We start from the raw sequence: 71,476 nt of genomic DNA, 5'->3' as shown, positions 1-71,476 counted from the left end.
TTTCTTGGTTGTATCAGAAATGGTTTCAGGCCATCGATTAGTGCGATTCACCAAATGTTTTCTGTAGATACTCTGTACCAGAATGAATCACTGAAGAGATGTCAGTTGAGTTGGGGCTGGGGAACAGTCGTTCTCTTCTCGCAAGCCTCCAGACTCGATTGCTATTTTGAGCCTTATCGCTGTTAATGTTTCTGTTAGGTAGAGCATTCCCGCTCATATCGCCTGTCTGAAGAGAAGTGATTTGTTATATGAATGTAAAATTGTGAACTTTTTTTAACCACAAAATGAGATTGTAATAAATCAAAAGGTAATGCTGTATGTGTGGTTTTGGTATGTCTGGTTTAAAGCAGGCTGATCTTAACTCCAGGGTATGCAGGCTTTTGTTACAGGCCAGGACTACACCTGATTCTACATATCGAACCCTTAGTTGCAGTGTGTTACTGGGCTGGAGTAAAAGCCTGCACACCCTGTTGGTCTCTCGGACCAGGATTGAATACATTGAGCGTGTTTATGGGGTTGTCATCTATGATGCAGTTCAAACTGTGAATGGTGGTTTGGCCTTTGGAGGGCCCAGCATTTCAACAAGTTATTCAGCTCCAGATTTACACATGCAAACACACGGGAGAGTGGCTAAGACTAAAGTAAGCATACCAGACACTCAACAGACTTAAGGGTAAACACTTTGACAATGACTGATTTCAACTGTACAAAACATTCAAGCCAGGTTCACACTTAGTTCCCATCAATACATTGAACTGTATGCCTAAATTGTCTGAATAGTAAGTAGGTAGCAGCATTTTCTTCAGTGTAACCAGTTGATAACATTTTATAGGTCATGTGGGGGAATGAGTTGGCTTTGTATAGTTCCCCCACCTTGCTTTATAATGTACTTGGTTACACTGTATCAATGAATCATAGCATCTCAATTGCCATGGTACCAGACTTTTCAAATATGTAAAAAAAAAAAAACTGTTGTGCCTGTTTGAGTTTGCCTAATGTAGCAGGAGTAAAAAAGCTAGTCTTAATACACCAATAGAAATGTCCCAACCTTGTAACCTAGGCCTGTCTAGCACTCCATGCAGACTCAAGCAAACACTCATTGGAAAGGAATCTAAGTATTTTGAACTCTGTTATACAGTGCCTTCGGAAAGTATTCAGACCCCTTGACTTTTTCCACATTGTGTTAGGTTAAAGCCATATTCTAAAATTGATTAAATGTTTCTCATGAATCTGCACACAATAACCCATAATGACAAAGCAAAGAGGATTTTTAGACATGTTTCCTAATTATTTGTTTTAACTGATCACATTTACAATAGATTCTCAGATTCTACTTTAACTGATCACAAGTATTCAGACTCTTTACTCAGTACTTTGTTGAAGCACCTTGGGCAGCGATAACAGCCTCAAGTCCTGGGTATGGCGCTACAAGCTTGGCACACCTGTATTTGGGGAGTTTCTCCCATTCTTCTCTGCAGATCCTTTCAAGCTCTGTCAGGTTGGTTGGGGGGTGTTATTTTACCTCAGGCTTTCTGCTAGTGAGGTTGATGGTTCCAAACTTCTTCCATTTAAGAATGTTGGAGGCCACTGTGTTCTTGGGGACCTTCAATGCTGCAAAATAAAAATGTACCCTTCCCCAGATCTGTGCCTCAACACAATCCTGTCTCGGAGCTCTACGGACAGTTCATTCAATCTCGTGGCTTGGTTTTTGCTCCGATACATACTGTCAACTGTGGGACCTTACATAGCAAGGGTGTGTGCCTTTCCAAATCATGAAACATCTTAAGGATGATCAATGGAAACAGGATGCACCTGAGCTCCATTTCGAGTCTCAATGCTACGGGTCTGAATACTTAACTTTTTTTCTTCTAAAAACCTGTTTTCTCTTTGCCATTATGGGGTATTGTGTGTAGACCACAAGGCAGAGTGCCTAGGCACAGCCCTTAGCTGTGGTATATTAGCCATATACCACACTACCTTGGGCCTTATTGCATAATGATATCACGGCTATTGTCACGTGTAGAATATCTTTGAATTTGGGAGATCTAACATGTATTCATGTGATATCACTTAGCAAATGTTTTACTTGCTTGAGTTAATAAATCATAATTCCGAACCATAGGAATGCAGCTTTGAAAGATTTTACATCTATTTTACAGGTGTAAAATACACTATGTATCTCACTGAAAATCCCTCATATTTTTATTTTATTATTTTAAGATGTATTACATTACTTTCAAGACTGAATTATATTGTATTTCTTTTCTAAATTGTGTTAATGCTGTGATGTCATCAACGGGAGCCATGCTGTGTTGCCAACTTACAGACTTTGTTGCTATATTTAGCGAGTATTCAGACCCCTCTAGCGACTCATTTTTAAAAAAATCGACTAGTGACAAATCGAACAACTTTTTCTGGTGTTATTGGAGACTGACGTGAAAGCATGTATCGTTCTTACTCTTAGGCCCCCGTCCCAAAGCACTCACAGGTGGCCCAGTCCTCGCGCAGCAGTCCCTCCCAGCTGCAGTCAGAGCAGGAGATGTTCACCCCTCCCCGGCCAGACTGCAAATGAATCGCGCATGCGGGAAGCCGCCGCTGGCTGATCCCTCTTTGTCTAAAATAAATCACTGCACAAAAAATAAATCACTGCATTTGACTCACACAGCCTCAGTCACTTACTCACCTTGTCCACTGTGCGTGTGCCTCTGTGACATAAGCTAAACATCTAGCTGGTTAGCTCATGTCTCAGTCTAAACCGTACACTCCAAAATACAGAAAGGAGTGGGAATCAAAGGTTGGTTGAAGCCGTTTATTGGAGATGATACACGGGCATACTGCCTGTATTGTAAGGCTGATTTCTACTTAGTGATGTAAAAAAAAAAAAGACAACTCAAAAACATACTCAAAAGGCAAAACAGTTCCACCCAAAACAAGCTGCCATTTATGGTTAAAAAAATTGACTGCCGAAAAGGCTGTGGCCACCATGGCATTAGTTATCGCTGAACACTGTTCCATGCTGGCATGTGATCACATTGGAGAAGCATGTAGAGCTGCTTTCTCAGACTCCACTGCTGCTACCCACTTCAAAATGCACAGGACAAAGTGCACAGAGATGATTAATGGTGTTCTAGCACCATACTTTCTGAAAAAGCTGGTCGCAGATGTGGGTGACCAGCCTCCTCCTCGATGAGTCCACAGATGTAAGTGTTTCTAAGTACCTGGGTGTTGTGATAAGGTACTTTAGTGACACCAAGCAGACAATTGTATCAACATTTCTGGGGCTTGTTGAGTTGGAGGGAGGAGATGCCAAATCTATAGCCGGTGCTGTTGTGGCTTTTCTGAGGATTCTATGTTATGCAATATAGACCGTTACCATATATGTGATTGAATATTATCTGCTCTTGGCTTATGTGGATGTATGTGTTATGCAACATAGCTGACTTGAGATATTGTTAACAGTTTCAGGGCCATGGGCCTTTCTCATGATGGAAAAATACAGAATAACATGAAGACAGGAACTGTGCAATGAGTTGGGGGGGCACATTCAGAATGTAGTGTTGAGAGAACAAACGGTCTCTTGTAGATAACAGGAGCCAGGTGCCTGATAATGGTATATTCTACACAGCTACAACGACTGACCGCTGAAGCGCTTAGGGGGCTGGGACCAGCCTCTGCGCCAACAATCAACAATAGGCTGGGTGAGTCTAAACCACGCCCAGTCTCTACTCTGACAGGCCCGGAAGCAGGAACTACTTCTGTCATCAGAGTATATTATAATATCTTTGTCAGGAACAAGTCAGTTCTCTGTTTGCCCTGCGAAGTGGGACAGAGAGCCCGTATATACGAAAATTGCATTTACCACTTATTGCTTAGCTAATAAAAAATACATAGCATACAATGCGGTGAGTCATTGTCATATTTATCCTGATACCAGATTCGAATTGACGCAACCCTAACACTTTCCTCGAGAAATGTTGTCTTAATAAAGAGAAACTCCTGGGGATAGGGACTGACAATGCCTCTGTTATGACGGGGATTAACAATGGGGTCCATTATGTGCTGAAGGAGGAGTATGGCCTCAAATATCTGGTTCTTATTCGCTGTGTGTGCCACTCTCAACAGCTTGCTCATTTGTAGTACTAAACATATTTAGGGTGTTTTTTACTCACTTTTTGTCTCTCCCACGACGTTATTCCTCTCTCCTACAGCGTCCATCACAATTACATGCAAATTAGGTGATGACGTCATTTAGCGACTTTTAGAACAGTCAATAGCTACTTTCCTAACTGAGGAGTTGGCAACACTGCATGATCTTACTCCCCAGTTTGCTCAGTATGCTCCGGGTCTTTTGAATGCACATGTTCACAAATTCACAAGAAAAGACAAGGAAAAGTTATATCGTCACTGATTTAGTGTTGCATTACTGTTTATAGGAATATATATTCATGTGTATGGGGATAATGTTCGAGTGCAACTTTGCAAGGCTATCGTTAGCTTTGTGGCGGGAGAGGGTCTCTTTCAGGTGCAGACATCGTGAGTCTTTTTTATTTTCTCATGGGTTTTCTGCACTGTCGTTTGTCTTTCATCAGGCAAATATACGTGTATGGAGTCCAGACTGCAGCAGTAGCTTTTGCCTTGTATTTGTATCCATTCCATGCAGGTATGTTGTGAAATGTGTGAGGATTCTGTGTTATGCACTATAGCCCGTTACCATATATGTGATTGAATATTATCTGCTGTTGGCTTGTGTGGATGTATATGTTATGCAACATAGCTGACTTGAGACATTGTTAACAGTTTCAGGGCCATGGGCCTTTCCCATGATGGAAAAATACAGAATAACATGAAGACAGGAACTGTGCAATGACTTGTGGGGGCACATTCAGAACGTAGTGTTGCGAGAACAAACGGTCTTTTGTTAGATAACAGGAGCCAGGTGCGTGATAACTGTGTCGAGCATGGGCGCATAGATATTCTACACAACTACAACGACTGACCGCTGAAGCGCCTAGGGGGCTGGGACCAGCTCGGGCGCCAACAATCAACGATAGGCTGAGTGAGTTTAAACCACGCCCAGTCTCTACTCTGACAGGCCGGCTCGGAAGCAGGAACTACTTCTGTCATACTTCTGAGTATATTATAATACTTTTGTCAGGAACAAGTCAGTTCTCTGTTTGCCCTGTGAGGTGTGATAGAGAGCCCGTATATACGAAAATTGCATTTACCACTTATTGCTTAGCTAATAAAAAATACATAGCATACAATCGGTGACTCAGTGTCATACTTATCCTGATACCAGATTCGATTGACGCAACCCTTAACAAATGTGACGATTTTGTATTTCATGTTCAATATGCCTAGTTAGCTGTCGTTAATTTTGTTACTTGCCAAAAATGGCGTTGTTGCTCCATTGGTATGCTTCAGGTATAATGGTACAATAGTCCACTCTCTAAGAAATATTTTGCACTTATTAGCAAATTATTGGTGTACAACATTTAGAAAATGTAATGAGTCTTGAAAATATGAACATGTACATTTTGTACAATGTATTTTTTGTTTATACTCTTACTACGGAGTTTGCTCCGAGCGTGATGAGGAGAGGCAAATATACTTGTCTGGATTCCAGACGCTTCGTTGTGCCCTGAATGCTATTGAAAATGGGAAGGGCATTAAGATAGATGCCCATGCTTTTAATGTACCACCCAAAGCCCTGAGGCGACACCAAGACAAGCAAGCCAAAACCCCAGGCCACAGCCATTTGGGTGGGTTTACCAGTCTTCACTATCTCTTTCAAATGTGACCTGGTGAGTCATATCCCAAAAATGTAAAGAGCCCTTTTTGGACTTACATCACGTGATGTGAAAACTTGCCTTTGACCTAGCGGAGTGGATGGGAATACAAAACACATCAAATAAAGAAAGGCAGTTGGTAAGCATAGACTGGTTTTACAGTTTTATGAAGCATCACCTAGGGTAGCTGAGCAAAATGCCCCTTTCCTAAAAAATATTTTAGGATTATTATAATTATAATAAATTATTATTATTAAATAACTATTATTAAATAACTATTATTAAATATCTAAAAGTCTGTTAAATATAGCCATTTATTTCCTTTATATTTTGTTAGTTTGTCTGTGTCAGCAATTAGACATTGATCTTAGGAGGAGGGGGGTTACCCTGTGATTGCTAGTTAGACTATTGCAAAACTGGACAAATGATCCACTTACCACTATTGTCACTATGAATGGTAGATAGAGGGCAGGATAGACAGACTGGTATTAGTGCTGAGTGATTAGTGCTTTCTAAGTTTGTTTTGGTGTGTGTTAAATTATTCAAAAATAGTCATGTTTTTTTATTACAAATTATATATATTTTTTACATTAAATGCACTATGCATTATGTGCGTTAGATGCTGTAACACAGAATAAAACAATAGAAGTCCCATGATGGTAGTGACTGCCCTTTACTGCTTATCGCTTACAGATGAAGTCACAAGTTTACATACAGTTAAGTTGGAGTCATTAAAACTCGTTTTTCAACCACTCCACAAATTTCTTGTTAACAAACTATAGTTTTGGCAAGTAGGTTAGGACATCTACTTGATGCATGACACAAGTAATTTTTACAACAATTATTTACAAACAGATTATTTAACTTATAATTCACTGTATCACAATTCCAGTGGGTCAGAAGTTTACATTACTGTGCCTTTAAACAGCTTGGAAAATTCCAGAAAATTATGTCAAGGCTTTAGAAGCTTCTGATAGGCTAATTGACATAATTTGAGTCAATTGGAGGTGTACCTGTGGATGTATTGAGGCCTACCTTCAAACTCTGTGCATCTTTGCTTGACATCATGGGAAAATGAAAATAATTCAGTCAAGACCTAAGAAAAAAGTCTGGTTCATCCTTGGGAGCAATTTCCAAATGCCTGAAGGTACCACGTTCATCTTTACAAACAATAGTACACAAGTATAAACACCATGGGACCACGCAGCCGTCATTCCGCTCATGACGCGTTCTGTCTCCTAGAGATGAACGTACTTTGGTGCAAAAATTGCAAATCAATCCCAGAACAACAACAAATGACCTTGTGAAGATGCTGGAGGAAACAGGTACAAAAGTATTTACATCCACAGTAAAAGGAGTCCTATATCGACATAACCTGAAAGGCCGCTCAGCAAGGAAGAAGCCACTGCTCCAAAACCGCCATAAAAAAACAGACTACAGTTTGCAACTGCACATGGGGACAAAGATAGTAATTTTTGGAGAAATGTCCTCTGGTCTGATTAAACAAAAATAGAACTGTTTGGCCACATTGACCACTGGTATGTTTGGAGAAAAAAGGGGGAGGCTTGCAAGCCGAAGAACACCATCCCAACCGTGAAGCACGGGTGTGGCAGCATCATGCTATGGGGGTGTGGCAGCATCATGCTATGGGGGTGCTTTGCTACAGGAGGAACTGGTGCACTTCACAAAATAGATAGCATCATGAGGTAGGACAATTATTTGGATATAATGAAGCAACATCTCAAAACATCAGTCAGGAAGTTAAAGCTTGGTTGCAAATGGGTCTTCCATATGAACAATGACCCTTAGCATACTTCCAAAGTTGTGGCAAAATGGCTTAAGAACTACAAAGTCAAGGTATTGGAGTGGCCATCAATCCTATATAAAATGTGTGGGCAGAACTGAAAAAGCGTGGGCGAGCAAGGAGGCCTACAAACCTGACTCGGTTACACCAGCTCTGTCAGGAGGAATGGGCCAAAATTCACCCAATTTATTATGGGAAGCTTGTGGAAGGCTCCCTGAAATGTTTGACCCAAGATAAACAATTTAAAGATAATGCTACCAAATACTAATTGAGTGTATGTAAACTTCTGACCCACTGGGAATGTGATGAAAGAAATAAAAGCTGAAATAAATAATTCTCTCTACTATTATTCTGACGTTTCACATTCTTAAAATAAAGTGGTGATCCTAACTGACCTAAGACAGGGAATTGTTACTAGGATTAAATGTCAGGAATTGTGAAAAACTGAGTTTAAATGTATTGGCTAAGGTGTGAGAGGAAGTCTAGTGTGAGAAGATGGAACTAGGTGAAACTTGGCAGACATTCTAACCAGTTAGAGGGCAGGATAGACAGACTGGTATACCACAGACAGAAGTGGTAACCCAGACACGTCACAGGAGCTATAAAGCTGAAGCATCCGTTCTTAACGTTATCTCATGACCAAATATGGTAGTGACAGGAAGTCCAGTCAAATATCTTTGGGTATACACTCCCAAAAGCAGCACAAAAAGTTTGACAAACCTGCTATTGTGCAAGAGAGGGGGGAGGGCCTCCAGAAATCAAAACATACACATTTACTGGAAACAGTGCTAATGACGCCATCTTTCACCACCCACTCCTCTTATAAAAACTCCACCTCACCTCACAAAAGACACTTTTCTCTTTGGGTCTAAATTTCTCGTTTGCACTAGAAGCTTTGATTATTTTTTAACACGAGGCTAAATAAGTAGCTATATTCGATTGCCATGGATCAATCACCACCGTACCAGTCAGAGTTTGTCCCAATGAAAGGAAATAAGTACATGCGTCTTGAAGACACTCACGGAGCGCCCAAGTTCCAACATACCGTCGTATTGGGACAGCCACAGCCCGTTGTACCTCATCCCAGGGATCACATTATCTGGTCACTTTGCAGCCTCGTGTATGGCAACCCATTCTGTCTCGGAATGTTAGCGGTGTATTTCTCCATAAAGGTGAGTTGGAATTCTCCTTATGTAGCTTTTTATAGCAATGTCTGGTGTTGGTGCTTGTATTGGCTGGATTTTGAAGTTGAGCAAGTTATTATATAGGCGACCAACTTTGAACTATGGAAGGAGGACAGAATAACAATTATCTACATTTGCGTTTCGTTTTCCTGTTATCACACTGTTATAAACATGTGTAGCCTATACTTCATCAATAGGCTCTATAGATCTTTACTACAAAATAACTATTTTATGGATTATTAAACCACTAAGAGGGTAATTCATTACTGAGGTCATCTCATTAGTCTGAAATGTCATGTGTGCATGTTGTTAACTAATATGCATAGCTACATAAACACAATCAGCAACACATGAAGGATTCTATAATATAAATTATTCTACATTTTGTCTTCCAGTCCAGGGACAGGAAGATGGTTGGAGACTTGGAGGGAGCAAGAAAACACGGGAAGACTGCATGCTGCTTTAATACTGTGACCCTGACTTTGGTAATCCTCGGGCTGCTCTTCTTCTTCATCACCTATGGTATCATCATCTACCAAGTTACACACTGAGGAGATCCAGTCTTTGCTTTTGTAAAAAAGTTTTAAACACCTCTAGGATTGTGTCCTGATACATTTCAGCTCATCTCTTAAACACACACACACAGCACAGATGTTCCTTCAGCACTGTCTACCAGATGTTCCTTCAGCACTGTCTACCAGATGTTATTTGCTCTTCTTTAGTTTTGTGTTTTAAGGACACAAGATGATTCTTTTGAAGTTCCATTCAAATGTAATTTTTTATTAATAAATTCAACCTTTATGTAAATGCATTACATTTCAGTTTTTATAGCTGTGAATGGATGTTAACGACTTTGTGAGACTCATCCCATATAGACATACACTCACTTAAGAGATCTTTCTTTATCTGGACGTGTACTTTTATCAATCTGAAGGTCCAGATTAGTTTATACCTCCCTTGCCTTGGATGTTCCTCTGTCAGTAACTAAAATGGTTGATACTAAATGATTTAACTTCATATGGATGAATAAACCTCATTATTTAAGAAAATCGGTAATATGTAGCACCCAAGGTGAGGGAGGGTTGAATACTCTGGATTTTAAAACCTCTAATATAATATTAAAGTTTAAATGGATACAAAACTATTTAAGAGATTGTCACGACTCCGACCGAAGGTGGCTCCTCTTCCTGTTCGGGCGGTGCTCGGCGGTCGTCGTCACCGGTCTACTAGCTGCCACCGATCCCTTTTCTATTTTCTGTTTTGTGTCTTTCTGCACCTGACAGGACTGTTTCGGTTTTCGTTCATTCTCTTTGTTATTTTTGTTATTTCAGTGTTCAGTTCTAATAAAAGCATGAACATGTACCACGCTGCAACTTGGTCCTCTCCTTCCAACAGCCCTTACAGAGATACGGTTTGCATTTGGAATATCATCCCTAATTTAATTTTCCAACAGATTGGTGGTCTAGAATTCTTACTCAAATGCAACTTTGATATGGGTAAAATCCCTATTATGCTTGCAAACTTTCATAAACAAGTACTTCTAACTTGGAAACTCATGTACAAACACAATTTTTCCCCAAATAGGTGTCACGCCCTGGCCTTAGTTATCTTTGTTTTCTTTATTATTTTTGTTAGGCCAGGGTGTGACATGGGTGATTTATTGTGTTTGTCTTGTCTATGGGTTTATTAGAATAATGGGGTTGTGTTCAGTTTAGTTGTCTAGGTAAGTCTATGGTTGCCTAGAGTGGTTCTCAATCAGAGGCAGGTGTTTATCGTTGTCTCTGATTGGGAACCATATTTAGGCAGCCATATTCTTTGTGTATTTTGTGGGTGATTGTTTCCTGTCTTTGTGTTTTATGCACCAGTTAGGACTGTTTCGGTTTTCACGTTTATTGTTTTGTAGTTTGTTCATGTTAAGTGTATCTTATTAAAGAACCATGAACTTCAACCACGCTGCGTTTTGGTCTGCCTCGCCATCGCAGGAAGAAAGCCGTGACAATAGGTATACAATCTGGAATAATAAAGACATCAAATACAAAAACAAGTCTTTGTTTTTCCAGAACTGGTTTGGCAACAACATTATTTGGGTTAAACAATTATTGAATTTATTTATTTATTTATTTTTTACCTTTATTTAACTAGGCAAGTCAGTTAAGAACAAATTCTTATTTTCAATGATGGCCTAGGAACAGTGGGTTAACTGCCTGTTCAGGGGCAGAACGACAGATTTGTACCTTGTCAGATCAGGGATTTGAACTTGCAACCTTCCGGTTACTAGTCCAATGCTCCAACCACTAGGCTATAATAATCATATATTCAATAATTATCCATCGTCATATAATATATATAATATATGATTAACCAGAATGTATTATTATTGAATAATTATTATTGAATAATAATAATTATTGAATATATGATTATCCAGAATTTATTAGAACACACAATGTTACATTCACTCCTGATCAGTATCAAATTGTTGTTAGAGCCATCCCTAAAGGTGCTATTATTCTTTTAGGAGAATATAACAAGACTCCAAGTGCAATTGTTGAGGATTTTGTAGCCTCAATACAATTAGGAGGAATTGACATTTTAAACTGTAAATGTAATATGTATATTAGGAAACTATGTCAATATGTTACTATTCACTCTGCTAAAATGTACTGGAATGCAGCTCTAGGACAAGTGACCTGGAACAAGGTTTTGTTGTTATCTGGTAAATATTGTATATCTAATAAGGTGGAAGAAGTATCATACAAACTCATTCATAGAATCTACCCTGTAAAGACCTTTATTATACACAGATTTAAAATAGCTATTGATAACAAATGTGTATATTGTGGTTGTGACCCAGAGACTCTTGACCATTTATTTTGGGACTGTTCTTATGTCAGAATATTTTGGCGTGAGTTAGAAGATTTTATTTTAAAAGAAACAACTATTTAATGTTAATTTGAAAAAAAAGGTGTTATGAACCTTAAAAATGTGTTTTGAACATCTTGGCCATGTTCTGTTATAATCTCCACCCGGCACAGCCAGAAGAGGACTGGCCACCCCACATAGCCTGGTTCCTCTCTAGGTTTCTTCCTAGGTTTTGGCCTTTCTAGGGAGTTTTTCGTAGCCACCGTGCTTCTACACCTGCATTGCTTGCTGTTTGGGGTTTTAGGCTGGGTTTCTGTACAGCATTTTGAGATATCAGCTGATGTTCGAAGGGCTATATAAATTAAATATATAAACATTTGATTTGATTTGATTTGTTATGATATGAGTTTCCAAGAAAATATATGATTGTGGTGGCTATGGCAAAGATGCACTTCGCTGTGCCCTGAATGCTATTGAAAATTGCCAGGGCATTAAGGTAGATACCCGTGATTTTAATGTATCAAGCACAAGGTGAGACCCAGATGCAAAGACAGGACACAGATGGTTGGAGTCTTACAATATTGATTCATCCAAAAAGGGGTAGGCAACACAATGGTCGTGTACAGGCGAAAGGTCAAAACCAGTTCAGAGTCCAATATGTACCGAAGGGCAGGCAGATTCAAGATCAGGACAGGCAGCATGACCAGGCAGGTGGGAAGTATTCCGGAGTCAGGCAGGGGTCAAAACTGGGAAGACTAGCAAAAGTGAATAGAGAAGGGGTACGGGTTGACTTGACTAAACATACAAGACGAACTGGCACAGAGAGACAGGAAACACAGGGATAAATACACTGGGGAAAATAAGCGACACCTGGAGGGGGTGGAGACAATCACAGGGACAGGTGAAACAGATCAGGGCATGACATAATGTGCCACACAAAACGCTGAGGCGCCACCAAGACAAGCAGGTCAAAACCCCAGGCCACAGTCATTTGGGTGGGTTACCAGTCTTCTCTAGCTCTTTCAAATGTGACCTAGTGAGTCATATCCCAGTCTGTCCTGAGCTGCCAGAGCCGTCAGTCAGCCATGAGCTGCCAGAGCCGTCAGTTAGCCAGGAGCGGCCAGAGCCGTCCGTCAGCCAGCAGCTGCCAGAGCCGTCCGTCAGCCAGCAGCTGCCAGAGCTGTCCGTCAGCCAGCAGCTACCAGAATCACCCTTCACTCCGGAGCTGCTGGAGTCTCACACCTGTCCGGTGCTGCCGGAATCTCCCGTCCATTCGGGACCCGTGGCTAGGGTCCCCAGTCCAAGGTCGGCGGCGAGGGTCGCCGCTCTAAAGAGACCACGGAGGCGGGCTAAGAGGCGGACAAGGACTATGATGAAGGGGGGGTCCACGTCCCGCGCCAGAGCCGCCACCGCGGACAGACACCCACCCAGACCCTCCCCTATAGGTTCAGGTTTGAATACTTTCCAAATGCACTGTACCACAGACAGAAGTGGTAACCCAGACACGTCACATGGGCTATAAAGCTGAAGAATCCGTTCATAATGTTTTCTCACGACCAAATATGGTAGTGACAGGAAGTCCAGTCAAATATCTTTGGGTATACACTCCCAAAAGCAGCACAAAAAGTTTGACAAACCTGCTATTGTGCAAGAGAGGGGGGAGGGCCTCCAGAAATCAAAATAATACACATTTACTGGAAACAGTGCTAATGACACCATCGTTCACCACCCACTCCTCTTATAAACCCTCCACCTCACCTCACAAAAGAAACGTCTCTTTGGGTCTCACTTTCTCGTTTGCACTAGAAGCTTTGATTATTTTTAACACAAGGCTAAATAAGTAGCTATATTCGTTTGCCATGGATCAACCACCACCGTACCAGCCAGAGTTTGTCCCAATGAAAGGAAATAAGTACATGCGTCTTGAAGACACTCACGGAGCGCCCAAGTTCCAACATACCGTCGTCTTGGGACAGCCACAGCCCGTTGTACCTCATCCCAGGGATCACATTATCTGGTCACTTTGCAGTCTCGTGTATGGCAACCCATTCTGTCTCGGAATGTTAGCGGTGTATTTCTCTATAAAGGTGAGTTGGAATTCTCCTTATATAGCAATGTCTGGTGTTGGTGCTTGTATTGGCTGGATTTTGAAGTTGAGCAAGTTATTATATAGGCGACCAACTTTGAACTATGGAAGGAGGACAGCATAACAATTATCTACATTTGCGTTTCGTTTTCTTGTTATCACACTGTTATAAAAATGTGTAGCCTATACTTCATCAATAGGCTCCATAGATCTTTACTACAAAATAACTATTTTATGGAGTATTAAACCACTAAGAGGGTAATTCATTACTGAGATCATCTCACATGTGTGCATGTTGTTAACTAATATGCATAGCTACATAAACACAATCAGCAACACATGAAGGATTCTATAATATAAATGATTCTACATTTTGTCTTCCAGTCCAGGGACAGGAAGATGGTTGGAGACTTGGAGGGAGCAAGAAAACACGGGAAGACTGCATGCTGCTTTAATACTGTGACCCTGACTTTGGTAATCCTCGGGCTGCTCTTCTTCTTCATCACCTATGGTATCATCATCTACCAAGTTACACACTGAGGAGATCCAGTCTTTGCTTTTGTAAAAACAAGTGTTCATTTGAAGTCTTGGCAGGTGTTATACACCTGTAGGATTGTGTCCTGATACATTTCAGCTCATCTCTTAAACACACACACACAGCACAGATGTTCCTTCAGCACTGTCTACCAGATGTTATTTGCTCTTCTTTAGTTTTGTGTTTTAAGGACACAAGATGATTCTTTTGAAGTTCCATTCAAATGTAATTTTTTATTAATAAATTCAACCTTTTTGTAAATGCATTACATTTCAGTTTTTATAGCTGTGAATGGATGTTAACGACTCTGTGAGACTCATCCCATATAGACATACACTCACTTAACAAGAAAACAATTCCCATGGCTTTGTATCTACTTGGCAGAGACAGCGTAACAGAACTTGGCTCGGGTCAGCAATTAAACTGTTTACTGAATCTGAGAGGTCCATGAACATACATATCCTGACATGGCTTGTCTTTGTTGTCGCTCTCCAACAAAGTTTAAGCCACAATCTGTACTATTTATGGTTGCTAAGATTACTTGTCCTTGTGTGATATAAAGATGTAGGAATTAGAGTATGTTGAACAACTTTATCAACCCCAAGAATGAACAGTATTAGGTATTTTTGACTTATTACTCTGATTCAACATCTGTTAATAATTTGTAAAAGTGGAATTTCCAGCGGTGTAGAAAGTCCAGGCCTGGTTTCCGGAGACAAGCCATGTTACCAGGAATCCCTGGCTGGCTGTGTCACAGTACTCTTGAATATCTATTTTCCCTTTGGAGAAATATACTGTGTAGGTTTGGTGGGTAAAAAACAACACCATTCAATTCATGGCCCTGTTAAAATACTTACATTTATCATTCCTTCTATCCTTCCCCTTCTTTCTGCCTTATCTGACAAAGGTGGATTGGTGAAAGCAATAGCTGCAGACTTTATCCATTTATACACAGCGATTGCTTACTTTAAGATGGGGAGGAAGGAGACAGTAGGGCTTGTAACAAGGATGCATTTTTATAGGGATTCACACAGGTTTCCTCTTGTCAATATAGTTCTTGAAGGGAAGCAGATCAGAAGAGTGAGTTGATCTAGATCTGATGATTGGGACAAAGCTAAAAAAATATATATATAAAAACATCTCCAGGGAATGATTGCATTATCAGTGAATTCTATAAATATTTTCAGGAGGATATTATTACGTTTATATTCAATGTTTTTAAGGAGGCAATTGATTTAGGGGTCCTGCCTGTTTCTATGACACAAGGCCTAATTTCTGTAATACCCAAACCAAACAAAGATTCTATGATGTTAGAAAATTGGAGACCAATCACATGAATGAACAATGATGGAAAGCTACTTGCATCCATCTTTGCAGAAAGACTTAAAAGTCTTGACCAAATCATTGATGAAACCCAGTCTGGTTTTATGAAGGGCAGACATATATGTAATAATATTTGACTAGTATTGGACTTGATAGACTACAATGAGCACACTATGGAAGATAGCGTAATTTTATTTGTAGACTTTTACAAGGCATTTGATACCGTTGAACATTACTTTATTTTTGAGACTCGTCGATTTTTTTGGTTTTGGTCAATATTTTCAAAGTGTAATTAAGACACTTTACAATAGTAAAGTCTCTATTAAATTATCCCATGGAACTTCACAAAAATTTGACATTAGACGTGGATTTAAACATGGATGCCCAATTTCTCCTTTCTTATTTTTATTGGTCACACAAGTTATTGCACCGCATATAAATAAGGATAGTTTTAGGGGTATTCAGATACAAGACAAAGAGATAAAATGTTCACAATTGGCTGACGACACCATTTCACCACTTCCTGTTCGGGCGGTGCTCGGCGGTCGTCGTCACCGGTCTACTAGCTGCCACCGATCCCTTTTCTATTTTCTGTTTTGTGTCTTTCTGCACCTGACAGGACTGTTTCGGTTTTCATTCATTCTCTTTGTTATTTTTGTTATTTCAGTGTTCAGTTCTAATAAAAGCATGAACATGTACCACGCTGCAACTTGGTCCTCTCCTTCCAACAGCCCTTACAGAGATAAGGTTTGCATTTGGAATATCATACCTAATTTAATTTTCCAACAGATTGCTGGTCTAGAATTCTTACTCAAATGCAACTTTGATATGGGTAAAATCCCTATTATGCTTGCAAACTTTCATAAACAAGTACTTCTAACTTGGAACCTCATGTACAAACACAATTTTTCCCCAAATAGGTGTCACGCCCTGGCCTTAGTTATCTTTGTTTTCTTTATTATTTTTGTTAGGCCAGGGTGTGACATGGGTGATTTATTGTGTTTGTCTTGTCTATAGGTTTATTAGAATAATGGGGTTGTGTTCAGTTTAGTTGTCTAGGTAAGTCTATGGTTGCCTAGAGTGGTTCTCAATCAGAGGCAGGTGTTTATCGTTGTCTCTGATTGGGAACCATATATAGGCAGCCATATTCTTTGTGTATTTTGTGGGTGATTGTTTCCTGTCTTTGTGTTTTATGCACCAGTTAGGACTGTTTCTTTCGGTTTTCGCATTTATTGTTTTGTAGTTTGTTCATGTTAAGTGTATCTTATTGAAGAACCATGAACTTCAACCACACTGCGTTTTGGTCCGCCTCACCTTCGCAGGAAGAAAACCGTGACAGAATCACCCACCACAGCAGGACCAATCGGCAGCAGCAGCAACAGCAGCAAGAGAAGCAGAATCTGGACTATATGACTTGGGAAGAGATAGACAGGTGGGCGGTCGACCCAGGGAGAGTGCCGGAGCCCGCCTGGGATTCACTGGAACAGTGCGAAGAGGGTTATAGGAGAATGGATTTGGAGAAACGAGCACGGCGGCACGGTAGGAAGCCCGAGAGTCAGCCCCTAAAATGTATTGGGCGGGGGCACACAGGAAGTATGGCGAAGCCGGGTAGGAGACCTGCGCCAACTTCCTGTGCTTACCGGAGAGCGAGAGAGACCGGGCAGGCACTGTGTTATTCTGTGGAGCGCACGGTGTCCCCAGTGCGGGTGCATAGCCCGGTGCTGTACATACCAGATCCTCGTATCGGCCAGGCTAGAGTGGGCATCGAGCCAAGTGCCATGAAGCCGGCTCTACGCATCTGGTCTCCAGTGCGTCTCCTTGGGCCGGCGTACATGGCACCAGCCTTACGCATGGTGTCCCTGGTTTGCCTGCACAGCCCAGTGCGGGCTATTCCACCTCGCCGTACTGGCAGGGCGACCGGGAGCATTCAACCAGGTAAGGTTGGGCAGGCTCGGTGCTCAAGATCTCCAGTGCGCCTGCACAGTCCGGTCTATCCAGTGCCACCTCCACGCACCAGCCCCCTGATGGCAGCCACCCGCACCAGGCTTCCTGTGCGTGTCCAGAGCCCAGTACTCCCTAGTCCTCCTCCCCGCACTCGTCCTGAGGTGCGTGTCCTCGGCCCAGTACCACCAGCGCTGGCACCACGCACCAGGACTACAGTGCGCCTCGTCTGTCCAGAGCCGCCAGAGTCTCCCGTCTGTCCAGAGCCGCCAGAGTCTCCCGTCTGTCCAGAGCCGCCAGAGTCTCCCGTCTGTCATGGGCCGCCAGAGTCTCCAGTCAGCATGGAGCCGCCAGAGTCGCCAGTCAACCAGGATCTTCCAGAGCCGCCAGTCAACCAGGATCCGCCAGAGCAGCCAGTCAGCCAGGATTCATCAGAGCCGCCAGTCAGCCAGAGTCACTATTCTGCCATGATCTGCCAGAGCCGTCAACCTTCCTGAGCTACCTCTTAGTCCTGAGCTACCCCTCGGTCCTGAGCTTCCTCAGTAATGAGGCACCACTCAGGCAAGGTTCGCCACTCAAAGGATGCTAAAAAAGCGGACTAAGACTATGGTGGAGGGGGGGGTCCCCGTCCCGCGCCAGAGCCGCCACCGTGGACAGACGCCCACCCAAACCTTCCCCAATGGGATTAGGTGTGCGGCCGGGGGTCCGCACCTTTTTGGGGGGGTACTGTCACGCCCTGGCCTTAGTTATCTTTGTTTTCTTTATTATTTTGGTTCGGCCAGGGTGTGACATGGGTGATTTATTGTGTTCGTCTTGTCTAGGGGTTTATTAGAATAATGGGGTTGTGTTCAGTTTAGTTGTCTAGGTAAGTCTATGGTTGCCTAGAGTGGTTCTCAATCAGAGGCAGGTGTTTATCGTTGTCTCTGATTGGGAACCATATATAGGCAGCCATATTCTTTGTGTATTTTGTGGGTGATTGTTTCCTGTCTTTGTGTTTTATGCACCAGTTAGGACTGTTTCTTTCGGTTTTCGCGTTTATTGTTTTGTAGTTTGTTCATGTTAAGTGTATCTTATTAAAGAACCATGAACTTCAACCACGCTGCGTTTTGGTCTGCCTCACCTTCGCAGGAAGAAAGCCGTGACAATAGGTATACAATCTGGAATAATAAAGACATCAAATACAAAAACAATTCTTTGTTTTTCCAGAACTGGTTTGGCAACAACATTATTTGGGTTAAACAATTATTGAATTTATTTATTTATTTATTTTTTACCTTTATTTAACTAGGCAAGTCAGTTAAGAACAAATTCTTATTTTCAATGATGGCCTAGGAACAGTGGGTTAACTGCCTGTTCAGGGGCAGAACGACAGATTTGTACCTTGTCAGATCAGGGATTTGAACTTGCAACCTTCCGGTTACTAGTCCAATGCTCCAACCACTAGGCTATAATAATCATATATTCAATAATTATCCATCGTCATATAATATATATAATATATGATTAACCAGAATGTATTATTATTGAATAATTATTATTGAATAATAATAATTATTGAATATATGATTATCCAGAATTTATTAGAACACACAATGTTACATTCACTCCTGATCAGTATCAAATTGTTGTTAGAGCCATCCCTAAAGGTGCTATTATTCTTTTAGGAGAATATAACAAGATAAGTGCAATTGTTGAGGATTTTGTAGCCTCAATACAATTAGGAGGAATTGACATTTTAAACTGTAAATGTAATAACATGTATATTAGGAAACTATGTCAATTTGTTACTATTCACTCTGCTAAAATGTACTGGAATGCAGCTCTAGGACAAGTGACCTGGAACAAGGTTTTGTTATTATCTGGTAAATATTGTATATCTAATAAGGTGGAAGAAGTATCATACAAACTCATTCATAGAATCTAACCTGTAAAGACCTTTATTATACACAGATTTAAAATAGCTATTGATAACAAATGTGAGACTCTTGACCATTTATTTTGGGACTGTTCTTATGTCAGAATATTTTGGCGTGAGTTAGAAGATTTTATTTGAAAAGAAACAACTATTAATGTTAATTTGAAAGACTCAGATATTATGTTTTATTTTGATCCAAATGATTTGCACCCTGATTTACCTTTCATTGTTCATTTGTTTATCTTTCATGTAAGATTCTTTGTCCATAAATTAAGTGGGTGGAGAACAAACCCCTCTTCACATGATTTAAGATAGAATTTAAATATTATTTAAGTGATCAGTAAATATTTTTTTTAAAGCAATACGCACCATAAAAGTATTTAACAAATTGAAAAAGAATATTGATATGTAACACCCCTGTCTGTTAGGTTTATGTACTCTTGTTTGTATGTTTCTGTTTTTTTTGTATTTGTTGTGTTCATAATAAAATAAAAATATAAATAAAAAAAAGGGTTAGATTAGGGACCAGGGTTAGGATTAGAATAGGGTTTAGGGTTAGGTTAGGGTCATAATAGGGGTTAGGGGTCAGTCCTCAACTGTTCATAAAACACCTTAAAAATGTGTTTTGAACATCTTGGCCATGTTCTGTTATAATCTCCACCCGGCACAGCCAGAAGAGGACTGGCCACCCCATATAGCCTGGTTCCTCTCTAGGTTTCTTCCTAGATTTTGGCCTTTCTAGGGAGTTTTTCCTAGCCACCGTGCTTCTACACCTGTCATTGCTTGCTGTTTTGGGTTTTAGGCTGGGTTTCTGTACAGCATTTTGAGATATCAGCTGATGTACGAAGGGCTATATAAATAAATTAATTTGATTTGTTATGTTATGAGTTTCCAAGAAAATATATGATTGTGGTGGCTATGGCAAAGATGCACTTCGCTGTGCCCTGAATGCTATTGAAAATTGCCAGGGCATTAAGGTAGATACCCGTGATTTTAATGTATCAAGCACAAGGTGAGACCCAGATGCAAAGACAGGACACAGATGGTTGGAGTCTTACAATATTGATTCATCCAAAAAGGGGTAGGCAACACAATGGTCGTGTACAGGCGAAAGGTCAAAACCAGTTCAGAGTCCAATATGTACCGAAGGGCAGGCAGATTCAAGATCAGGGCAGGCAGCATGACCAGGCAGGTGGGAAGTATTCCGGAGTCAGGCAGGGGTCAAAACTGGGAAGACTAGCAAAAGTGAATAGAGAAGGGGTACGGGTTGACTTGACTAAACATACAAGACGAACTGGCACAGAGAGACAGGAAACACAGGGATAAATACACTGGGGAAAATAAGCGACACCTGGAGGGGTGGAGACAATCACAGGGACAGGTGAAACAGATCAGGGCATGACATAATGTGCCACACAAAACCCTGAGGCGCCACCAAGACAAGCAGGTCAAAACCCCAGGCCACAGCCATTTGGGTGGTTTACCAGTCTTCATTAGCTCTTTCAAATGTGACCTAGTGAGTCATATCCCAAAAATGTAAAGAGCCCTTTTGGACTTACATCATGTGATGTGAAAATGTACCTTTGACCTAGCGGAGAGGAAGGCATTTGGCAGGCATAGACTGGTTTTATAGTTTTATGAAGCGGCACCTAGGGTAGCTGGGCAAAATGCCCCTTTGCTAAAAAAATATCTATTGTATTAAATAACTACAAGTCTGTTAAATGTAGCCATTTATTTCCTTTATAGTTTGTTACCCTAAGAATCACCATCATCCACCTTTGCTATTTTGTGTCAGCAATTAGACATTGATCTTATGGGGGGGGCATCTTACCCCATGTTACCCTGTGATTGCTAGTTAGACTATTGCAAAACTGGACAAATGATCCACTTACTACTATTGTCACTATGAATGGTAGATAGAGGGCAGGGATAGACTGGTATTTGTGCTGAGTCAAAAATAGTCATGTTTATTTATTACAAATTATTTAAAAATGACATTAAATGCACTATGCATTATGTGCTTTAAATGCTGTAACACAGAATAAAACAATAGAAGTCCATTGATGGTAGTGACTGCCCATTACTGCTTATCACTTACAGCTGAAGTCGCAAGTTTACATACACTTAGGTTGGAGTCATTAAAACTCGTTTTTCAACCACTCCACAAATTTCTTGATAGCAAAACTATAGTTTTGGCAAGTCGGTTAGGACATCTACTTGGTGCATGACTCCCTGATTGAGAATCATACTTAGGTAGCCTGGTTTCACTTTTGAGTTGTGGGTGTTTGTCTTCCGTGTTTGTTGCCACACGGGACTGTTTTGTTTATTCATGTTTATTGTTTTGTTCCAGTGTTCTGTTGTGATTTGATTAAACATTATGGACACTTACCACGCTGTGCATTGGTCCTCCGATCCTTCTCGCTACTCCTCCTCAGAAGAGGAGGACGAGATCTGTTACAGGTGATCCTAACTGACCTAAGGCAGGGAATTGTTACTAGGATTAAATGTCAGGAATTGTGAAAAACTGAGTATAAATGTACTTGGCTAAGGTGTATGTAAACTTTCGACTTCAACTCTATTAATTAACATGACTTTAAATATTTGTTTTATTTCATTACAAGTCATCTCATCTCTGTAGAGCTGCTGCCTATGTTGTCTGACAAAATCACAATTTGAGTAGTGATTTCAAAGTAAATAAGGCATACTTTTATGACTGCTGAACACCAACTATCAGTCACGTAGTTCATGCATTTTCAGGCTCGCGAAGCAACTGCTTTTTATCACTCGAAATTGTGTCTAATCTATTGATTTTACCACAGGTGTTCTCCAGTCAACTTGTAGAAGCATCTCAAGAATGGTCAATGGAAAAAGGTTGCACCTGATCTCAATTTCGAGTCTCTTAGCAAAGGGTCTGAATACTTATGTAAATGACGTATTTCAGTTTTTTAAATTTGTATACATTTGCAAACATTTCTAAAACACTGTTTTCACTTTGTCATTATGGGGTATTGTGTGTAGATTGATGAAGCCATTTTTTTATGTAATCAATTTTAGAATAAGGCTGTAACATAACAAAAAAGTCAAGGGGTCTGAATACTTTCCAAATGCACTGTACCACAGACAGAAGTGGTAACCCAGACACGTCAAGAACATATGTTGGTGAGAGGAAGTCTAGTCCCGGGTAGTGTGAGAAGATGGAACTAGGTGAAACTTGGCAGACATTCTAACCAGTTAGAGGGCAGGATAGACAGTCTGGTATACCACAGACAGAAGTGGTAACCCAGACACGTCACATGGGCTATAAAGCTGAAGAATCCGTTCATAACGTTATCTCATGACCAAATATGGTAGTGACAGGAAGTCCAGTCAAATATCTTTGGGTATACACTCCCAAAAGCAGCACAAAAAGTTTGACAAACCTGCTATTGTGCAAGAGAGGGGGGAGGGCCTCCAGAAATCAAAACATACACATTTACTGGAAACAGTGCTAATGACGCCATCGTTCACCACCCACTCCTCTTATAAACCCTCCACCTCACCTCACAAAAGAAACGTCTCTTTGGGTCTCACTTTCTCGTTTGCACTAGAAGCTTTGATTATTTTTAACACAAGGCTAAATAAGTAGCTATATTCGTTTGCCATGGATCAACCACCACTGTACCAGCCAGAGTTTGTCCCAATGAAAGGAAATAAGTACATGCGTCTTGAAGACACTCACGGAGCGCCCAAGTTCCAACATACCGTCGTCTTGGGACAGCCACAGCCCGTTGTACCTCATCCCAGGGATCACATTATCTGGTCACTTTGCAGCCTCGTGTATGGCAACCCATTCTGTCTCGGAATGTTAGCGGTGTATTTCTCTATAAAGGTGAGTTGGAATTCTCCTTATATAGCAATGTCTGGTGTTGGTGCTTGTATTGGCTGGATTTTGAAGTTGAGCAAGTTATTATATAGGCGACCAACTTTGAACTATGGAAGGAGGACAGCATAACAATTATCTACATTTGCGTTTCGTTTTCTTGTTATCACACTGTTATAAAAATGTGTAGCCTATACTTCATCAATAGGCTCCATAGATCTTTACTACAAAATAACTATTTTATGGAGTATTAAACCACTAAGAGGGTAATTCATTACTGAGATCATCTCACATGTGTGCATGTTGTTAACTAATATGCATAGCTACATAAACACAATCAGCAACACATGAAGGATTCTATAATATAAATGATTCTACATTTTGTCTTCCAGTCCAGGGACAGGAAGATGGTTGGAGACTTGGAGGGAGCAAGAAAACACGGGAAGACTGCATGCTGCTTTAATACTGTGACCCTGACTTTGGTAATCCTCGGGCTGCTCTTCTTCTTCATCACCTATGGTATCATCATCTACCAAGTTACACACTGAGGAGATCCAGTCTTTGCTTTTGTAAAAACAAGTGTTCATTTGAAGTCTTGGCAGGTGTTATACACCTGTAGGATTGTGTCCTGATACATTTCAGCTCATCTCTTAAACACACACACACAGCACAGATGTTCCTTCAGCACTGTCTACCAGATGTTCCTTCAGCACTGTCTACCAGATGTTCCTTCAGCACTGTCTACCAGATGTTCCTTCAGCACTGTCTACCAGATGTTCCTTCAGCACTGTCTACCAGATGTTCCTTCAGCACTGTCTACCAGATGTTCCTTCAGCACTGTCTACCAGATGTTCCTTCAGCACTGTCTACCAGATGTTCCTTCAGCACTGTCTACCAGATGTTCCTTCAGCACTGTCTACCAGATCTTATTTGCTCTTCTTTAGTTTTGTGTTTTAAGGACACAAGATGATTCTTTTGAAGTTCCATTCAAATGTAATTTTTTATTAATAAATTCAACCTTTTTTGTAAATGCATTACATTTCAGTTTTTATAGCTGTGAATGGATGTTAATGACTCTGTGAGACTCATCCCATATAGACATACACTCACTTAACAAGAAAACAATTCCCATGGCTTTGTATCTACTTGGCAGAGACAGCGTAACAGAACTTGGCTCGGGTCAGCAATTAAACTGTTTACTGAATCTGAGAGGTCCATGAACATACATATCCTGACATGGCTTGTCTTTGTTGTCGCTCTCCAACAAAGTTTAAGCCACAATCTGTACTATTTATGGTTGCTAAGATTACTTGTCCTTGTGTGATATAAAGATGTAGGAATTAGAGTATGTTGAACAACTTTATCAACCCCAAGAATGAACAGTATTAGGTATTTTTGACCTATTACTCTGATTCAACATCTGTTAATAATTTGTAAAAGTGGAATTTCCAGCGGTGTAGAAAGTCCAGGCCTGGTTTCCGGAGACAAGCCATGTTACCAGGAATCCCTGGCTGGCTGTGTCACAGTACTCTTGAATATCTATTTTCCCTTTGGAGAAATATACTGTGTAGGTTTGGTGGGTAAAAAACAACACCATTCAATTCATGGCCCTGTTAAAATACTTACATTTATCATTCCTTCTATCCTTCCCCTTCTTTCTGCCTTATCTGACAAAGGTGGATTGGTGAAAGCAATAGCTGCAGACTTTATCCATTTATACACAGCGATTGCTTACTTTAAGATGGGGAGGAAGGAGACAGTAGGGCTTGTAACAAGGATGCATTTTTATAGGGATTCACACAGGTTTCCTCTTGTCAATATAGTTCTTGAAGGGAAGCAGATCAGAAGAGTGAGTTGATCTAGATCTGATGATTGGGACAAAGCTAAAAAAATATATATATAAAAACATCTCCAGGGAATGATTGCATTATCAGTGAATTCTATAAATATTTTCAGGAGGATATTATTACGTTTATATTCAATGTTTTTAAGGAGGCAATTGATTTAGGGGTCCTGCCTGTTTCTATGACACAAGGCCTAATTTCTGTAATACCCAAACCAAACAAAGATTCTATGATGTTAGAAAATTGGAGACCAATCACATGAATGAACAATGATGGAAAGCTACTTGCATCCATCTTTGCAGAAAGACTTAAAAGTCTTGACCAAATCATTGATGAAACCCAGTCTGGTTTTATGAAGGGCAGACATATATGTAATAATATTTGACTAGTATTGGACTTGATAGACTACAATGAGCACACTATGGAAGATAGCGTAATTTTATTTGTAGACTTTTACAAGGCATTTGATACCGTTGAACATTACTTTATTTTTGAGACTCGTCGATTTTTTTGGTTTTGGTCAATATTTTCAAAGTGTAATTAAGACACTTTACAATAGTAAAGTCTCTATTAAATTATCCCATGGAACTTCACAAAAATTTGACATTAGACGTGGATTTAAACATGGATGCCCAATTTCTCCTTTCTTATTTTTATTGGTCACACAAGTTATTGCACCGCATATAAATAAGGATAGTTTTAGGGGTATTCAGATACAAGACAAAGAGATAAAATGTTCACAATTGGCTGACGACACCATTTCACCACTTCCTGTTCGGGCGGTGCTCGGCGGTCGTCGTCACCGGTCTACTAGCTGCCACCGATCCCTTTTCTATTTTCTGTTTTGTGTCTTTCTGCACCTGACAGGACTGTTTCGGTTTTCGTTCATTCTCTTTGTTATTTTTGTTATTTCAGTGTTCAGTTCTAATAAAAGCATGAACATGTACCACGCTGCAACTTGGTCCTCTCCTTCCAACAACCCTTACAGAGATAAGGTTTGCATTTGGAATATCATACCTAATTTAATTTTCCAACAGATTGCTGGTCTAGAATTCTTACTCAAATGCAACTTTGACATGGGTAAAATCCCTATTATACTTGCAAACTTTCATAAACAAGTACTTCTAACTTGGAACCTCATGTACAAACACAATTTTTCCCCAAATAGGTGTCACGCCCTGGCCTTAGTTATCTTTGTTTTCTTTATTATTTTTGTTAGGCCAGGGTGTGACATGGGTGATTTATTGTGTTTGTCTTGTCTATAGGTTTATTAGAATAATGGGGTTGTGTTCAGTTTAGTTGTCTAGGTAAGTCTATGGTTGCCTAGAGTGGTTCTCAATCAGAGGCAGGTGTTTATCGTTGTCTCTGATTGGGAACCATATATAGGCAGCCATATTCTTTGTGTATTTTGTGGGTGATTGTTTCCTGTCTTTGTGTTTTATGCACCAGTTAGGACTGTTTCTTTCGGTTTTCGCGTTTATTGTTTTGTAGTTTGTTCATGTTAAGTGTATCTTATTGAAGAACCATGAACTTCAACCACACTGCGTTTTGGTCCGCCTCACCTTCGCAGGAAGAAAACCGTGACAGTATCACCCACCACAGCAGGACCAATCGGCAGCAGCAGCAACAGCAGCAAGAGAAGCAGAATCTGGACTATATGACTTGGGAAGAGATAGACAGGTGGGCGGTCGACCCAGGGAGAGTGCCGGAGCCCGCCTGGGATTCACTGGAACAGTGCGAAGAGGGTTATAGGAGAATGGATTTGGAGAAACGAGCACGGCGGCACGGTAGGAAGCCCGAGAGTCAGCCCCTAAAATGTATTGGGCGGGGGCACACAGGAAGTATGGCGAAGCCGGGTAGGAGACCTGCGCCAACTTCCTGTGCTTACCGGAGAGCGAGAGAGACCGGGCAGGCACTGTGTTATTCTGTGGAGCGCACGGTGTCCCCAGTGCGGGTGCATAGCCCGGTGCTGTACATACCAGATCCTCGTATCGGCCAGGCTAGAGTGGGCATCGAGCCAAGTGCCATGAAGCCGGCTCTACGCATCTGGTCTCCAGTGCGTCTCCTTGGGCCGGCGTACATGGCACCAGCCTTACGCATGGTGTCCCTGGTTTGCCTGCACAGCCCAGTGCGGGCTATTCCACCTCGCCGTACTGGCAGGGCGACCGGGAGCATTCAACCAGGTAAGGTTGGGCAGGCTCGGTGCTCAAGATCTCCAGTGCGCCTGCACAGTCCGGTCTATCCAGTGCCACCTCCACGCACCAGCCCCCTGATGGCAGCCACCCGCACCAGGCTTCCTGTGCGTGTCCAGAGCCCAGTACTCCCTAGTCCTCCTCCCCGCACTCGTCCTGAGGTGCGTGTCCTCGGCCCAGTACCACCAGCGCTGGCACCACGCACCAGGACTACAGTGCGCCTCGTCTGTCCAGAGCCGCCAGAGTCTCCCGTCTGTCCAGAGCCGCCAGAGTCTCCCGTCTGTCCAGAGCCGCCAGAGTCTCCCGTCTGTCATGGGCCGCCAGAGTCTCCAGTCAGCATGGAGCCGCCAGAGTCGCCAGTCAACCAGGATCTTCCAGAGCCGCCAGTCAACCAGGATCCGCCAGAGCAGCCAGTCAGCCAGGATTCATCAGAGCCGCCAGTCAGCCAGAGTCACTATTCTGCCATGATCTGCCAGAGCCGTCAACCTTCCTGAGCTACCTCTTAGTCCTGAGCTACCCCTCGGTCCTGAGCTTCCTCAGTAATGAGGCACCACTCAGGCAAGGTTCGCCACTCAAAGGATGCTAAAAAAGCGGACTAAGACTATGGTGGAGGGGGGGGTCCCCGTCCCGCGCCAGAGCCGCCACCGTGGACAGACGCCCACCCAAACCTTCCCCAATGGGATTAGGTGTGCGGCCGGGGGTCCGCACCTTTTTGGGGGGGTACTGTCACGCCCTGGCCTTAGTTATCTTTGTTTTCTTTATTATTTTGGTTCGGCCAGGGTGTGACATGGGTGATTTATTGTGTTCGTCTTGTCTAGGGGTTTATTAGAATAATGGGGTTGTGTTCAGTTTAGTTGTCTAGGTAAGTCTATGGTTGCCTAGAGTGGTTCTCAATCAGAGGCAGGTGTTTATCGTTGTCTCTGATTGGGAACCATATATAGGCAGCCATATTCTTTGTGTATTTTGTGGGTGATTGTTTCCTGTCTTTGTGTTTTATGCACCAGTTAGGACTGTTTCTTTCGGTTTTCGCGTTTATTGTTTTGTAGTTTGTTCATGTTAAGTGTATCTTATTAAAGAACCATGAACTTCAACCACGCTGCGTTTTGGTCTGCCTCACCTTCGCAGGAAGAAAGCCGTGACAATAGGTATACAATCTGGAATAATAAAGACATCAAATACAAAAACAATTCTTTGTTTTTCCAGAACTGGTTTGGCAACAACATTATTTGGGTTAAACAATTATTGAATTTATTTATTTATTTATTTTTTACCTTTATTTAACTAGGCAAGTCAGTTAAGAACAAATTCTTATTTTCAATGATGGCCTAGGAACAGTGGGTTAACTGCCTGTTCAGGGGCAGAACGACAGATTTGTACCTTGTCAGATCAGGGATTTGAACTTGCAACCTTCCGGTTACTAGTCCAATGCTCCAACCACTAGGCTATAATAATCATATATTCAATAATTATCCATCGTCATATAATATATATAATATATGATTAACCAGAATGTATTATTATTGAATAATTATTATTGAATAATAATAATTATTGAATATATGATTATCCAGAATTTATTAGAACACACAATGTTACATTCACTCCTGATCAGTATCAAATTGTTGTTAGAGCCATCCCTAAAGGTGCTATTATTCTTTTAGGAGAATATAACAAGATTTTGTAGCCTCAATACAATTAGGAGGAATTGACATTTTAAACTGTAAATGTAATAACATGTATATTAGGAAACTATGTCAATTTGTTACTATTCACTCTGCTAAAATGTACTGGAATGCAGCTCTAGGACAAGTGACCTGGAACAAGGTTTTGTTATTATCTGGTAAATATTGTATATCTAATAAGGTGGAAGAAGTATCATACAAACTCATTCATAGAATCTAACCTGTAAAGACCTTTATTATACACAGATTTAAAATAGCTATTGATAACAAATGTGAGACTCTTGACCATTTATTTTGGGACTGTTCTTATGTCAGAATATTTTGGCGTGAGTTAGAAGATTTTATTTGAAAAGAAACAACTATTAATGTTAATTTGAAAGACTCAGATATTATGTTTTATTTTGATCCAAATGATTTGCACCCTGATTTACCTTTCATTGTTCATTTGTTTATCTTTCATGTAAGATTCTTTGTCCATAAATTAAGTGGGTGGAGAACAAACCCCTCTTCACATGATTTAAGATAGAATTTAAATATTATTTAAGTGATCAGTAAATATTTTTTTTAAAGCAATACGCACCATAAAAGTATTTAACAAATTGAAAAAGAATATTGATATGTAACACCCCTGTCTGTGAGGTTTATGTACTCTTGTTTGTATGTTTCTGTTTTTTTTGTATTTGTTGTGTTCATAATAAAATAAAAATATAAATAAAAAAAAGGGTTAGATTAGGGACCAGGGTTAGGATTAGAATAGGGTTTAGGGTTAGGTTAGGGTCATAATAGGGGTTAGGGGTCAGTCCTCAACTGTTCATAAAACACCTTAAAAATGTGTTTTGAACATCTTGGCCATGTTCTGTTATAATCTCCACCCGGCACAGCCAGAAGAGGACTGGCCACCCCATATAGCCTGGTTCCTCTCTAGGTTTCTTCCTAGATTTTGGCCTTTCTAGGGAGTTTTTCCTAGCCACCGTGCTTCTACACCTGTCATTGCTTGCTGTTTTGGGTTTTAGGCTGGGTTTCTGTACAGCATTTTGAGATATCAGCTGATGTACGAAGGGCTATATAAATAAATTAATTTGATTTGTTATGTTATGAGTTTCCAAGAAAATATATGATTGTGGTGGCTATGGCAAAGATGCACTTCGCTGTGCCCTGAATGCTATTGAAAATTGCCAGGGCATTAAGGTAGATACCCGTGATTTTAATGTATCAAGCACAAGGTGAGACCCAGATGCAAAGACAGGACACAGATGGTTGGAGTCTTACAATATTGATTCATCCAAAAAGGGGTAGGCAACACAATGGTCGTGTACAGGCGAAAGGTCAAAACCAGTTCAGAGTCCAATATGTACCGAAGGGCAGGCAGATTCAAGATCAGGGCAGGCAGCATGACCAGGCAGGTGGGAAGTATTCCGGAGTCAGGCAGGGGTCAAAACTGGGAAGACTAGCAAAAGTGAATAGAGAAGGGGTACGGGTTGACTTGACTAAACATACAAGACGAACTGGCACAGAGAGACAGGAAACACAGGGATAAATACACTGGGGAAAATAAGCGACACCTGGAGGGGGTGGAGACAATCACAGGGACAGGTGAAACAGATCAGGGCATGACATAATGTGCCACACAAAACCCTGAGGCGCCACCAAGACAAGCAGGTCCAAAACCCCAGGCCACAGCCATTTGGGTGGTTTACCAGTCTTCATTAGCTCTTTCAAATGTGACCTAGTGAGTCATATCCCAAAAATGTAAAGAGCCCTTTTTGGACTTACATCATGTGATGTGAAAATGTACCTTTGACCTAGCGGAGAGGAAGGCATTTGGCAGGCATAGACTGGTTTTATAGTTTTATGAAGCGGCACCTAGGGTAGCTGGGCAAAATGCCCCTTTGCTAAAAAAATATCTATTGTATTAAATAACTACAAGTCTGTTAAATGTAGCCATTTATTTCCTTTATAGTTTGTTACCCTAAGAATCACCATCATCCACCTTTGCTATTTTGTGTCAGCAATTAGACATTGATCTTATAGGGGGGGGGGGGCATCTTACCCCATGTTACCCTGTGATTGCTAGTTAGACTATTGCAAAACTGGACAAATGATCCACTTACTACTATTGTCACTATGAATGGTAGATAGAGGGCAGGGATAGACTGGTATTTGTGCTGAGTCAAAAATAGTCATGTTTATTTATTACAAATTATTTAAAAAATGACATTAAATGCACTATGCATTATGTGCTTTAAATGCTGTAACACAGAATAAAACAATAGAAGTCCATTGATGGTAGTGACTGCCCATTACTGCTTATCACTTACAGCTGAAGTCGCAAGTTTACATACACTTAGGTTGGAGTCATTAAAACTCGTTTTTCAACCACTCCACAAATTTCTTGATAGCAAAACTATAGTTTTGGCAAGTCGGTTAGGACATCTACTTGGTGCATGACTCCCTGATTGAGAATCATACTTAGGTAGCCTGGTTTCACTTTTGAGTTGTGGGTGTTTGTCTTCCGTGTCAGTGCTTGTTGCCACACGGGACTGTTTTGTTTATTCATGTTTATTGTTTTGTTCCAGTGTTCTGTTGTGATTTGATTAAACATTATGGACACTTACCACGCTGTGCATTGGTCCTCCGATCCTTCTCGCTACTCCTCCTCAGAAGAGGAGGACGAGATCTGTTACAGGTGATCCTAACTGACCTAAGGCAGGGAATTGTTACTAGGATTAAATGTCAGGAATTGTGAAAAACGGAGTATAAATGTACTTGGCTAAGGTGTATGTAAACTTTCGACTTCAACTCTATTAATTAACATGACTTTAAATATTTGTTTTATTTCATTACAAGTCATCTCATCTCTGTAGAGCTGCTGCCTATGTTGTCTGACAAAATCACAATTTGAGTAGTGATTTCAAAGTAAATAAGGCATACTTTTATGACTGCTGAACACCAACTATCAGTCACGTAGTTCATGCATTTTCAGGCTCGCGAAGCAACTGCTTTTTATCACTCGAAATTGTGTCTAATCTATTGATTTTACCACAGGTGTTCTCCAGTCAACTTGTAGAAGCATCTCAAGAATGGTCAATGGAAAAAGGTTGCACCTGATCTCAATTTCGAGTCTCTTAGCAAAGGGTCTGAATACTTATGTAAATGACGTATTTCAGTTTTTAAATTTGTATACATTTGCAAACATTTCTAAAACACTGTTTTCACTTTGTCATTATGGGGTATTGTGTGTAGATTGATGAAGCCATTTTTTTATGTAATCAATTTTAGAATAAGGCTGTAACATAACAAAAAAGTCAAGGGGTCTGAATACTTTCCAAATGCACTGTACCACAGACAGAAGTGGTAACCCAGACACGTCAAGAACATATGTTGGTGAGAGGAAGTCTAGTCCCGGGTAGTGTGAGAAGATGGAACTAGGTGAAACTTGGCAGACATTCTAACCAGTTAGAGGGCAGGATAGACAGTCTGGTATACCACAGACAGAAGTGGTAACCCAGACACGTCACATGGGCTATAAAGCTGAAGAATCCGTTCATAACGTTATCTCATGACCAAATATGGTAGTGACAGGAAGTCCAGTCAAATATCTTTGGGTATACACTCCCAAAAGCAGCACAAAAAGTTTGACAAACCTGCTATTGTGCAAGAGAGGGGGGAGGGCCTCCAGAAATCAAAACATACACATTTACTGGAAACAGTGCTAATGACGCCATCGTTCACCACCTACTCCTCTTATAAACCCTCCACCTCACCTCACAAAAGAAACGTCTCTTTGGGTCTCACTTTCTCGTTTGCACTAGAAGCTTTGATTATTTTTAACACAAGGCTAAATAAGTAGCTATATTCGTTTGCCATGGATCAACCACCACTGTACCAGCCAGAGTTTGTCCCAATGAAAGGAAATAAGTACATGCGTCTTGAAGACACTCACGGAGCGCCCAAGTTCCAACATACCGTCGTCTTGGGACAGCCACAGCCCGTTGTACCTCATCCCAGGGATCACATTATCTGGTCACTTTGCAGCCTCGTGTATGGCAACCCATTCTGTCTCGGAATGTTAGCGGTGTATTTCTCTATAAAGGTGAGTTGGAATTCTCCTTATATAGCTTTTTATAGCAATGTCTGGTGTTGGTGCTTGTATTGGCTGGATTTTGAAGTTGAGCAAGTTATTATATAGGCGACCAACTTTGAACTATGGAAGGAGGACAGCATAACAATTATCTACATTTGCGTTTCGTTTTCTTGTTATCACACTGTTATAAAAATGTGTAGCCTATACTTCATCAATAGGCTCCATAGATCTTTACTACAAAATAACTATTTTATGGAGTATTAAACCACTAAGAGGGTAATTCATTACTGAGATCATCTCACATGTGTGCATGTTGTTAACTAATATGCATAGCTACATAAACACAATCAGCAACACATGAAGGATTCTATAATATAAATGATTCTACATTTTGTCTTCCAGTCCAGGGACAGGAAGATGGTTGGAGACTTGGAGGGAGCAAGAAAACACGGGAAGACTGCATGCTGCTTTAATACTGTGACCCTGACTTTGGTAATCCTCGGGCTGCTCTTCTTCTTCATCACCTATGGTATCATCATCTACCAAGTTACACACTGAGGAGATCCAGTCTTTGCTTTTGTAAAAACAAGTGTTCATTTGAAGTCTTGGCAGGTGTTATACACCTGTAGGATTGTGTCCTGATACATTTCAGCTCATCTCTTAAACACACACACACACAGCACAGATGTTCCTTCAGCACTGTCTACCAGATGTTCCTTCAGCACTGTCTACCAGATCTTATTTGCTCTTCTTTAGTTTTGTGTTTTAAGGACACAAGATGATTCTTTTGAAGTTCCATTCAAATGTAATTGTTTTATTAATAAATTCAACCTTTTTGTAAATGCATTACATTTCAGTTTTTATAGCTGTGAATGGATGTTAACGACTCTGTGAGACTCATCCCATATAGACATACACTCACTCAACAAGAAAACAATTCCCATGGCTTTGTATCTACTTGGCAGAGACAGCGTAACAGAACTTGGCTCGGGTCAGCAATTAAACTGTTTACTGAATCTGAGAGGTCCATGAACAACATATCCTGACATGGCTTGTCTTTGTTGTCGCTCTCCAACAAAGTTTAAGCCACAATCTGTACTATTTATGGTTGCTAAGATTACTTGTCCTTGTGTGATATAAAGATGTAGGAATTAGAGTATGTTGAACAACTTTATCAACCCCAAGAATGAACAGTATTAGGTATTTTTGACCTATTACTCTGATTCAACATCTGTTAATAATTTGTAAAAGTGGAATTTCCAGCGGTGTAGAAAGTCCAGGCCTGGTTTCCGGAGACAGGCCACATCACCAGGAATCCCTGGCTGGCTGTATACTGTGGTACTCTTGAAAATCTATTTTCCCTCTGGAGAAATATGCTGTGCAGGTTTGATGGGTAAAAAAAACTATTCAATTCATGGCCATGTTAAAATACTTACATTTATCATTCAGCAGGGCTTGTAACAAGGATGCAAATTTATAGGGATTCACACAGGTTTCCTCTTGTCAGTATAGTTCTCGAAGGAAAGCAGATCAGTAGAGTGAATTGAACTAGATCAGATGATTGGGACAAAGCTAAAAATAAAGTGTGAGCTGGGGGCCATTTTCAGGCTCCTTGCAAAGCTCGATAGCCTGCAGAGTTCTGGGCCCTTTCGGGGCTAAAAGGAGGAGGAGACTATGGCTTAATGTTTTTATGCCAAGAGTGTGCCAAGCTGTCATCAAGGCAAAGGGTGGCTACTTTGAAGAATCTCAAATATATTTAGAGTTGTTTCAAAGGATCGGATCCTTTTTTAAAACTTTTTCTCTTAAGTAATATGATATACCCAAATCTAACTGCCTGTAGCTCAGGACCTGAAGCAAGGATATGCATATTCTTATACTTTTATTTTGTACCATTTGAAAGAAAATCATTTCTAGCTGCCATCCATATTTTTCCACTGTGCTGTGATGTTTCAAAAACCTTTATATTCTCAGAGTATTATTATATGATTGATCGATTGATTGACTTTTCCAATCACACAGCAGTGCTATTTGCAGAGTTAGATGCAAGTAAATGTTGCAATTTTTCAGCCTTTCCTGTGCCTGCGACCAAAAACAAGCTGCATATGGGCATTACCACAACAAGTGATCTAATGATTCTATCTCTTCACAGCACAATGTGCAGAGCTGGGATGGTTGTATCCCCCATCTATAACATTCTATTAGTTGCAATAATTTTGTATAATAATTTAAATAGAAAAACTCTACATTTTGAATCTGTCAACATTTTGTGTATCAGTTCATAAACCATGTGCCATGGAATCGGTACATCGAAAATCTCCTCCCAACTATTTTGCAACCTTTATGGTGTAGCTGTGATTTTTTTGGTCCTTAAATTAAACAGGTATACTTTATTATTTATTTTAAAAAATGTATTTAGCCAATTTTGCTCTTTAATGCTGGGCCGACAAACAAATTCCTTACCTTCTCCACGTTCCGCTTACCTCCTCCGTGTTTGCGGTAAATGCTGCAAACAGTTCGTTGTCATTTTGGATAGAGCAGACATTTCCACATTTCCCTACAAGCTATGGGTATTGATCATATTCCGGCCTCTAATAGAAAAGATGACCATCTTAAACAGTTAAAACATAGGGAAAGTTTTGGGATTTACAAACTACAGGCCACTAAATACCCTGGTTTAAATGAAGATATGGATTTCTCACCCTTCCTGTAGGGTCGTGATGGGTCCATTTGCTGTCATCTAGTGGACATTTTTCTCAATTGGCCTCAGCTATGGTTAGACTGTTGTTGTTCATGTTTTGCTGTGTTCTAGTGTACTATGGAATATATAGCTTTCTTATTCTTGACACTTCTCCCAGTCATATTTAGGTTAGAACTACCTTTTAGTGTTCTGATACTTCTAGTTTGGAGTTGTATTTTTATGATAACATAGCTACAGTATTTCACCTTTTAATGTGTATAGTATTGCTTACAAGGTGTGTCCAATCAATTGTGTAACCACTCCCTCTTCCAATTAGGGCTAATTGAAAAGCTGTTAAACAAAAGAGGACCTTGTATTCCTTTTTATTCCCTGGTGAAGCGCGTCGGTTTAAAAAAAACTTTGTTTCTATTGAACATGCCATACTAAAAGGCATTTTAATCAATTATATGAAGAGTGCCTTGGTCCTCCTTTCTTTTTGATGCACTGTATATGTAACTTGAAATCACCTGAGATCACAATTTTGTTATAATTTGGATGAATGATTAACAGAAATTTTGAGAAATCAGCTAAGCAAAGTGGGACATGGCTTTCGTGGTCTATAGAGGGTTTCGACAAGCACAGATAATTGTCATTTTAACAATACAGCATGATGTTTAAAGTAACTGAGGTGACCGACAGATGTCCCTGCCATTTAGAGCATTTGAAAAATAGTGACTGTCCCTCCACCTTTTTTTTTCTCCCTTGTCTCAAAGAATTAAAAAATCTATAGTTTGTTGAAGCTTCAATAAGACAAGTTTCAGTTAGAAACATACAGTTCTAGATTGTGCTCTGAAATAGGTTTTATTAGAGTGATCTAACATTAAATAGTCCCATCCTTATGTTGACAGGGATGCCCTGTCTTTAAGGAAGCTGCCTTGAAACAGTTAATGCAACAGGCACAATATTTCTCACATTTGATCCAGGCTGTTTTTGTTGTCTAGATAATACACGTGTGAAGCTAGCCACAATAAGGATTAACCACGATAGAGGAATTTGAAATTCACCTTAAAAAAACAAAAGGGGGGCGGGGGGTAGTGTTAATGGTGAATATACTGAAAAGACAGGGCAAACAAAACACACCTAAACTGTCACATGCACCGAATACAACAAGTGTAGACTTTACTGTGAAATGCTAACTTACAAGCCCTTAACTCGTCTTGAACTGCACTGTTGGTTAAGAAAATATTTACAGAATAAGCTAAAAGTAATAAATTATAAAAAGTAACACACTAACGAGGCTATATACAGGGGTTACCGGTACAGAGTCAGTGTGCAGGGGTACAGGTTAGTTGAGGTAATTTGTACATGTAGGCAGGGGTGAAGTGACTATGCATAGATAATAAATAGCGAATAACAGCAGTGTACAAAACAAATGGGGCGGTCAATGTAAATAGTCCGGAGGCCATTTGATTAATTGTTCAGCAATCTTATGGCTTGGGAGTAGAAGCTGTTAAGGGGCCTTTTGGTCCTAGACTTGGCGCTCCGGTACTGCTTGCCGTGTGGTAGCAGAGAAAACAGTCTATGACTAAGGTGACTGGAGTCTCTGACAAGTTTATGGGCTTTCCTCTGACACCGCCTATTATATAGGTCATGGATGGCAGGAAGCTTGGCCCCAGTGATGTACTGGGCCGTACGCACTACCCTCTGTAGCGCCTTACGGTCAGTTACCATACCAGGCAGTGATACAACTGGTCAGGATGCTCTCAATGGTGCAGCTGAAGACATTTGAGGATCTGGAGACCCATGCCAAATCTTTTCAGTCTCCTGAGGGGAGACTGTCTTGGTGTGTATGGACCATGATAGTTCGTTGGTGATGTAGACACCGCTCCACTACAGCACCATCGATTAATGGGGGACTGCTCAGCCCACATCTTCCTGTAGTCCACGATAAACTCCTTTGTCTTGCTCACATTGAGGCCGTCTCATCGTTGTCGGTGATCAGGCCACTGTTCTGTCGTCAGCAAACTCAATGATGGTGTTGGAGTCGTGTTTGGCCACGCAGTCATGGGTGAACAGGGAGGAGGGGACTATGTACACACTCCTGAGGGGCCCCAGTGTTGAGGATCAGCGTGGCAGATGTGTAAAGCATAGCTATGAATGAAGCATTTCTGAATATGAGTCCTGTATGTGACATGTATAGTATGAGGTCCTTATTTTTTAAGACTTTGAGAGTATGGAAACCCAAATCACTCTATAAGTCACAATGGCCCTGTAAACACTCAGGTTGTACAACACATTTGACAACGTTAGTTATAATTTTAAAAAAATTATGAGTTTGTCTGCACACCCTTTTTTTTTTTACACAATCATGTCAAATTTGTTGTAAGCTACATCAGTTGTACAACCTGAGAATGTACAGGGCAGATGTCTGCAAAACGTTACCTTGAATAAATAAGCAATAGTCTATTGTACACAGTCTAACTTTTGCTGTCCCCTTTTGGTTTGGAGTGGGACAACAGCATCACGTTCAATGAGTAGGGCAGGGGTAATTCAACTCTTACCCTTCAAGGTCCAGACCCTGCTGCTTTTCTGTTCTACTTGATAATTAATTGTACACACCTGGTGTCCCAGGTCTAAATCACTCCCTGATTAGAGGGGGACAATGGGGAAAAAAAGCAGTGGAACTGGCTTCGAGGTCCAGAGTTGAGTGAGGGGAATAGCCGATTTACTTCAAACCATGAAATCCAAATGTAACAATCAAATATTTGTGTAAACAAGCAACAAATAATGCAGTGGTGTGCTGCCTCATAACTATCAAGCTGAACAACCATTGTAAAAAAAAAAGTTAGCCTAGCAACTGGTTGCAACATGACACAATAAGTCATTTTTATTTTATTTTACTGAGAAGCTAGTGCCCTTTCATATCTTACACAAATGCATTACAAAAGCCCTGATTTATGTTTGACATCGTAAACGTATCCCACTGGGCACAGACGTCAATTCAATGTCTTTTACACGCTGTTTCAATGTCATTTCATATAAATGACGTGGAAACAATTCTGATTCAACCAGTGTGGTCCAGTGGGATAATATTCAAAACAGGTTAAGCTGGTTTACCCAAAGGAAACACAAGACCCCTTTTAATCAGTTGCAGATGAAGTTAAACTGCATTGGGGATTAATTCAGAATGCTTATGCTATATTGGAAGTGTGAATCAAGTTTAAAAACAACACCACAATGAGCTGTTTTCACAGACATTGTTCTATATTGATGCCAAACCACACCTATAACAGTGTTAACATTCTGAGAGAAGCCACATTGTGGTGTCCCTATCTGTCATTGATTGAATTGGAGTCTTGATGTCAAGCATATTGGCACAGTATTCCAATGCATCTCAGTCAAAAGGCAGTGTCCATTTTAAAAACCCTCCCTTAAGAAAAAAAAATGTTGTTAGAGTGCAGTAGAACTGCAGTATGCTGCAAATACTGCGTCCAAAATAACACTGTACACTGCAGTTAATTCAGCAATTATTTTGTCCAAAATACCAGTCGACTGCAGTTACTGCACTTTAACTGCAGTTTCAAAACTTCTATCTTTTTAAATTTTTTATAAGGACTGCTGCCGCTAGAGAAAAGGGAAGAAGCACCATTTTGTTGTGAAAAACAAAAAACAAAGGCACAGATCCATGCTACCATGCACACGACTAAGGCCTCTCTTGTTGGAGGGATGTTACACACAAACGTTATGTACAACGGGATACTTATGTACAGTGCATTCAAAAATAAGGCAGTAACATAAAATGTGGAAAAAGGGGTCTTCGTCATGAAAAAAAAGGGGTCTTAATACTTTCTAAATGCACTGTACATGTGCCTTTTCTCAATGTACCGTTTAATTAATAATTTCAAATTTAAGGATATTTATACGTATTTATTCATAAAAATCACTGTGACTATAATAGTTTGGAAGACAACAGCTGTATCATAACACACAATAGTTTATTTGAACAGTCCTTAGAGTTAAAAGTAAAACAATAACAAAAACCACCGTCAAAACACTTTTCAATCCACTGCCTCAATGGAGGTTCAGGGTTAGGACAGAGACTGTGTCCCCTCTCGTCTCATACACCAGTGGTGTCCCCATAGTCCTTGTTCCAGCGCACATACAGGTCCAGCGTTTGTGGTCCGACACTCCTCTTGATCTTCTTCAGTGACTCCACGAAATCAGAGAACCTGATATTCCTCACCTGCACAAAGGCACAGAACACTACAGCGATGAAGGGTGCGACAACAGCAGGGCGGTTCATTCATTCACATCAAAAGTAAGAAAACCGAATGAAAGTGTGAGGGAACACCTCAACCTGTCCAATGAGAAGCGCTCGTTTTCATTTTCTGTAGGAAAAAAGTTTTGCAACCATTAAGAGTTATTTAAAAATGTAACCTTTATTTTACCAGCCCGTCAATTAGGAACAAATTCTTATTTACAACGATGGCCCGGCAATAGGCAAAAGGCCTCCCGTGGGAGAGGGTGCAAGGATAAAAAATTTAAAAAAGTAAGACAAGATGGACAACACAGACAACACAGGGTTTTTCATTAAAAGTATATATTTAACTTTGTGAATGAAGCACATTGTGAATGCTGCAAATACTTGAGCTTGCCTGTTGCAATGGAACCAATAGAGATCCTGCAGGGGCCACACCACTGCCGCAGCCCCAGCAAGTTGAAGGAGGAAGAAATTAGTCTGAAGAAGGATGGGACTAGGATCCACTATGTCAGAGGAACTATGTTAGACTCACTGTGCTGAGGCATCTAGAGGCTCAGAAAGAGTCATAGACACTGGAAGATTTTAGGGGGAAGATGTCTGTGCTACAGACAGCTATATTGGTCCACCAATACAGGACTAGTGAAGGCCCAGCGCACTACTTTTGTGACAAATATATATATATATATATATATATATATATATATATATATATTTTTATGATGATTTTTCAAGGGGTGCAGCACCCCTACTCCTTGTGGCTATGGAAAGAATCAGAGAATCCTGGAATAATCATTTGACCTTTTACAGGTGACAGACTTGAGGATTTTTTGCCTAAATTCTGTTAATTTTTCCCCCAAATTCCATTTTCTCTGTTTAGTTTTTACAAGTTTCAGATTTTCCCTTCAGGTTTTCGATCTCACTTTTTTAATATAAAACAACTAAATTTGATGTACTAAAGTCCACAACAATGCTTAAACCACATCAGGAGATCATTTTTTTCTTCATTTTTGGGTGTAAAATACCAGGGTTGTGGTCATTTACATAAATTCAATTCAAAATTAAATTCTCTGTCCCAGTAAATTCCATTTAATTCAATTATAATTCCAGTCCTCTGAATTCCAATGTTAGGTCAATTCCAAGAATCCAAATCCACAAATTCCAAATTGAATTCAATTCCTGGAATGATTATACTGGAATGATAATAATATAGGTTGAAATTATTAAAAGCAAATCCTACAGTCCATGTCGTATACTATGTGCATTAACTTCATTAACTGTGAAATGTAAAAATATAGAATTCCAATTAAATTCATTTTCTAAGATTAAACAACAACATCTGTGGCGATGGGAGAACCTTCTCTGCACTCCACCAATCAGGCTTTTATGGTGGCCAGACGGAAGCCACTCCTCAGTAAAAGGCACATGACAGCCAGCTTGGAGTTTGCCAAAAGGCACTTAAAGGACTCTCTGACAGTAGTGAGAAACAAGATTCTCTGGCCTGAATGCCAAGTGTCACGTCTGGAGATAACCTGGCACCATTGCTACGGTGAAGCATCATGGTGTGGGGATGTTTTTCAGCAGCAGGGACTGGCAGACTAGTCAGGATCAAGGAAAAGATGAACAGAGGAAAATACAGAGAAATCCTTAATGAAAACCTGCTCCAGAGCGCTCAAGACCTCAGACTGGGGTGAAGTTTCACCTTCTATCAGGACAACGCCCCTAAGCACACAGCCAATAGCTGTGCAGCAAAGCTCCCCGTCCAACCTGACAGAGCTTGAGAGGATTTGCAGAGAAGAATGGGATAAACTCCCCAACTATAGGTGTGGCAAGCTTGTAGCTTCATACCCAAGAAGACTCAAGGCTGTATTCATAATATAGCTAGCTAACATACATTTGGAGGAAACAAGTTATAATTAACTGGCTAGCTAACTAGCGTTAGCAGTGTTTTCAATGGCGGCTTGTGCAGCTAGCGAACCAGCTAGAAAACAACAGAACAAAAGTATAATTTTGGATTTGAAAACTAGTCCAACAGGCTCTGCATTTCAGGAATCACAATCGTAAGTACCCCTGGTGCACTGATAAATTATTTAGCCATTTAAACCATTTATTTAAACAATTAATTTGTTGATGAAAACTCTGTTTTTGCAACTGCAGTCATCGGCTTCCTTGCATTTCAAATGTGACCTGGACGGATTGGATTCTGGTTAGTGACGGTTGTTATCCAATGGAGCGCTGTGATTGGTTGCACAAATATTCTGTGGCGGGCTTAGCGAAGGCAATTCCCACCCCACCCTCTGCATCTAATGACTTGAGGGAAATCTATCAAATGCTCATACCCTGACTACAAATCAAATCAACCGCTCACGTCGCGTGCATTGCAAAATAAATGTAGAAATATATTATTCAATTATTGCACCCACACTGCTCGCGTGCGCCAACGAGCGTCTGCGTTGCCAAGGGCTAAAATAGAAGTCAGTTCTATTTGTGACACAGATCGCGCTGCAAGTCCTGCCTCTCCCATCTCCTCATTGGTTTATAGAAGCAGGTACCCACGTGCCATCTCATTGGTTATGAAAGACGAACCAGGTCAGTGGCGGTAATGCACCAAATTTATGAAAGTTGCCAATCGCAATATAAAGTCCAGAGAAGAAAAAGCCTGGAAGGAGGAGAGATGACTAGAAACGATTTGGTTCACCGTTTTATGTGTGGATTGATTGTCGGAGTAGAGGACCTTCTGCATTTCAGGTAAAATAACAACTCAATATTTATATCCCAGGACAAATTTGCTAGCAACAGCAAGCTAGCTAAATAGCATAAATTAGCTAGCAAGTGCAAGCTGGCTAGCTAAATCTCCATAAATGTTAGTTTTGATATTTTAACCTGCGTGTCGTGATCGCGTTTGGTGTGGGGGGGCTAACTTAATTTATGCACGATGGCGCACTCGCACAGACGGTTTGGGTTACGTGTCAGTCTGCTCTGGTCGCGTCTGGTTTTCCAGGGACCTTAACAAAGAGTCAGCACACTCAGCCCCAGCAATTATTTTAACTCAAACCCTGGTCCCTATGAATAATTTAAAAAATGATTATATGAAAAGGTTAAGGTGATGTCTCTAGATGTTACATTAAGGTTGTTTAATGTTTTTACAATGGATTCCCTTTTTCTTTGCATCACTTTTCAATAAAAAAGTTAATAAAAAACTCATATGGCTTTTTTAAAATGAGAATGTGACTATAATAAATAAGCACAAAAATAGCACAGTATGGAATTATAGGTGAGCTAATATCATATATTTGGAGTAGCATATCGTGGAATAGATTTTCCCAAATATCACCCACCCAAACATGCCCTAATAAATAACACGCCAAGATTCATAGGTAGAACATGCTGCCAAGGGCACCAAGTTGGCACAGGATGACCACTCTGTAGACAAGCTGCCCGAAGGGTAGTCATCAACTAGAGCGTTGGACTAGTAACCGGAAGGTTTCCGAGCTGACAAGGTAAAACTCTGTTGTTCTGCCCCTGGACAAGGCAGTTAACCCACTGTTCCTAGGCCATCATTGTAAATAAGAATTTGTTCTTAACTGACTTGCCTTTTTAAATAACGGTTTAATTTTTAAAAACTTGGAAAAAAAAACTAGCCATTGATTCTCAAACCGAACACTATCACTCAATATGCGCGTTCACGTGTCAATCTCGATTGCTAGTTGTCGAGTCTACGAGGGCTCCACTGAACCTTTGGCAGCCTCTTTACTGAGTGGGCATACCGTGCCGATTCAGTGTCCTTGGCAGCAACTTTTATCCATGAATTTTAAACCGTTACCTAGCAACAACATGGCCACTACTACTTTGCCCTCAAAATTGTCAGAATGCATCTAAGATAATCATTTGCTTTTAAGTTTTTGCCGAGGTCTTAGTCTTGCAATTTTACATCTAGCTAAGGTGTTTTGTGCTTGAAGGAGTAGTATTTTTTAAGTTTTAAAAAGTGCATGAAAACAAGTTAGTCCAGTAGAGAGTCTGCTATGCTCAGCTGACCCGACACTGTTTAGAGAAACATGCGGTTCTACAGACTGATATATGAGAACACGTCTACAACTTTATCAGCATGCTGTAATTGAAGGACAAGCTACACGCTGTTCATCAGTGCCCAAAATCACTAGCTTGTTAAGTTCCATCCTTGTGTTTGTCAGTGAAGCTAGCCGTTAGAACTAGCTATCAGGCACTATGAGCAGGCAGGCTAAGTCAACTGGCGAGTTGCTTTGGTGCTATTTGTGCTGCAGTAAAGAGATGCCGTTTTGCTTCATAGCGTATCATGCTACAAAACAGGTCGCAGAAGGAGACAATGCTTGCAAATGGGTTTTGAATTTTGGAACATTGACAAGTGGCAGTTGGGATACAAGTGGTTGATTGGTCAAAGTGTTTGGTTTATTATTCAGCCTTAGTGTGATGTATACAGTGAATAGTGTAAACATACCTCGTTTGCGGCCATGTTCCTGACTTGTTCTGGACGCAACTCTGAGAATTGAAATAGATTGCATTAGGAAACAAATACACACATTTGTAAAGAGACCAATTGCTGTATCGATTCAAATGAATGAATTATGCCGCTTACCTCTGATGGGACCGAGGGACGCATCTTTGGCCAGCGAGGTCAGGTCACTGCCAGAATAGCCTTCTGTCATTCTGCAAGGATTACACATATACCAAGGATTTCCATTATACCACAATATTAAATTAAGTTTGGGCGCAGATAGCCTAGTAGTTAGAGCATTGGGCCGAAAGGTTGCAGGATCGAATCCCTGAGCGTACAAGGTAAAATTGTCATTCTGCCCCCTGAACTAGGCAGTTAAACTACTATTCCCCGGTAAATAAGAATTTGTTCTTACTTAAATAAAGGTTAAAGATATTTTTTATTTATCTACATTTCTTAGATCTCTGTACAGTCAGGTCCAAAATTGTCACCCTTGATAAAGATTAGCAAAAAACGACTAAAATAAATAATACAAATACTGAGCTATATTATGAGCAATATTATATATATAATATTTTATATTTGTTTGTACTTGTTTTTTTTATACTTGTTAAACAATCTGAGCAATTGTTTTAGTATAAAATAATATAAATAAATAACTGGAGCATTCGCGAAAAAAGCACATTCGTTGCACAAATGTACCTTACCATAAACATCAATGTCCTTCTTAAAATCAATACACAGAAGTATATATATTTTTTTAACCTGCATATTTAGTTCAAATAAATACATGTTAGCAGGCAATATTAACTAGGGAAATTGTGTCACTTCTCTTGCGTTCAGTGCAAGCAGTGTCAGGGTATGTGCAACAGTGTGGGCCGCCTGGCTCGTTGTGAACTTTCTTCTTAACAAAGGCCATAATTAATTTGCCAGAATTTTACATAATTATGACATAACATTGAAGGTTGTGCAATGTAACAGCAATATTTAGACTTAGGGTTGCCACCCGTACGATGAAATACGGAATGGTTACGTATTTCACTGAAAGAATAAACGTTTTGTTTTCAAAATTATAGTTTCTGGATTTGACCATATTAATGATCAAAGGCTTGTATTTCTGTGTGTTTATTATAATTAAGTCTATGATTTGATATTTGATAGAGCAGTCTGACTGAGCGGTGGTAGGCAGCAGGCTGGTAAGCATTCATTCAAACAGCACTTTACTGCGTTTGTGAGCAGCTCTTAGCAGTGCTTGAAGCACAGCGCTGTTTATGACTTCAAGCCTATCAACTCCCAAGATTAGGCTGGCAATAGTAAAGTGCTTATAAGAACAATCAATAGTCACAGGTATATGAAATACAAATGGTGTAGAGAGAGATAGTCAACGCGTCATAATTTCTATAATAACTACAACCTAACTACAACCAACTTCTTAACTGGGAATATTGAAGAACTGGGAATATTGAACCACCAGCTTTCATATGTTCTCATGTTCTGAGCAAGGAACTTAAATGTTAGCTTTTTTTACATGGCACTTTTAATTTCTTCTCCAACACTTTGTTTTTGCATTATTTAAACATGTTTCATTATTTGAGACTAAATTGATTTTATTTATGTATTATATTAAGTTAAAATAAAAGGGTTCATTGTTCATTCAGTATTGTTGTATTTATCATTATTACAAATATATATATTTAAAAATAATAATAACTTTAAAAAAATAGTAAAATAATTAATAAATACAAAATCGGCCGATTAATCGGTATTGGCTTTTTTGGTCCTCCAATAATCGGTATCGGTATTGAAAAATCATAATCAGTCGACCGCTAATTAATTAATTAATATATATATATATATATATATATATATATATATATATATATATATATGACAGGTGTCAAAATGATTGGCAACCCTAAATATTTTTATAAAATCATACAAAATTCTATTTCATTTACATTCTACTTTTTAATGAATCTCATTTTAAGCAACTGTATTGTGTCCTTCCATGGTTTCAATAGGGTATAACAATGAGGTAACACGCATGTAAAATCCCATTGTCATCCGTCACCATGTGAAAATTCACAAAACAAAACCGACAAATGGTTGTTGAACATCAAATCAGGCAATGGGTACAAAAAAAGCTATAAAACAGAACACAACAATTAAGGGGCAACAATTAAGAAGTTTCAAACTTGCCTGGTATTGGAAAAAAAGTGTATCTTGTCCCCACACACAGTAAGGAAGATAGTTTGGGAGGCAAAGAATATTGAAGGGCTAAAGTTGGAAAATTACAGAACTTGGTCACTGCTTGGGGTCACCAAGTCTCCAAATCTACACGTAGATGCCACCTCCATGCCAATAGGCTCTTTGGAAGGGTTGCCAGAAAAGAGCCTTTATTGAGAGCAACCAACTAATGTAAACTCCTGGAGTTTGCTAAACGGCATTGACACTTGGATTGGAACGCTTGCCGTGTTCAGATAACACAAAAATAAAGCTTGGCATTGAAAGGAGGAGAAAGGAAGAAGAAAACCTCATACCTACTAGGGCTGGGAATTGCCAGGGACCTCACGATACAATATTATCACAATAATTAGGGTCCAACGATATGTATTGCGATTGTCATGATTCTACATGAATTTCGATTGAAAACAGTGATTTTTTTTGCGATTTTATGGTCCAAACATATTGCTCACCACAATATCTGCTACAGAGTGACAAGATGGAGCCATGAGAAAACGAGTTTTGATCAGTCATGGAAGTTAATGTGCTGAAAACAAATTGGCTGTCTATTTAAAAAGTCGATATTGGATGTTATGGAGCTGTTTTGCTTCCACTGGTCCTGGGGTCCTTGTTAAGGTCAACGTCATCATAAATTGGAAGCAAGTACCAGGACATTTCAGGCAAAAATCTGGTTGCCTATGCCAGGAGGCTGAAACTTCAACGTAAGTGGATATTCCAGCAAGACAATAACCCCAAGCACAACATCAGAATCCACAATGAAATGGTTAACTGACCAAACAAATCTATTTTGCAATGGCCATCTCAGTCTCCGGACTTGAACCTCATTAAAAACATGTGGTTTGAATTGAAGAAGGCAGTCCATAAGCGCAGACCAAAGGATATCAAGGATCTGGAAAGATTCTGTATGTGCTCTCCAGTGGGGATTTTAGCATGTAAATCTTGGTGGGAAAACAAAACAAAAAAATGTGGGACGCATGCCAGCAAAGCCACTACACAATACATTAATTGCACTAGAACGCTGACAAACGATGCCCACAAACTGTTGGGACTCTGCTGTTGGGGCCCTAACACCTTACCACTGCTACACCTGGCTTTCAGCGGAGCCTTGTCTGGCAGTGAAACAGTTCATCCAGACTCATTTACTGCCTTTACATAAAAATTTAAAAAACATAGCTGATATGGCTGACTTGCTTAAACAAATGTGGTTTCTACTGACAATTGAAATGTACAAACTATGGCATAAGGGGGCGACAAGCGGATAAGAGGCAATCCGTAATTTTGATTAAGACTTTAATGAGCAAGCGACGAAGGACGTAGTCAGTATAACTATTTGTTCAGCACTTTTGAAATGTACAGCAACAGAATTCAGAACATTGGCCGTTCTTACAGTACTGTACAACAAGTCAGAACCGTAGGATAAACAAAGGGGGCATATAAACAGAATGAAAGCGCTTACAATATTCAATGACTACATTTCTCTAAAACAGGTTAAAGGCTTCATGTGCACCACCAAGTTAGAACAGTAGGCAAAATTAAGAGCTGAAAATATACCACATTTTTAGGGTGGGCTACTAACAGCTTACTACACAACATACACTTAGTATTACTTTCTTAGCTACAGTATACATATCTCCCTTGCATATTACATAATTTATGTAGCAGCATACAAGACATTTTTGGACTCGCCTTGTGAAGGTGGCACAGCGGTCCTTTGTGGGCAAATTTTGTCATCAAAGTCTGGCATTCACTGGATTTATGATGGCAACTCAAACAAAAATAACACACAGCCACTCCATTGAATAGCAGGCGAACGTTAGTGGTTGCATTGCAATGCTTGCAGTTAGTCACTGATTCCTTCCAAACGACTCATTGTTCAATTTGTGATTTCCAACTTGTTGTGTAATCTTTATGGCCGATGAGCACCGATACGTTTTATCTATAATTTATCTTCATTATTTATCTTCATATGAAAAGAATTTGCCAGTAGATTGTCGACTTGATTCATGATGATGACTGCTAGCTAAGACTTTGAAATTAAGATGTTGACATGATCAGTCCAATAAAAGCTACTGTACATATAACGTGATTTACATAATTTTATCTGTGGCCAGTGACCTTGAGCCTTCTTGGAAGGGCACTTGTAATAACTCCACGGCAGGACCCAAAGGGCTGAAATTTTGGATGTCTACCCTTACTAAGGACATGAACTTGGCGATGGCGTAGTGTCCCCATGAGTGACAGAACACTGAGCCAATCACGGCACAATGCTCCTATTTTCTGCTGGCTCGCCCCACCACCAACAGAAAGCACTGAGCTAGGCTGAAATACCTGCATTTTGGAGCTGCCTTACTCAAGAAAACAAAAAAAGAGACCATGTGTGTATGGTATGCAGCTTTATTAACTGAATGACTTATATATATTTTTTACATTGTTTGTAAACTGATATGTGATACGTATTAATGCCAAAATAACATGCAAAACAGACAAGCCCCCCCCAAAAATATATGGATAATATATATTTTCAAAACAATTGCTAAAAATGTGGGGCTCAAAACAGCCCCACCTGCCCTGAATGAAGGGTCGCCACTGGTGTTCTTCAATCTCATAAAACATTTGAGAAAAAGGCTCAGTCCCATAGGGCGGTGCACAATTGGACCAGCGTCGTCCAGGTTTGGCCCGGGGTAGGCTGTCATTGTAAATAAGAATTAGTTTTTAACTGACTTGCCTAGTTAAATAAATAAAAATGTTTTTAAATAAAGTACCATTATCCAAGGGGAGGGTGCCGGAGTATTGAAAACTATCTTTTTTAGATTACTTGTTCAAGAAAATCTTTCACTGAGCAATTGTATTAGCATACAATAATATAGTTTTGCTCATCTTTATCTAGGTTGCCAATAATTTTAGACGTGACTGTATATCTCTGTATGTCATTCTGAAAGTATAGAGAGATAGCAAACATTTCAAATATAACATTATGTCTCTATATATTAATATATCTATTGAAATCTCTTTATTTATCCATCATTTTGAAAGGATTACAGTGAACAAAACATGTTATATTATAAAGATATATGGATATCATGATCTATCACTATATCTAATGCTCTATCAACTACCTATTGTAAAAAGTTCATTCATACCATGGTAAAGGATATCTAAAAGTGCATAACATATTAGGTAGGTTTCCAAGTCAGTTTACCTGGCTAGCTGTGACAGTTCTTTCTGTGCGAGAGGATTTCCGTGCTTCTCCAAAAGGTTCTTGACCAGTTTTAGCCGTGTCTATACACAACACACAATTATATACATTTTTGCAGGGAAATTGTATGGGGGAATGTGATTTGTTTACTGTATGGCTACAGTTGTAAATTGAATTAATAGGTTTCTTAACATACCTCTTCTGTTGGTAAAGCCACGTACACCCGTTTTGCAAATCGCCTGTGAATAGAAACAGTTTGAGAACATGTACCATTGGGTATGCCTTGAAGCCTTAAATGACAATTCCACCACTTTATAACCAGTTATTATGCTGTTAGGATACACTGAGTGAACAAAACTTTAGGAACACCTGCTCTTTCAATGACAGACTGACCAGGTGAATCCAGATGAAAGCTTTGATCCCTTATTGATGTCAGTTGTTAAATCCACTTCAATCAGTGTAGATTAAGGGAAGGATACAGGTTAAAGGATTTTTAGGCCTTGAGACAATTGAAACATGGATTGTGTATGTGTGCCATTCAGAGGGTGAATGGGCAATACAAAATATTTAAGTGCCTTTGAATTGGGTATGGTAGTAAGTGCCAGGCGCACAGGTTTGGCTGTGTCAAGAACTGCAATGCTGCTTGGGTTTTCACACAACCGTTTCCCGTGTTCACACAACAGTTTCCAGTTTCCCCAAAGGATATCAAGCCAACTTGACACACAACATGGGCCAGCATCCCCGTGGAACACTTGACACCTTGTAGAGTCCATGCCCGGACGAATTCAGGCTGTTCTGAGTGCAAAAGGGTGTTCAACTTAGACCAAAGGATGTTTGTACAAAACATCCTTTGGTTTAAGTTGCACACAGTGTATATGAACTACTGTAGGATTTGATACACATTTTGATGTTTTATCATTTTTTGTTAGTCATACTGCATGATTCCTCATTTTCTAAACTTGTGCATTGCCCTCATCTACAGTATAGTCAAATCACATTTTATTTGTCACGTGCCGAATACAACAGGTAGACCTTACCGTGAAATGCTTACTTACAAGCCCTAAACCAACAATGCAAAAAAAAAATTTAAGTAAGAAAATATTAGCAAAAAAATATCAAAATAAACTTAAGTACAAATAAAAAGTAAAAAATGAACTACAATTTCCGGGGTGCATTTCACCTCCCACGATGCAATACTCTGCCTAGTCTGCAGTTAGCTTAGCTCGCTAGCAAGCCCAGATGAAGCTTATCATAAGTTAAGTGCATTTCACATTCCTTTTGGGTTGTAATAATATTATTATAACGCTTGCATGAACAGAATTCTGAATATATGTTAATATCATTGTAACCAATCAACTGCATTACACACAAAAAAAAGGAGTTAGATGCTAACAAATGCTAACCATAAGTTACCGTATTTGATGCTTAGCAAGTACGCTAGCTAGCCCAACTTCTACATCAGAAATACGTTTTTCCAACAATCACAGTCGAGTTAAACTTAGCGACTGTCTTAAACAAATGTCCAAACAACATGTAGGCCTGTTAGAACATTTATTAAGACATTTACAGGCAAATCACTATTGAATCCTAGTCTCTCATGGCTAAGTAGCTAACCCTGCTGCATCTGAAATAAAGTGTTATAGGCTATTAGGAAAAGGGCGCAATGGCCGCCGGAGCTGCAACTTCATCGGTGATGGCCGGAGTGGTTTTGCCACAGAAAAATATTGGAGTAAGTCAACTAAATATCATTCTATAGGTTTTTGAGCATCATCTTGCAAGCAAAACATTTTAACCGCCTCCCTCATGACAGCGAAGAGAAAAAATGTATGTTTTGAAGTAACTCACTTCATACAATTCTACACATTTTTCCATAGGGTGGAGGAAAATGTTGGCAGTTTTTCATATGATAACTGATGATCAAAGGGCCCACCCGGTTGGTAATTTGACCATACTTACTACAAGTTTAGATAGCTGGCCACTAGACTAATTTATCAATCTAAAACATTTAAGCTGATGTACTAATTTAGTTACTGGCGATGCACAACCACATAAAACAATTATATTATTCTAACTCTCAACAGTAAGTTGAGACACCGACTGAGTTTCAAAATACATATTTATAGAAAATAAATATTGGTCCAATGGCCTACATTGCTGTATTAGACGAAGACAACCAGAGCAACACATAGCAGGGAGTTCGAATAAGATCATGTTCTATAAAGAGTTTTTTTGGCCTAACCCAGGCGTCGCGCCGCCCTTTGACTCCCAATCACAGCCGCATGTGTTTCAGCGTGGATACAAACTAGGGACTGTAGTGACGCCTCTTGCACCCTTGCAGTGCCTTAGACTGCTGCGCCACTTGGGAGCCCCATAGATAGCTGAAAATGACTGTCTATAATGTCTTTTTATTAGTCATCTAAGGGATCCTACTTGAAAAAAAACAGAGAAGCAATTTCCAGTTTTGCTCATCACTAAACAGTCATTAGCCATGAAATCACAAAATTACACAAAAAAAACTGTTTATGACATCACTAAATACTTCATAATAACAAACCAAATGTTACATGTGGCAGAGTTGCCCTTTGACAGTGCTACCTTGTGGCAGAGAGACCTTAACTGAAAAGTAAACCTGGGTTGTGTTCAGTAGGCACACAAAAACAGGTAGGGCGGTACTAATGAACAATTTGCATGTTTTCCATTGCAATACCCTGTGTCCTATTGAAAACAACCGTGGCATACTAAAAAAAAAACTGGGCACCCCCTGCCCCAGCCACACTGGCCTACAGTACCTAAGAACAGCTTCGTCCAGCTCCTGAGGTCTGTTGGTGGCTCCCATCACCAACACCCGCTCATCCCCACCAGACTGCACCTGAACACACACACAAATAAATACTATTGGCAGAAACAGTGAGACAATGTATCTCTTGGACAGATTTAATGTGGAAGATGCAAAATTTTTATGCAGGATATGGACAAAAAAATCCAATCAAAAGTTTATTGGTCGCGTACACAGTTTAGCAGATGTTATAGCAGGTGTAGCGAAATTCTTGTGTGACTAGCTCCTAAACAGACATGGCTGGTTGCAGGATGTGGCCAACACACAGAATCCCTCCAGGGACAAACATTGCATACACGTGTGCATATGCTCATGAACTCATAAAACAAAACAAATAAACAGGTCACAAAATTAACACTGGAACACACATGCATGCATACGCAGAAACACACACAGGGAGAGACCACCTTACCCCATCAAATTCAATCAAGAACTCAGTCTTGAGTCGTCTGCTGGCATCATGCTCTCCCTCTCTCCTCTCACAGAGTAGACTGTCAATCTCATCTGTGTGGGGTAAGTAACTGTAGTCATAATCTGAATGGAAGGGTCCCATTATCCTAGTATTCTATGCATAGTCGCACACTCCATTTCCATCAGTTATTAAATAGAAAAGTCTTGCCAACATGCTACAATGCAACTTTCTTGCATACAATATCTGTGCTTATTATTAGATTGCAGGTAATGAAACATCATTATCGTTATGTGCTTTTTTGACCAGTTCATTACAGTTATGCATTCATCTTGGTTTATCTAACAAAGTCAAAGTTACCTATGAAGATGATCGAGGGTTGCAGTTCTCTGGCGACGGCAAACAGAGCTCGCACCAGCTTCTCTCCCTCCCCCACCTACAGGGAAAGACCAAAAGAATAGTGAGTTTACTCTTTTTTTCTACAAGGGTCTACTTGAAATGACTGATATTTGGTTGTTTTTCTGCTAAACTCAGCTGAATGCACTGACTAAGTTGCACTGGATAAGAGCATCTGCTAAATAACTAACATGCAAAGAAATGTAAAATGTAACAAATTAAAAGTGTAAAGAGATCTCTACGCTAATAATGTACTCACATATTTCGAGGTCAAGCTGGCTGCACTTATGTTGAAGAATGTGGCGTTGGACTCCATGGCCACTGCTTTAGCCTATCCGTAAAAGAAAGAGCAAAAATGTCAAAAGCAGAACATTATACTTATTTTGAGATATTTTCAACGATATGCTCTATAATCCTTAAATTCATTCTTTTTCTGTTCGCTTTGTTTTAAATTTGATAACATATCCAAATTCCTGCTCTATATAGAATCACCATGTTTTAATGCAGGTCAGACACATTTTGTGAGATTGAGTACATGAATGATGGCTAAACTACATTCATAATGGATAATGCAATGTTGTATGACAACAAAAAACACAAAATATACATTTCCACAGATTTAGCCTATCCTTACATCATTCTGTGCCATCGGTCATAGTACTCTACTGTCAAAGTACTACCATATAAAATGTACTTACAAACTTAGACCTAAACCAACTCTACTCTTGGACAAAGCATCTTGTAGTTAGAGGATGTCTCAACCAGCTAATCCAGTGAAAGGACTATATCCACTGTCTATATTAATTATATTAGTCTTGTATTATAACGATTTTACAAATGCATTGTTTTGTGCATTTTCTATGACAGTTGTTATGTTATATCATGATCACTTGTGATCTTTGTGAGCCTAACCAAGACCCACTCTCCTAATCATTTCTCATTCGGTCTCTTGCCAAAACCGCATGGCACTGCACCACACTCACCAGCATCGTCTTTCCGTTGCCAGGAGGACCAAAGAGCAGAAGGCCTCGTGCTGGAGCCCTCAAGCCTGTAAACAACTGGAAAAAAACATCTACTCAGCACTTTTTCATAGTCCTGAAGTTCAAAATTACAGAGCAATACATAGTAATTTATTGATTCTGATAGGCTGATTTAACATTTACTGTATACATACAGTATGAAGTGGGTAAAACAGTACATAAACATGACTAAAGTTACCCGTGTTCAATGACTATGTACATAGGGCAGCAGTCTTGAGTACCTGGTGGTAGCCAGCTAGAACAGTGACTAAGGTTCAGGGCAGGGTACTGGGCGGAGGCCAGCTAGTGGTGACTGTTTAACAGTCTGATGGCCTGGAGATAAAAGCTGTTTTTCAGTCTCTCGGCCCCAGCTTTGATACACCTGTAATGTCTCCGCTTTCTAGATGGTAACGGGTGAACAAGCCGTGGCTCGGGTGGCTGAGTTCCTTGATTTTCTTGGCCTTTCTGTGACACCAGATGCCGTAGATGTCTTGGAGGGCAGGCAGTGTGCTACCGGGTGATGTGTTGGGCTCATCGCACTGCCATGGATGGCACAATTGCCATACCAGGCTGTGATACAGCCTGACAGGATGCTCTCAATGGTCCATCTGTCGAAGTTTATGAGGATCCTAGGGGCCAAGACAAATTTCTTCAGCCTCCTGAGGTTGAAGAGGCGCTGTCGTGCTTTCCGCACCACACTGTCTGTGTGAAGGGACCATTTCAGGTTGTCAGTGATGTGCATGCCGAGGAACTTGAAGCTTATGACCTTCTCCACTGCGACCCCATAAAAAAAATCCTGGCACCACTCTGCCAGGGCTCATCATTGTTGGTAATCAGGTCTACCACTGTTCTCGTAACATGACTGAACAAGGCGTTAATGGCCCACGACTAGTTTTAGAATGGCTTGCGACATGGTTTAAGAATGTAAAATGCAGCCCACCAATGGAGATGCATCCAGCTGCAGCGCCAATGTGCAATAGAAGGGAGAAAAACATAGCGCCGGTAATATGGTCACAACTTTCGAACGGTTTGGGCTAGAGACAAGCGCTTTCTTTGTAGTAATGGTGCAACCGAAGCGCTGGCTTTGGCACACGGAAACAAAGTGGTACAACGAAGCCTAATCATTACAACAATTGTTAGCGGGCAATTATTTTTCTAGGTGCACTGGTGCTACAAAATAAAAATTCCCTCCTATAAAGCTTGAACACATTTGCTCGTATCCACGGTTCCCCCTTATTCATTATGATTGAAAAGTCAAAACCGATCCTAGATTAGCACTCATACTCTGAGACACCTTTGTAGGCCATCATTGTAAATAAGAATTTGATCTTAACTGACTTGTCTAGTTAAAGCAACAGAACAAAAAAATACAGACCATTATGTTAGGACTGCCCACATTAAAGGTTGCTGCTCAACATTTTTACTGACGATGTTACTGAGAGGTGATACTTTGTAAGAGGCTGCCCATAACAGCCTGTGAAAAGACTACCATATACACTCCATTGTCCAGTGAATTGCTGTTCCTCTCCAATCTCACCTCTGGCCTCAGTGCAGGCAGGATGACTATTTCCTGTAGGGCCTGCTTAGCCAGCTCCTGGCCAGCAATGTCCTTGAACCTCACTGATGAGCCACTGGAACACACACATACACACACGAGACTGGTCTGAGTGCTCATTCCCATACAGAAATAAAGACATACTCAACTCTGCCTGGGTTGTATAAATTAGGCAGCAAAGACAGACTGAAACAGGCAGGCAGAACTTTTCAGTGTCAAAACGTTATAAAAAGTGTGCTCTATTGAACATGACCCAGGTCAAGCAGTCAACATCTATTGTGTTCCAAACTGAGACACCTTGCAAAGCACATGCTTTAAGTCCAGTGAATAATACATAACACTCCAAATCATTGTCTTTCACCTGTCTATGATTTCGCTGAGGATGAGGTTGGCAAGCTTGCGGTCCACATTCTTCAAGTTCTTCATGTCCCTGTTCTTCAGTGGCGACATAGATGTGGGAGTGGTGGTGGGTTTACAGCCCGCTTTACCCTATAACAAAATAACCATGAATTCAGATTTGGTTACGATTTTAAACAAGCTAATCTCTTGTGGTGATGATTGGAAATTCTCCTATTTTATTAAGTTTGTCAATTTTGTCTTCCTTTCATTAAAAATTGATATAGACTGGAGATGTTCTTTTAGTATTCGTTCTTTTATTCCAGCTATTTTATAGTCCATGGCTGTAGTGCTAGTCTAGGATCAGTTATTCTGTTCAGAGCATAATTAATCAAATTTACATTGACAGGGAGGAACTGATCCCAGATCAGCATTCCTACTCCGAGACACTATCAATATGGGCCCTGGACTCTTGGCTAGATGTGGAGTTAGTTGAGGAAAGACAATCTGTGTCTCACCTTGTTGCTGTTGGACTGGGGGGCCGGTCTGTGCTGTGTGAGACTGCTGGAGGGCCCACTGAAGCTGGGGGAATGCTGGTGGCCCTCGTGGCCTGCCGCCAAGGTTTTTTTTGCCGTATGCTTTGGTCGTGGGAGGGAATGACTGGAGTGAGTAGTCAGGGAGTCCCTCTTTTTGGGTACAGCTCCACTTACTGCCAAGAGCAAGGAGACTGTTAGAACAATCAAGATTAATGATCGATGATTTATCAGTATGGTAGTTTTAGGACATTTGATTAAGCTGTGTGTGAGCTAATGTCCCTTCAGTGGAGGCATATGATTCTCCAGGCCTGATTTAGTCTTAGACTGTGTGAATCTGAACAGGTCCAACAGACTTCAAACTTCAAGTCCATGTAGTCACTGGACAAAGCTGGATAAACACCCACCAGTGTTTCTATGAAAGATAAATATGACTGTAGTTTGAGGTAGCCATCAGTGTCAGTGTGAAGAACATATTGATGAATACACAGACAAAGCAGCAGAAAGAGTCAAATAAATCAACTCGGTAACACTTAACTTGGAGGAAGCTTACTGTACATTGGCATTCAAAGATGAAATAGGTACAAATAGGAAAGGTAGGGTTGGAGGTAGATTCATTTCAATGATGTATGAAGAGCATAAAGCCAGAAAAACTAGATTTCCTGAATAATGAGGAACAATGACACCCCTGAAAACAACACTTTTAAGAAACCAGTCATGACAACTGAAAGCAAATTCCCAGTAAGCACCCACCTGAGCGTAGATGCCCGTTATGGTACGACTGGTTTGAGCTCTCTGTATAGATGTCTCTCTGAGCTGGCCCTGAACACAGCTTTGCTATACAACAGGAATGACAACAACAAAAACAAAATGAAATTGGGAAACAGAATAGGAGAAGGGAGGGAAAAGGAGAAGAAAAGGAAATTATATTCAAATAAACAAATAAGATAAGGGCCATGATTCTTTTAAATGGGGGACAAACAGCAATGTTTTGGGATGGTGCCAAAAGTGAAGTTGTCATGCCACATCCAAAAAAGAGGCATATGGGGTAGGGCTGAGAAGATTGTCAGTGTCTTGGGCAGCAATGCCAAACATAGCAGCCATATGGGCTCCTGAGTGGCGCAGCAGTCAAAGTCGCTGCATCTCAGTGCAAGAGGCGTCACTACAGCCACTGGTTCAAATCCAGGCTGTATCACATCTGGCCGTGATTGGGAGTCCCATAGGGCGGCGCACAATTGGCCCAGCGCCGTCCGGGTTTGGCCGGGGTAGGCCGTCATTGTAAATAAGAATTTGTTCTTAACTGACTTGCCTAGTTAAATAAAAGGTTAAATAAAAATAAATTAATAAAAATTCCAAACAGGACGAATCAAAACACCAAGAGTAGGGTCCTGTTCATTAGAGAAATGTTTTAAAACGTTCTGCAAAGCAAAAGGAAAATGATAATAAAGACTTGTCCAATAAGAAATTATCTTAGGTTTGGTGCCTGATGAACATGACTCAGGATAATGTTACAGCCAGCTGTGGAATGATGAGAAGCTTCTGAAAGAGCTTTGGGGGACCACTGAGTGGATTTTTACCCTAATTTACTAATTCTGTCATTTAAAGGAGTAAATCATGTTTTGGGGTGTCCATTACGGGTTTAATAAAAAGGTACTGGAGTATTTAGGGCCTAATCCCTTTTGGTGCATAAAGTACATTGTAGTTTGGAAGTGTTGTCAATACAAAAAGTATGTATGCGAATATACACTGAATTGCACCCCCTTTTGCCCTCAGAACAGCCTCAATTTGTCAGGGCATGGACAACAAGGTGTCGAAAGCATTCCACAAGGATGCCATCCCGTGTCGACTCCAATGCTTCCCACAATTGTGTCAAATTGGCTGGATGTCCCTTGGGTGGTGAACCATTCTTGATACACACAAGAATATTGAGAGTGAAAAACACAGCAATGTTGCAGTTCTTGACACACTCAAACCGGTGCGCCTGGCACCTACTACAATACCCCGATCAAAGGCACTTCAATATTTTGTCTTGCCAATTCACCCTCTGAAAGGCACATGTACACAATCCATGTCTCTCTGAAAAATCCTTCTTTAACCCATCTCCTCCCTTCATCTACACTGATTGAAGTGGATTTAACAGATGACATCAATAAGGGATCATAGCTTTCACCTGGATTCACCTGTCATGGAAATGTTTTGTACTCTCAATGTATACAAGGCCTACATGTTGTTTTCCCCCCAAGAGATACAAAGCTATGGAGCAATTTCAGTGCCAACAGCAATTGTACTGGATTTGGATATTTAATTTCAATTAAATAATTTTGAATTTGTAATCCACAAATGGAATGAATAATTTCATTCAGTTTTAAAATTCAATTTCAATGTAATTGAATATTCAAATGCAATATTTATACATTCAGTTTCAATGTGGTAAATATTGCATTCATTGTAATTGTGTTTCAAGTTTACAAACTATAATTTAAAGTTGATCAAAGTTTCATTTATTCAACTTCTCAAATGCTTTCAAATTCAGCTCTCTAAATTCAGATTCAAAACCAGAGACAACATCATGGTACTTAGCCAGCCAGGAAAGGTAGAGAGCAGATAGACACAAATTAATCTGAAACAACCAAAACAAACAACAAATGCATTCAACAAGTTTGTACAGTCACAAGCTTGCTGTAGTCATTGTGTGCTATGAATATGGGAGCAAATACTTACATAAGTTAATTTGTCCCAATACTTTTGGTCCCCTTAAATGGGGCGACTATATAGACTGCTAAATAGTTCACCAAATAGCTACCCGGACTATCTGCATTGACCCTTTTTGCACTAACTCAAATCAAATCAAACTCTTCTTGACTCTACGCACACACAATGGACTCTAACCACAAACTCACACATACAGTACTGCCACTGACACTCCAACACACACGTACACACAGGCACATATTCGCCACACACATCACATACGCTGCTGCTACAGTCTTATTTATCCTGTTGCCTAGTAACTTTACCCGTACCCATATGTACATACAGTATCTACCTCAATTTCCTAGTACCCCTGCACATCCACTTGGTACTGGTACCCCATGTACATAGCCAAGCTATCATTGTTCATTGTCTATTTATTCCTCCTTGAACTTTTATTTTCTTCCTATTATTCTTCAATTCATTGTTGGGAAGGGCCCGTAAGTAAGCATTTCACTGTTAGTCTACACCTGTTTACGAAGCATGTGACAATTAAAATTTGATTTGATTTAAATATTGAATTTGAATATTAAAACTAAATGCAATATTCATTCAATTCAGTTTCAAATCTGGAAATTCAAGATCAATATATGAATTCAATTATTTAATTTGTGCATTACAAATTCAAAAGTATTTCATTCAAATTCAATATCCTTAAACAAATTCAAAATTATGGAATTCAAATACAATCTCTGTTGGCACTTGAAATCGGTCCATACAAAGCTAACAGTATCTAAGCTAGCATGATGAAAAACAACAAATGTCACACAATCAACATGCATGTAGCTTGTTCAGAAGGTGCCATGCGGTATCAATGTGGACACGGAAGGCAAGACCTTCAAATGTGTCCAAATGCTTGATTCTCACCTAAAAGCTCCAGGCGATCCTTTGCCATGATCAGATTGGTGATCATCTTAGCCTGTAGACGTTTATCACGTTCATATTTCTCGCCTGGAAGAGAAGAGAGATTAAAAACAAATCTATTAGTAAAATAGCTGTATTCTTCCTTGTTTTCCACTACTGATTTTTAGTTTGTTGCTATAGCAGAGGTCTCCAACTCCGCTCCTATAGTTACTGGATATGCAGGTTTTTGTTCCAGCCCAGCAGCCACACACTAGGTGCTTACAATAATCAGCTGAGCATGGTCTTCAATCAGGACCGCGACTAGCTGAACCATGTGTGTTAATGCTAGGTTGAAACAAAACCCTGCATATCACTAGCTCTCCAGGAACAGAGTTGTTCAGGAAATCTGCACTATAGGTCCCAGGGAATACAAAATACAGCAAAAGTGTGCACAGTCAACTCACCGTTTTCCGCTACCTTGATCGCGATGCCCCTCTCGAGCTCTGCGATTCCGCGTTTGTACCACTGGACTGCCTGTTCCTTGTGCACTAGTAACACACAAACCACAAGTCGGGACAGTCAGACGGGCACAGAAAAAAAGCAATTTGAGGTGCAACATACAAAGAAATTGCTCACAGTCAAATAAGATCCAACAAAAGTCAATGTAAAAGGATTAGATATTTAGTACTTTTGCAGTAGGCTAAGCATCCTTTAGTGTACAATACACATTTGCCATGCATTAGGCTACATATTTGACATGCTTTATGTGTTGCATAAAGGTATAGCATCTCAAGAGGCATTGGAAGAGTAGTAAAAAAATAAAATGTGCACGGCAGTCAATCATGACCTCCAACAAGGGTACAGAGACTCATGGATCAATCAGTGCATAAACCATAATGAAGTGAACTATAATGAATCATTTCACATGACTGACCCGGTCTCTTAAACCCCTCTGGCCTGGAACAGTGTTAAGTCATGGGACTGATTTTCATAGCTGTGGGAATATACAGCATATCCACTCCTTATGAGTGATTGAGTATTATTGAAACAGGGGCTCCCTAATCCCCAAGGCAGGCAGACAGACCCTAAAATTCTACTGGGTTCAGCAGAGTTGCGTTCATTAGGCACTAAACTGAAAAACTGCCTGAAACGGGGAGGAATTGTCATAAGAATTGCTGATTTTAGTTTTTCCATTGCAATTTTTAAAAAATTGTTTTATTACGTTGCATGCCCTGATCTATGTATTGCTTCTATTAGGATCTTAGCTATATGAGAAATGTCATTGTATCCTCTCTAGCCACTTAAGGACAATGATAGCTGCCACTCCGGCCCTCCCCATTTCAATATATAAATAAATAAGGTGGATTTGACTTACACTTCAAACCACCACTCATCTCTACCGGTTTAGGTTACTTGGGGGCATGATATAGGCCAGAGCCTTTAATTGCAAATTAATAGAGGGATGTGATATACAGTGGGGCAAAAAAGTATTTAGTCAGCCACCAATTGTGCAAGTTCTCCCACTTAAAAAGATGAGGCCTGTAATTTTCATCATAGGTACACTTCAACTATGACAGACAAAATGAGGAAAACAAATCCAGAAAATCACATTGTAGGATTTTTAATGAATTTATTTGCAAATTATGGCGGAAAATAAGTATTTGGTCAATAACAAAAGTTTATCTCAATACTTTGTTATATACCCTTTGTTGGCAATGACAGAGGTCAAACGTTTTCTGTAAGTCTTCACAAGGTTTTCACACACTGTTGCTGCAATTGGAGGTGTACCTGCGGATGTATTTCAAGGCCTACCTTCAAACTCAGTGCCTCTTTGCTTGACATCGTGGGAAAATCAAAAGAAATCAGCAAAGACCCCAAAAGAATTGTAGACCTCCACAAGTCTGGTTCATCCTTGGGAGCAATTTCCAAATGCCTGAAGGTACCACGTTAATCGGTATAAACAATAGTAGGCAAGTATAAACACCATGGGACCACGCAGCCGTCATACCGCTCAGGAAGGAGACGCGTTCTGACTCCTTGAGATGAACGTACTTTGTTGGGAAAAGTGCAAATCAATCCCAGAACAACAGCAAAGGACCTTGTGAAGAAGCTGGAGGAAACAGGTACAAAAGTATCTATGTTCACAGAAAACAAGTCCTATATCGACATAACCTGAAAGGCCGCTCAGCAAGGAAGAAGCCACTGCTCCAAAACCGCCATAAAAAAAGCCTGACTAAGGTTTGCAACTGCACATGGGGACAAAGATTGTACTTTTTGGAGAAATGTCCTCTGGTCTGCTGAAACAAAAATAGAACTGTTTGGCCATAATGACCATTGTTATGTTTGAAGGAAAACAGGGGAGGCTTGCAAGCCGAAGAACACCATCCCAATTGTGAAGCACGGAGTCGGCAGCATCATGTTGTGGAGGTGCTTTGCTGCAGGAGGGACTGGTGTACTTCACAAAATAGATGGCATCATGAGGTAAGAAAATGATGTGGATATATTGAAGCAACATCTCAACACATCAGTCAGGAAGTTAAAGCTTGGTTGCAAATGTGTCTTCCAACTGGACAATGACCCCAAGCATACTTCCAAAGTTGTGTCAAAATGGCTTAAGGACAACAAAGTTAAGGTATTGGAGTGGCCATCACAAAGCCCTGAGCTCAATCCTATAGAACATTTGTGGGCAGAACTGAAAAAGTGTGTGCAAACAAGGAGGCCTACAAACCTGACTCAGTTACATTTAATCCTTGTAAAAATCCCCTGTCTTAGGTCAGTTAGGATCACCACTTTATTTTAAGAATGTGAAATGCCAGAATAATAGTAGAGATAATGATTTATTTCAGCTTTTATTTCTTTCATCACATTCCCAGTGGGTCAGGAGGAATGGGCCGAAATTCACCCGACTTATTGTGGGAAGCTTGTGGAAGGCTACCCAAAATGTTTGACCCAAGTTAAACTATTTAAAGCCAATGCTACCAAATACTAATTAGGTGTATGTAAACTTCTGACCTAAGTTGGGAATGTGATGAAAGAAATAAAAGCTGAAATAAATCATTATCTCTACTATTATTCTGGCATTTCACATTCTTAAAATAAAGTGGTTATCCTAACTGACCTAAGACAGGGGATTTTTACAAGGATTAAATGTCAGGAATTGTGAAAAACTGAGTTTAAATGTATTGGCTAAGGTGCATGTAAACTTCCGACTTCAACTGTATGTGAGAATACTATTCATTGACTACAGCTCAGCGTTCAACACCATAGTGCCCTCAAAGCTCATCACTAAGCTAATGACCCTGGGACTAAACACCTCCTTCTGCAACTGGATCCTGGACTTCCTGACGGGCCGCCCCCCAGATGATAAGGGTAGGTAACAACACATCCGCCACGCTGATCCTCAACACAGGGGCCCCTCGGCGGTGCATGCTCAGTCCCTTCCTGTACACCCTGTTCACTCATGACTGCATGGCCAGGCACGACTCCAACACCATCATCAAGTTTGCCGACGACACAACAGTGGTAGGCCTGATCACCGACAACGATGAGACAGCCTATAGAGACAGGCCTACAGACAGCCTCATGGTCCATGCACACTAAGACAGTCGTGAAGAGGGCACGACAAAACCTATTCCCCCTCAGGAGACTGAAAAGATTTGGCATGGGTCCTCAGATCCTCAAAAGTTTCCACAGCTGCACCATCGAGAGCATCCTGTCTGGTTGCCTGGTATGGCAACTGCTCGGCCTCAGACCGCAAGGCACTAGAGGGTAGTGCGTACAGCCCAGTACATCACTGCGGCCAAGCTTCCTGCCATCGAGGACCTCTATACCAGGCGGTGTCGGAGGAAGGCCCTAAAAATTGTCAGACTCCAGCCACCTGGAGTCAGACTGTTCTCTCTGTTACCGCATGGCAAGCAGTACTGGAGAGCCAAGTTTAAGTCCAAAAGGCTTCTACCCCCGCAAGCCATAAGACTCCTGAACAGCTTATCAAAGGGCTACCCAGAACGCACTTTTACACTGCTGCTACTCTCTGGTTGTTATCTATGGATAGTCACTTTAACTCTACCTTCATGTACATATTACCTCAATTACTTCAACTAACCGGTGCCTCCGCACATTGACTCTGTACCGGTACCCCTTGTATATAGCCTTGCTGTTGTTATTTTACTGCTGCTTTTCAAATAATTTTTTACTTATCACTTTTTCTTAACTTCTTAAAGTATTTTTGGTTAAGGGCTTGTAAGTAAGCATTTCACTGTAAGGTGAACACGTGTTGTATTCGGCGCATGTGACAAATATAATTTGATATACAATATCCAGTCAACCCCTGAATGTCTGAAATTGTTTGGGACTGGTGTGACTGTGTGTACTAGGATAAACCTGAGTAAGTACAGTGGTAGAGTACAGTAAGCCCCTTGGCACGGCGCTCCAGCCAGTGCAGTAGGTCAATCGAACATTGGCAGAGAAGACGAGGATGCAGATGTGTGTGTTTCCAGGGCTGGAAGATTAGGCTGGATTCCAGTATCTCTGCTTTACTCCAACTACTATGATAAAGCAGATAATCAGATGTCTTAAAATTCTGCCTTCAGCAAAGTAAGAGTTTGGCTTATCTATAACCTGACTCTCAAGACTAGAGGTCGACCGATTAATCGGAATGGCCGATTAATTAGGGCCGAGTTCAAGTTTTCATACCAATCGGAAATCTGTATTTTTGTACACCCATTTGGCCATTTTTTTTTGTTACACCTTTATTTAACTAGGCAAGTCAGTTAAGAACACATTCTTATTTTCAATGACAGCCTAGGAACGGTGGGTTAACTGCCTTGTTCAGGGGCGGAACGACAGATTTTTACCTTGTCAGCTCGGGGATTCAATCTTGCAACCTTAGGGTTAACTAGTCCAATGCTCTAACCACCTGATTACATTGCACTCCACGAGAAGCCTGCCTGTTACGCGAATGCAGTAAGAAGCCAAGGTAAGTTGCTAGCTAGCATTAAACTTATCTTATAAAAAACAATCAATCATAATCATTAGTTAACTACACATGGTTGATAATATTACTAGTTTATCTAGCGTGTCCTGTGTTGCATATAATCGATGCGGTGGCATTTGCGAAGAAGGACTGTCATTGCTCCAACGTGTATCTAACCATAAACATCAATGCCTTTCTTAAAATCAATACACAAGTATATATTTTTAAACCTGCATATTTAGTTAATATTGCCTGCTAACATTAATTTCTTTTAACTAGGAAAAATGGTGTCACTTCTCTTGCAACAGAGTCAGGGTGTATGCAACAGTTTGGGCCGCCTGGCTCGTTGCGAACTAATTTTTCCGAATTTTACGTAATTATGACATAACATTGAAGTTTGTGCAATGTAACAGGAATATTTCGACTTATGGATGCCACCCGTTAGATAAAATACGGAACGGTTCCGTATTTCACTGAAAGAATAAACGTTTTGTTTTCGAGATGATAGTTTCTGGATTCGACCATATTAATGACCTATGGCTCGTATTTCTGTGTGTTATGTTATAATTAAGTCTATGATTTGATAGAGCAGTCTGACTGAGCAATTTTGTGCGTTTTGCCAGCAGCTCGTCGCTGTGCTTCAAGCATTGCACTGTTTATGACTTCAAGCCTAACAACTCCCAAGATTAGGCTGGTGTAACCGATGTGAAATGGCTAGCTAGTTAGCGGGGTGTACGCTAATAGCATTTCAAACGTCACTCGCTCTGAGACTTGGAGTAGTTGTTACCCTTTCTCTGCATGGGTAACGCTGTTTCGAGGGTGGCTGTTGTCGGTGTTCCTGGTTCGAGCCCAGGTACATCCAATAGTCAAAGGTATATGAAATACAAATCGTATAGAGAGAAATAATCCTATAATTCCTATAATAACTACAACCTAAAACTTCTTACCTGGGAATATTGAAGACTCATGTTAGCTTTCTTACATGGCACATATTGCACTTTTACTTTCTTCTCCAACACTTTGTTTTTGCATTATTTAAACCAAATTGAACGTTTCATTATTTATTTGAGGCTAAATTGATTTTATTGATGTATTATATTAAGTTCAAATAAGTGTTCATTCAGTATTGTTGTAATTGCCATTATTACAAATAAATGTTTTATTTTTTATTTTATAAAATCGGCCGATTAATCGCTATCAGCTTTTTTTTGGTCCTCCAATAATCGGTGTCGGAAAATCATAATTAGTCGACCTCTAGTCAAGACACCACTGTGCAAAATAGCTTGGGGACGAGGTTAGCTTATGACAGACCTAGGAGTCTGGGAGAAACATAATCAATACATTTTGTGTGTTTGCATTGAAAACACAGGTCTAACTAATTAAACTCACCAACATGATGAAAGTATAGCCTTTCAAAACAGCACTGACTGTAGACTGTTTTCCTATGTGCTCCGGCCCCTGTGTATTGAGGGTAGGAGTTTCTTAAACACAAGCAAGAGGAACGAAATGGGGAGAGACCTACCTGAATTTGTCCAAAAGAAACTTTTGTTTTAGTTGCAAAACCTTCCCTTTTCCAACTGTTTGGACTAATGATAACACCCCAGTTACAGTACATTGGAACATTGTAAATAGTCAGTGAGGAACTCGATTAATTCAGTTCGCTCATGCATGATGACACGGCCATCTCGGAGAGGAGAATCTGAGGCATTTTCCTCCCTGCTGACGATACCAATTAATGTCGGCTCACATCATCCAAGCACATGTCTATTGATCCCCTGGGATCACGCAGATTGGAGAAAGGCACATGCAGATAGGCAGTAGCTCTGCTGTTATACTGTATAGGCTTGTGTGTGTGGACAGTATATTGGGAATATAAACCGTCCTGGTTTCAAAAACACGGTGGCACAAAGGAGGACAAAGCATATATATATTTGCTGTTTTTTTTGTTGCATATCCATACAGTATTGCCCATCATTGTTACTTTCATTTTGTTAACAAACTATAAAACATTCATTGGCACCTTAATTTATGCAGGCTAGTTATACTAGTTTGTGTCCCCCTCAGCCACTAACATATTGCCCCTGGGCATACAATATGGCTGACTGCATTCAGCCTGTCTGAGACCTAGGTTGAGTAGGCAGGCACATTCTCCTAGCCATATTGAACAGTCTGCATAACACTGTCAACTGGCTCAACATTAAGCCATTGTAGTAATAACGTGGTGGTATAATGGACAGCCATGTATCTGCAGTCCAATAAGCTAATATCTCTATGTGATTGCATACTGAATGTCATTGACAGAACAACTTATCTTTGTCTGCATGATGACATTATAAAAACGGTGGTGGTTTCAATGGAAAAGTCCGAATAAATAAACTAAATATGATGGGATCAACACTTCAGCACCACACCTTGGGTAAAGAGCCTGCGTTTGAATCAATAGACCTAGTTAAATTGAACCAGTTTTGTTTCAATCTGTATTGACAGTAGTATCTTTGTTTGCATTATCCACACATCGGTGTATGACAGTTGATAACTTGACAACTGCTGTTTAAGCCCAGCTAGCCAACAGTCAGTGGTGCTGCTGCAAATAGCAGTCACACTACACTGAAAAAAATACCTTTGTCATCCTCGTCAATTCTCAGAGCCACTGAGATGTACTCGAATGCTTGTTTGTGGCTGTTTCGGATCTGCTCGCCGCTGTCCTGCTTGCACACCTTGTTCGCATGTTCGTCTGCTGCCGGTTGTTTGGGTCTCGCAACCATAGCGCGAGACATCCGCTCGCACAGCCAGGCGAAGAGTACGCCAAAATTCAAGACTAGGACACGGAGCACTGCAAACAACGCCAGCAGTGGGTAGAAGAAGTAGTACACATTTCGTTTATGTAGTGACACCTGGACGCAGATGTCCCCTCCGTCGGGTAGGGACCCTGCAGGGCCTCGCTTCTTTCTGCTGCCTCTTCCTCCCGGAGAACTCATTCACCCGACGACGTGTTATCGTATCCATTACATTACATAGCCTTTTGCTTGGGTTCAACTTTTGAAGCGTCTATAGTTGCCATATATTCTCCGACATGGTGGTCCAAATGTTGATACAATTGGACGGGGCGGTTACCAAACGAACAAAAGGGTAAGAGAGGAGGGGCACGCGCCCTCTTGTCCTATCATAGAAAGTACGTAACTGCAAACGAGTTTACGTAAAGACCACCCACATTGCGTAAATACTAACAACAAACATGGCGGACGGTAAGTGAAATGTTCGTTTATCGGCACTTTTGTGAGTTATATTATAAATGTAGTCAATTTTAGGGATACATTTAGCTTGAAATAGTTCTTATCCCCCAACAATTGGTTTAATCTGATCTCTCCGTAACAGTCCTTGGTTCACGGTGGAAGGTCGTTGCCAACATGATAACGTTAGCTAGCCAACGAGCTAAAGTAACGTTACTTTACTCGCCTCTAGAATTCATTTAACGTTACTGTAGCTAGCCCGCCTGTGGGGTACCTTCTATGGCTTTTAAGAATAGATGGTAATGCTATGTGACTAGTCATCTACCTGAACTTAGTCTGGAGTAAGTGTGTGTATCTTACGTTATATAGGTAAACGATGACAGAACGACCGTCCTTGCGGTTGTTGACATTTTGATATTGTTTCTGATCTGTCTCCGAATTCGAAGTGTTTCGCAGGGCGTTTAGAGCGCACACTGGACGCTCTGGCCGAGGAGTTTTTAATTTCCCCATTATTTAATCAGGCAGGCCAGTTGAGAACAAGTTCTCATTTACAACTGAAACCTGGCCAAGATAAAGCAATTTACAACTGAGACCTGGCCAAGATAAAGCAAAGTAGTGCGACAAAAACAACAGTTACACATGGGATAAACAAACGTACAGTCACTAACACAATATAAAAATCTATGTACAGTGTGTGCAAATGTAGTAAGATTGAGGAGGTAAGGGGATGAGGTAGTTGGGTGTGCTATTTACAGAAGGGCTGTGTATGAGTAAGGTTGATCTGACCTCACAATGGCAGTCAATCATCCAAGCTAACTGGCTAAAGGTAGCTAGCTTGCTAGCTACTTCCAGACATAAATGAGAGAACACCTCACTCTGGCCATTTGACTTGCCCTAGCAGAGCTAGTTAGGCTGTTCTCCAGAGTGTTGGTGACTGCAACTGTGCTACTGGCAACAATTTAATTAAGCTTTTTTTTGTCTATTTTTACTGACACTGGCCATATTCAACAGGTGTTGAGTGTTCGTAAATTCCTCAGTTATTCTGCGCTCTGAAATCGGAGTAGATAGCCAGAGTGAATTGCCTAGAATGTAGTAATGTTAGCTGACATTAATGTATGTTTCTCTCAGATCACACAGACGCAGACCAATCTATGGAGGGGAACACGCCAGTAAGTCTAATGCAGATGTAGTTAGGGATTTGAAGTGGTTCTCTTCATTTAAAGTCCTGTTTTATAGTTAGACTAATTTCTGCTCCTTTTTAGATTGCTGAAAACCCCCATTCTGAATATGGACTGACAGAAAACATCCAGGTATGACCATCAATATGATTATTGTGCCTTTCAGAAAATGATGTCCATGAAAAGGGGTCCATTTCAAAGACTCAAACTATCACACTGCATTGTGGTAACCTTGCTTGTCTACTGAACAAGCACTGTATGCACAGCTCTCTAACATAGCAGGCACTAATGTGTGAAGCCTATACTTTTTGGTACAAATTGGTTAGGCTACATTGCATGAGATTGCAATTCTGAGTACACTTTTGAGATGCTTACATACATGGATAGTGGCGTGAGTAGCAGTAACTTGTGACATTTCTGTATCTCTGCTTCCTCTTTCACCACCTCATTGTGTAGAGAATAGTGGAAAACGAGAAAGCCAACACAGAGAAGGTCTCCAAACAGAAGGTGGATCTGCAATCGCTCCCCACCAGGGCATATTTGGATCAGACAGTGGTGCCCATTCTTCTTCAAGGCTTATCTGTGTTGGCCAAGGAAAGGTATGTTGAAAATGTCTGTGCAGGGGCTCAGATTTTTCCCCATTCACATTTCTGTGTGACATGCTTGGAAATGCATTTGTAAAATAAAAAAATGCATTGAACAGGCAGTACTATGAAAAGGGAAGAGCATTTGAGTAACAATTGTCAAGCTAATATACTTTAAAGATGCCTTTCTCCATTTTGTCTTCTCTTTCAGACCTACAAATCCTATTGAATTCTTAGCAGCCTTCCTTCTCAAGAACAAATCACAGTTTGAAAATCGAAATTAAGCCCCAGACGGATGGAAATGTGCACTTTGAGGCCATATGTTTAAAATGAAGAAAATTGTTGTTTCTGTCAATGGTTATGTTTGCTAATGATAGTGTATGTTGTTTTTTAAACCAGAATAAAGATTGTGCTGCAGGGAAATATGGTACTCTTCTTTTAGGGCAAATGTCAGCAGTAAACTAATATCTACGAAACAGACACACACTAGTGTGCACCTTAAGTCCCCTTGCATCATGGTCCCCTTCAGGGCAAACTATTCTAAATTCAAATTCAGTCTATTTACCAAAATGCCTACAAGAGGAAACATTGCTTTTTAATTAACAATATCCTCTGTGATGTAACATTGAGAACTAGTCCAGTCCATGTTTACATATTGCCAAATTACACAAGTAATATTCCAGTGCCTTGTTTTATTTTACCACTAGTTGAGCTACAGAGCTGGTGATGAACCCCTTTGATAAAAGGGGCAATCTCAGACGCCCCAACCTCCATTCTATTAATCATTAATTTTAGAATCGAATCAAATGTATTTATATAGCCCTTCGTACATCAGCTGATATCTCAAAGTGCTGTACAGAAACCCAGCCTAAAACCCCAAACAGCAAG

The 71,476-nt window shown here is 40.4% G+C and overlaps 7 protein-coding genes across 8 annotated transcripts in view; 6 read left to right on the top strand and 1 right to left on the bottom strand.

The window, feature by feature from the left end:
* The window catches only part of LOC112230404 (catalase), a 16,739-nt gene extending 16,421 nt beyond the window's left edge, over nt 1-318 (top strand). The window contains exon 11 of the mRNA XM_042310757.1: nt 1-318. This exon is cut by the window's left edge and continues 650 nt beyond it. The gene's annotated coding sequence lies outside the window, so the exon portion shown is untranslated.
* An 8,118-nt stretch (nt 319-8,436) lies between these two features.
* Nucleotides 8,437-9,416, top strand: LOC112265063 (dispanin subfamily A member 2b). Its single transcript, XM_024442082.2, has 2 exons — nt 8,437-8,765; nt 9,173-9,416. Exons 1-2 carry the CDS (start codon nt 8,538-8,540, stop codon nt 9,326-9,328), a joined length of 384 nt encoding a protein of 127 aa, XP_024297850.1. The 5' UTR covers nt 8,437-8,537; the 3' UTR covers nt 9,329-9,416.
* Nucleotides 9,417-13,393: 3,977 nt separating this feature from the next.
* On the top strand, nt 13,394-14,411 carry LOC112237710 (dispanin subfamily A member 2b). Its single transcript, XM_024406311.2, has 2 exons — nt 13,394-13,726; nt 14,110-14,411. Exons 1-2 carry the CDS (start codon nt 13,499-13,501, stop codon nt 14,263-14,265), a joined length of 384 nt encoding a protein of 127 aa, XP_024262079.2. The 5' UTR covers nt 13,394-13,498; the 3' UTR covers nt 14,266-14,411.
* Nucleotides 14,412-22,975: 8,564 nt separating this feature from the next.
* On the top strand, nt 22,976-24,332 carry LOC121841616 (dispanin subfamily A member 2b-like). Its single transcript, XM_042310890.1, has 2 exons — nt 22,976-23,307; nt 23,691-24,332. Exons 1-2 carry the CDS (start codon nt 23,080-23,082, stop codon nt 23,844-23,846), a joined length of 384 nt encoding a protein of 127 aa, XP_042166824.1. The 5' UTR covers nt 22,976-23,079; the 3' UTR covers nt 23,847-24,332.
* Nucleotides 24,333-32,778: 8,446 nt separating this feature from the next.
* Nucleotides 32,779-33,681, top strand: LOC121841617 (dispanin subfamily A member 2b-like). The gene is made up of 2 exons (XM_042310891.1): nt 32,779-33,109; nt 33,503-33,681. Exons 1-2 carry the CDS (start codon nt 32,882-32,884, stop codon nt 33,656-33,658), a joined length of 384 nt encoding a protein of 127 aa, XP_042166825.1. The 5' UTR covers nt 32,779-32,881; the 3' UTR covers nt 33,659-33,681.
* A 6,072-nt stretch (nt 33,682-39,753) lies between these two features.
* Nucleotides 39,754-68,741, bottom strand: LOC112237706 (spastin). Of its 2 annotated transcripts, XM_024406305.2 has the most exons (17): nt 68,217-68,741; nt 61,089-61,172; nt 60,649-60,732; nt 57,784-57,867; nt 57,016-57,206; nt 56,523-56,650; nt 56,144-56,237; nt 54,571-54,645; nt 53,847-53,918; nt 53,552-53,627; nt 53,195-53,286; nt 52,736-52,815; nt 50,143-50,185; nt 49,950-50,029; nt 44,648-44,718; nt 44,510-44,550; nt 39,754-40,020 (listed from the first exon to the last, which is right to left on the bottom strand). In XM_024406305.2, exons 1-17 carry the CDS (start codon nt 68,572-68,574, stop codon nt 39,895-39,897), a joined length of 1,779 nt encoding a protein of 592 aa, XP_024262073.1. In that variant the 5' UTR covers nt 68,575-68,741; the 3' UTR covers nt 39,754-39,894. The 2 variants fall into 2 exon arrangements, with proteins under 2 accessions (XP_024262073.1, XP_024262075.1); XM_024406307.2 differs by lacking the exon at nt 57,784-57,867.
* Nucleotides 68,725-71,011, top strand: LOC112237707 (protein dpy-30 homolog). Its single transcript, XM_024406308.2, has 5 exons — nt 68,725-68,841; nt 69,955-69,995; nt 70,089-70,136; nt 70,461-70,603; nt 70,800-71,011. The coding sequence occupies exons 1-5, from the start codon at nt 68,832-68,834 to the stop codon at nt 70,870-70,872; spliced, it is 315 nt and encodes a 104-aa protein (XP_024262076.1). The 5' UTR covers nt 68,725-68,831; the 3' UTR covers nt 70,873-71,011.
* Nucleotides 71,012-71,476: the final 465 nt, after the last annotated feature.

This window comes from Oncorhynchus tshawytscha, linkage group LG32 (genome assembly GCF_018296145.1).
Source record: "Oncorhynchus tshawytscha isolate Ot180627B linkage group LG32, Otsh_v2.0, whole genome shotgun sequence".
Lineage (NCBI taxonomy): Eukaryota > Metazoa > Chordata > Actinopteri > Salmoniformes > Salmonidae > Oncorhynchus > Oncorhynchus tshawytscha.
This window is presented reverse-complemented; position numbering and strand designations above follow the sequence as displayed.

Coding starts and splice junctions, on each gene's coding strand:
- LOC112237710 (XM_024406311.2), top strand. CDS start 13,499: ATGGATCAACCACCACCGTACCAGCCAGAGTTTGTCCCAATGAAAGGA. Junction 13,727..14,109: donor CGGTGTATTTCTCTATAAAG/GTGAGTTGGAAT, acceptor TTTGTCTTCCAG/TCCAGGGACAGGAAGATGGT.
- LOC112237706 (XM_024406305.2), bottom strand. CDS start 68,574: ATGAGTTCTCCGGGAGGAAGAGGCAGCAGAAAGAAGCGAGGCCCTGCA. Junction 56,651..57,015: donor CCCAGTCCAACAGCAACAAG/GTGAGACACAGA, acceptor ATTTTGTTATAG/GGTAAAGCGGGCTGTAAACC. Junction 44,719..49,949: donor GAACTGTCACAGCTAGCCAG/GTAAACTGACTT, acceptor TAATCCTTGCAG/AATGACAGAAGGCTATTCTG.
- LOC121841616 (XM_042310890.1), top strand. CDS start 23,080: ATGGATCAACCACCACTGTACCAGCCAGAGTTTGTCCCAATGAAAGGA. Junction 23,308..23,690: donor CGGTGTATTTCTCTATAAAG/GTGAGTTGGAAT, acceptor TTTGTCTTCCAG/TCCAGGGACAGGAAGATGGT.
- LOC121841617 (XM_042310891.1), top strand. CDS start 32,882: ATGGATCAACCACCACTGTACCAGCCAGAGTTTGTCCCAATGAAAGGA. Junction 33,110..33,502: donor CGGTGTATTTCTCTATAAAG/GTGAGTTGGAAT, acceptor TTTGTCTTCCAG/TCCAGGGACAGGAAGATGGT.
- LOC112237707 (XM_024406308.2), top strand. Junction 70,137..70,460: donor GACTGACAGAAAACATCCAG/GTATGACCATCA, acceptor CTCATTGTGTAG/AGAATAGTGGAAAACGAGAA. Junction 70,604..70,799: donor TCTGTGTTGGCCAAGGAAAG/GTATGTTGAAAA, acceptor CTTCTCTTTCAG/ACCTACAAATCCTATTGAAT.
- LOC112265063 (XM_024442082.2), top strand. CDS start 8,538: ATGGATCAATCACCACCGTACCAGTCAGAGTTTGTCCCAATGAAAGGA. Junction 8,766..9,172: donor CGGTGTATTTCTCCATAAAG/GTGAGTTGGAAT, acceptor TTTGTCTTCCAG/TCCAGGGACAGGAAGATGGT.